The sequence below is a fragment of the Arachis stenosperma genome, chromosome 5 (genome assembly GCF_014773155.1).
Source record: "Arachis stenosperma cultivar V10309 chromosome 5, arast.V10309.gnm1.PFL2, whole genome shotgun sequence".
In the NCBI taxonomy this organism is placed as follows: Eukaryota; Viridiplantae; Streptophyta; class Magnoliopsida; order Fabales; family Fabaceae; genus Arachis; species Arachis stenosperma.
Window position 1 is genome coordinate 139,037,227 of NC_080381.1, and position 72,089 is coordinate 139,109,315.

Genomic DNA, 72,089 nt, shown 5'->3' on the forward strand with positions numbered 1-72,089 from the left:
TACTCGTTACAACTCTATCTCCCAAAAAGAACATCATTGTCATTATCATTTATTTCAATTTCATAAATTGGCAAGTCGACTGAAGCATATATACTTGATCCATACCCTATAACTATATATAATGTGACAGTAGCAGGCTTCAAATTATAAATTCTACGTCTTCTTTTCTTTTACAGGGAAAAATTATTGTCATTTTAACAATATATATAATTGAAATAACTTATTTTGTGTTTAAAAATATGGTTCAGATGACTATAATTTATAGATGAAAATAATATAAATTAATATAGATTATTGGTCGAATGGTCAATTTAATTGTCCACTTATTACAATTTTAAAGATTTTTTTGCGTGTGCAATAATTTATTAACCAGCGACAAATTGTTAATTATTAGAGTTTAAATTGTCGACGAATTAGACTTTAACTTATCGGGTCGAAAGATACGTGAAAAAAAAAATAGATGCAACAATAAGTCTTAGGTTTTATTATTACATTAGTTATATAGTTTCATCAAATTCATAGTCAGATTTTTATATATTTTTTTCTTTCAATTGAATCTCTATATTAGTTTTTAATTTTGTAATTAGATTTTTTCCGTCTCAAAAGCGTTAAAATCAATAGAATGTTCTTCTTAAAAAATATTGATAAAAATCTAATTAAATTTTTAATTGTAGATACTTTTGATTTTTAAAAAAGTATTCCGTTAATTCTAATATTTTTTATACTATAAAATACCTAATTACAAAATAAAAAATAATGTAAAAAATTAATTAAAAAGATTATAAAGACATAATTATAAATTTAACAAAATTATAAAAATTAACAAAATAATTAAACATAAATACTATTAATAACAATATTAAGATCAGTATATATATATATATATATATATATATATATATATATATATATATATATATATATATATATATATATATATATATATATCTTGTGTTTGAACCAATACTAACTAATTTCCTTTTTTTCCATTAAATATGTTGGCCCTTTTAACATTTTCTTTATAGCATACCATATATATTACTAATAAAGAGATGAACAAGATTAACTTTATAACAAAAATGGAAACTCCATGAAATTACATGTCTCACATAATACATATTAACTTTATTAATAACCTATTTTTTTTAAATGTAAATTTAAATTTTTATGTATGGATAGAGTAAAAGAATTTTACATACATTTTCGGTCGTTTATTATCACATCAATAAAAATAATTATTTTTAAATTTATTATTTAAAAAATTATCTAAAAATATAAATTTCATTAAATGGCTTTATAAAGCTAAGATTGATTGGTCTTAAAATTTTTTTATAAATATATTAAAATTAAATCCTATGAATATTGTACAACAATAATAATACATTTAAGATTGATTACATATATAAAAATAACAAGAAAACTCGCATAACATACATAATCATCATGAAGCATATTATTAAGCATAGAAGATTAGAAATTTAGAAAGACCCCATTGGCCGACACAGCTTTAACTATAGAAGTACCAAGTATGTGTCAACAATCAACATATTATATATTATTAATGCAAGTAGGAGAAGTCAAGGAGGGTTTTCTTATGTGGCAGATCCTATCACATACAATGGTTATTGGGGTTGAAATTCAATGCATATTCTTAGCCAAACCATTGGCCAAACAAAGTGTTTGGTCCTCGGATTATTGCACTTTCTACTATTTATCTTTATTGACTATATAATATACACTATCATATATATTCTTTTGGCAAGCAAACAAAATTTGGATGCTTTATATTTGATATTTAACATTAATTACTTGACAACATTTTATTTATGATTGTTGATTGAGAAATTAGACTATGAATAATCTTAATTAGCTTAATTGAATTCAATGTGCCTCTTACACCATGCATAAGACCAAACAATGAAATGTAAGAATCTTCTCAAATCCCACTAACTTTTTCTCTAGCGTAAGTCAAATGTGTCTATGTGTGTTTTTTTTTTTAATTATTTCATAAAAAATATTAACAAATTAAAGATAGTATCTTTAGCAAGGACCTTCTTTTTAAAATTGCAAAGCACTTCTCTCCTTCAAGTAATTTTAATGGTCAAAAGTTTTTTCTCTTTATGCTTTGCTACACAATTAACCAGAAGCCCTAAGTACCCCTTCTTTCATTTTTATTAGTGATTTTACTAATTTAATAATATCACAAAACTATATATATAGTTTGGTATAATATAAGAAACTCTTCCATTATTAATTAACTATAAAAAGTTAGGTAAGCCTTCTTGTATGTACATGTTAATATAAGAATTTAATATACATACGGATATAATTTAATTATAGGGTCATTTAATTTTATGTGGTTAACTTATTATACGGTTGATATATTGCTAGTGTCTAATAATAACCCTCCTACTTTTTCACCAAAAAAGAATCATATGATATATTTTTGCATAAGGATTAAAATATTTTATTTTTAATTAGATATTTATAAAAAATAGAATAATACACAATATATGATAATTAGATACTTATGAAAAAATTATACCTAAAATTATATAATATCTACGCACATACATACAACTAATGAGAATGCCAAATTAAATTTTAAAAGTGGATCCATTTCTAACAAGTCATCTATAACAGTCTAGACTATCTACTAATATATTATTATCCATTTTAGCACATAAGATTTTATGGTTTTGTCTTTAACGATAGGGATGATAGCCAAAATTTCCCACGCTCATTCGTCAAAACACGTCATATTAAGGAGAGATATCCACACTCTTATAAGACATGCTTCATTTCCTTTCCGACCGAGGAAGGACCTTACATCATTAATAAAGATGTTTAATTTAATAGCAAACAATAATTATATTACATAATTTATAAACACAAGCATATGATTATATCATTATTATATGATAGATTGAAAGTTGATGCATGCATAGCTAGCACAATTAAAATATATAAAATAAGTTAAAAAATTACAAGTTGATAGCATTAAAGCTCCGCGTACATACGTTTTGGGTAGGTTAGGTCTAAATATGGCCCAACCTATGCATGGCTATATAATTAAAAATATCTTAATGAACCAAATTTACTTTTTCAAAGGTATTTTCTGGGGCGTGTTTTACGGTTGGTTTGCTTTTAAAAAAAGTTTCAACTTCGAATTTGGTTTTAAATAAATTATTATTAAATTAGGGGAATGAATATATATTAAAAAAATATTAATTTAATTATATGTAATCTCTTGACTATTATTGTTATTATAGTTGAAAAGTGGGACTCAAACTATGCATTATCATCCTTTATTTTGTTCAAAAGATTTTATCCCGGGTACGGTTGGCCAGTAATATCTTTTAGAAATTTTGAAGCCATCAAAGTGGATGTATCACTTTTAAGAATTGATGAGATACCGCAACCATGTATTAATTATAAATTAAATAATTATAATTACAAAGTAATTAAGGCAATTTAATATTTTTCTATTCTTATAATAAAATACTAAAAAATCATTTATACGGTTATATTCACTTATTCTAAAAACTTAAATTAATAAAAAAGGTATACAAACAATTATATTTTAACACATCATTCAAGTAAAAAATCTTTTTGAGTTTGTTTGTATTCTTCTGCATATATTTTTTTCTCTTTTTGTTTATTTTATACTTAAATATTTTTTTGGGATTCAATAAAAATTGAATTTTTTAAATATAACAAATATTATGAAACTATTTCTTTTAAAATTTTAAATTGGTAAAAAGAGATACATGAATAATTGATTTATATCTTTAACATATCAATGATATGTAGGAGTATTTAAACTAATGTAAAGACTCTTAGCATCATTTTTTCTTTTTTTTTTTTAATAAAACTCTGAGTGTTCATACACATACTTATATATGTAAGCTCAAATTTTGTTACGTTAATTTTACATATACAAGTTTTAGTTGCACAATCACACCAAAAATAATAAGATGAACGACTAACAATGCTTTTTTTTTTTATTTCAAAACAAGAGTATGGAAGGGACAAGATGAAAATAAATGATACTCCATTCATGAAAATTACATGAGCTATATATAAATTAAAGAATATATACTTATATGAATGGAGAATATCTATTACCCAACTACATATTATAATAAATATTTTAACAATACTTTAAGTTGCATGCTTTGTATGTATGTGAATGGTGAACCTTCTTTTAGGTCAATGTCTCCTCTTGGCTTTCACTAACTTGCTTCCAACAAACTATTCCCACCAAATATTAGTAAGGCTTAATATCAGCTATACATTTTTAATTTTTAAAATATATATGTATGTGTAAAAACTCATTAATAAATATATAAATCAGTAGTTATCAGACCCCACAAGCAACGTGTATATAATAAATAAAATATTCATTAACATTTAGTTGTTAATTAGTTTTCAGCCGGTAAATAAGGATATAAGTAATAAAATAGATTAAAGACACTTATTAGCATAAATATTGTGAATTAAAAAAGAAAAAACACGTGTTAGCCAAATGTTCTTATATCTATAAAATTATAAATGGATTTTTTGATAATGGAGATGATGATGCTGATGATTGAGCATTCGTTGAATACGAGCCGTTGATTGTGCTGACTTTTTTTTATAAACGGAAGAGTGTGATGGTTTCCGTATGCAGATTGTATAGCGCGTGCAAGACCTTCGCCCCGGGAAGCGCGTTGAATTCATCGTGTCGGCGTCTAGTGTGATCCGCAATGGGAAACCGATAAAGCCGGTTGCCACCAAACATGGGTCCCACGTGCTCAAATGACCATTTTAACCTTCAAACTAAGTAAGCTGCTTTCTGTTAGGCAGAAGGACACACGAACTCTGAGCCAAACTGACGGCTTTTCTAGTTTCTAGATAAAGTGGTGAATAACTAGAATACTATGTAATGACACTTTTGCCCTCTCTCCGCATAAGTATTTATAGAATCTTTCGTTAGGCCCCATCTTACTAAAATCTCGTCAAATCTCATTGGAAGATTTTAGATACCATTATACTATGCAGCATTGCAGCATTTTATTTTAATGTTTTTTATATCTTGATTTTTTATGAATGACCTTTTATTAATATCGATTAGATTATTTGCACATGATTTTTTTTAAATATTACGTATACACAAAAAAAAATAACTACTAAATTTATCATCATATATTTATATAAATATATATTATTAAATTTCTTTTCAGTGTATATTTTAAATTTTAATATATTATATTAATAGTTAATTTAGTGATTTTTTTATATATACTTAATATGATTAATTTTTGTCTATGATTTCACTTTTCCAAACTTTCATATCAATAAATTGTTCGTTGATATTAAGTATCAGTTTAGATAAGTTCATGATTTTTTTTTATTTTAACTTATAAAAAGTTATAGTATTAATATTTAGTATAAATTTTAAAATTAATTTATAATTTTTAAAAAATTATTTAAAATACTTATAAAAAAGTATAAAAAAAGTCTTTTTATAATAATTTTTTCTCATTTTTTTAAAAATAAATATTTTTGTGACTAATAAATTAAATATAAAATAATTTATTTATAAATTATTTTTAATATATATTTTTATGTTTTAAATTTTTTTAAAAAAAATTAATTAATTTATTATCCAAACTACATTGAGAATTGTTCATATCAATTATATAAATTACAGGCTTGCAGCAGTATTTTACCATAAAATAAATTACATGGCTACTCAATAAGTAATTAATTTTAATGGTGGATCTTAATAACTCTTATAAGGGGAGTTTTCAATTTATATACATAGCTCAATACCATGCAGAAGGGGTTAGGTAAATTTGGAACTTGAATTGTCCATTTTGGGAATAAAATATATAACAGTTAATAATTGGAATGATAATAATGAATGGAGGTGGTTGAGTTGGTTAGGCAAATATTCAAGTGGCGAATCTCTTCTTCGTCTGCCACGTCGCAATTTTAATGGCTGAGATTTATATACTTGTAAAAAAAAAAAAGAGTTTATAAAAGAAGCAATCTCTCTCTTTTTGGTGGTACAAGAAATTTCTTCTTATCTTCTATTTGATGAAGGTGCATTCTTTTCTTTAATGTTAAAAAGTAAAATACAATTAGGTTATAACTTATATAAAATGAATAATCTTAGCTTCAATAAGAAAAAAAGTAGCATGCATTTAAAATTTACATGCTGATATTTATATCATATATGCTATATTAAACGGGTATAATAGTGGAAAAGTATATAAAGAGTTAAAGACACCTGTGGATTAAATAATAGTAAAAATAAAAATATTATTTATATATTAAAATTAATTATTATATATTTTTATTTTTAATATATATTTTATATTTTAATATGTATTTTATATTAATAGTTGATTTGAGTGTATTATAAAAAAATAGTTTGGATGGTTAAGTTGGCAACCAAACCAGTTCCTTAATAAATATTTGCCCACACGCAATCTCTGCCCGTGTTTTTTTTTTGTTTTCAGATTCATTGCACAGCCATTATATAAAGGCAGTAAGATACTATGATGCTTCACATTTTCATTATTTTTTTATGGTATTAAACACCTGTAGTTTTTATTTATTTATTTTGTCCTTAATTATATTTGGTTTCTTTATACCTTAGGTTTAACAAGAACCATGAATATTAATTTAAATATTCATTTAATTTATTCATCCCCAACCTAATATTATACTTTATGTTAATTTCCAATTTCCAACCTAATATTTAAAAAAGGTTTTTTTTTTCTTCTTCTTTTTTACATGATCACCCTTGTTATTTTTTTAGTTTTGTGAATCTGTGTAACCAATTGAATTTGTAGGTAAGAATTTGTTGAGGGAAGTCATTGACCCAATCCAACTCTTCCAAATAGCTTGGTACCATTCTTTTTATTTCTTTTTCTCCACACAATTTTTTTCTCAAAAGGAAAAAAGCAATTAGAATTTTCAGTTATATGTATCTAGAAGGTAAGGTGTTTGAAATGGTATTTGACGTTTGTATACATGGTCAAATACTTAGACTGGAGAGACGTTTTTTGAAAGGAAGAAATTAAATTTAAATTGAACCGCATAAGAAAAAAAATAGATTATTAAATTAAACAATAGAACTGTTCAGTTTTTTTTTTATTTAAATATGCTATGCATAAATAATAATAATAATAATAATAATAATAATAATAGAATTTGAGTTTAATTTTAATGTATTGACAGTGTAAAACGTTTTATATAATCGTGTAATTATATCTTTTTTTTTTAATAATCATTCACACAATCAATATAAAAAATAATTATTTTTGTTGATATGATATTATATAATTAAATATATATAAAAAATTATTTTATACTGATAATACATAAAAATTAAATACATAAAATGTAACTTAAGGGAATGACTTAGTCTTAAAGCCAAATAATGCGTGGTGTATGTAGTACTGACAAAGCCTGCGGATTCTCCCATGTCACAAATATATTGCTTAGATTATAAATTTGAAAGTGTAATTGTGTTAAGGCCTTAAAGGAGATTGGAAAAGATCTCATTCTTTTCTCAAAATGACCATACAATAAATGGAGAAGTCATTCTCAATAAACAAACCACCAATCCTCTCAGGAAAAAAAAAAAAAAAAAGGAACGGTTCACATACATATACAAGTGAAAAGAATTTGGCATTATTGGATATTAAAATTAAACAAATTTTTATTCCAGACTATTGTAGTGTATGTTTTCTTTGATGGTGGGTTTCAATTTTCTTCGAATTAAAACATGTTTTCTAAAAGTTAGTTTAAGAAATCTGAACTAAAATTCTATAATATATTAAGCGGTATGAGAATTCTAATTCTAATGAACCTTTTTTACATTTAAGATTGGATATTTAAATATAAAATTTAACTAAAAATTTATATAGTGTTTTAAAAATACGGATTAAATTATTTTAAAGTGAGAATAAATAAGTTGATAAAATAAAAAAATAATATTACTCTAAATAATCATCATTAAATTAAAATAATGATAATTATTTCTAATAAAAATTATAAATTCAATAATAATTAGAATCGAATTTTATTTTTTCAGTTATGAATCAGCTGATTTTTTTTTTTGTTTTCCACAGCATTTTCCAGCTCGGCAGGTTAAGAACTAATTCGCCACGGTACTGAATTACATTTAAGGGTTTGTTGTTGGCCAATGGATTGCTGCATGTACAAGGCGGAATTTAAACTCCCGACACTTGCTTAAACAGACTAGTAAACTAACCACTAAACCAACCTGAATAAGCTGAATTTAAAATTGCTCAATTCAACAAGCTAAGTAGATGATAGATTATTCTTATATAGTTATATTAGTATTATTGGGTTGGTAGATCTTAATTTGGTAATCAGTATTTGGGGGAATAACTGACACTTCAATGTCAAGTTAGTATTTGAGGGAATAACTAAAAGAATACAGTGATATATATAATTAATTAGAAGTTCCAGTTATATATAAAATGAGAATATTCTTAAATGAAACCCAAAATACAGGAATAATTTGATTGTGTGAGCACATGAATTCACTAACGGAGTTGCACCATATATGCAAAACCTTTACATATATTTTTCAAATGTTGGGCATACATGTCATATATAGGAGGATGAGAATTTTTATTAATTTTTATTTCAATTATCTAAAAATACATACTAATATATTTTTTCAATTATTATTATTTTAATTTTATGTGTTATAATATCGAATATATTTTTCTTTCCTGTATTTCTCTTAATTTCTTTGCAAATTCAGTTGAAATCATATTTTTTAAAGTAGTAATTGTATAATTTGTTTTTTCTCTTGAACGTTTCTGTTTGGTTATTTAAAAAAAAATATCGGATACATTTTTATTTTCTTTTTGAGAATATTATAATCAATTCCCATCAGTTTTGAATTTTAATTAAACAAATTAAATTTTTTATAATAAATTAAAAATTCAAATACAGTCAACTTCACGTGAAGTTGATAGTTAAAATTCGTTAAATAAAAATTTAATCAAATCAGTCAAATTATCTAACAACTCTCAATTATCAATTTCACGTAAAATCGACTAGAACTGAGTTTTCACCTTACAATAATTACCTACAAGTACAAGGCATAATATTTTCAAATATAATATTTAAAAATATATTTTTCTAACCTTAATCAACCCGTTCTAACCACATAAAATGAGAAAAAAAAAAAAAACTATATCCCTCCCATCTCATTAAGTCATTAAAATTGCTTGAAGGACGATGCCGAATTATACTCTAACATAAAAGCAATGTTCTCATATGGTACATTATTATAACAAACAAATATGGAAACAAAAAAAAAAGCAAGAATTAATTAATTAGTATATTCTGAATAAGGACGACTTCAAGTGGGGCCAACTCCAATATAGGATAGAAGGGATTTAAAGAAAGATATAAATTCAGTTTGTTGTATAAAGAAACATGTTTATTTATAAATCAAGAATACAATTTAGTTACATGACAAAATTAATGTAATATTAAACTAAATTAATATAAAATTAATAAGATATATATTTAGATATTATACTAATTAATTTATAACATTTTAATTAAGTATATTCTAATAATAGAGCAATAACTAAGAAAAAAATTAAAATGCTACATTCAAAAGAAAAAAAATTAAAATGCTATTTATCATGACAACTATGTTAATACATATATACTAATTAATTTGATCGTATAATTTTTTTTACATATTTAATTTTTAGGTTTTATCTTTGATGGGGTGTTAGTAGTTCAATGCAAAAAAAAAAAAAAAAAAACTTTATAGACCAATATTATTGAGAAAACAAATCGTGATAGATTGATTTTGTGTTGTAGTTCATGAATCCACTCTAAACTCTAAGGTGTGTACACAAGTCATAGAGAATAAGATGCCATAGATTTCTACAACGAAAACAATAATAAATAAATAAGAAAAAAAAGAAATAAATACACCAAATACCAAATATAATTTAATCGAGAGATCAGATAAGATACATGCTTATTACTTGCTAACTATATATCAAAACGAGTATTTTATAACCTTATTATTACAAGACACACGAAGAGTTTTGTTTAAGGGATGTGAAACTTAAACTTCACTCAATAAATACTAAATATAAAATTAATCGTAATTCAATTTGCTATTTTGCTTATCAAAATCAATGTATTTTTTTAATAATTCAAACTTTTAGTTAATATTAGTTAATTTTTAAAAATTATTTTTATTCTAAAAAAAATAACAGTTTAGAAAATAATTTTATAATAAAAAACTAACTAATATTAAAAATAATTAAATAATTCTCTATATTTATTCATTTCATTCTTAATTCAAACATTTTTTTTATATCTTTATCGTTTTTATATGTACAATATAATAATGTTCTAAAACTCATTGATGAGTTTGTATAAAACTCTAATAATATAGAATTAGATTACACTTTATAAACATTTGTAAGTCCCCTATGGGCCATGGGTCTTTTTAATTTTATAATTTACAATTTCTTTAAGCTTTAGACTAATGGCAAGATTAATAGAAGTTTTCTTCTTCTTTTTTTGTTTGTTTATATTTATATTTTTGGAAAATAGATATGATGATCCCTTCACCTAAATTTCCGCTACTTATTGGAGACATATCACATTATGGAGTTATCACTAAATCACTACTATATAGTTGGACAAACTCAAACCAAATTTTACCACTTATTATTTTTCAGTGGCCAAAATTAAACTTCATGAATACTTGATGCAAGTAATATATCATATATTTGATGCAATTTAACAACGGTTATAGTTCTCGCATCCATTCAACCGTTCATCCTATCTTTCTATATATAAAGATATATTCCTATCATTATTTAATTTATAAAAAAACTATTTTAACTTACAATTATATTTTTTAAGAATTAATACGGCTATTTTTTTTTAAATCAATCTAGAGAATACAATATTTTATATAGATAAATTGGAATAATAAGCTATGCATTAAGGTTCAGTTTAGATAAACAGTTTAATTAAGTTTATTTTAAAAAAATTGCTTAAACAATAAATTATTATATTAAAAATAGTTTATAAATAAATTATTTTATATTTAAGTTTTAGTTCTAAAAGTATTTATTTTAAAAAAATGTAATAGTTACGAGCCAAAAACTAAACAAAACTACATTAATTTATATTAATAATTAATTAATTTTAAATTTTTTAAATTCAAAATTTAAAAAACTTAATATTGATTCAATAAACCTAATTAAAACCTATAAAAAATTTTCTTTTCTCTCTCATATTAACCTACCCACCTCCAATAATCACACACACAGACCCCTCTCTCTCACTGCCAGGCTCTCTCCGCCTCCCCACCTCGACCCACTCCTCTTCTATCACCGACATCTGGCTCGTCGGATTTGCCACCATCGACAATAACCGCTTCCCTTTCGTGAACCAGCTCTGTTACTGGAGTTGCCGTTGCAGTTGGAGTTGAACTTGAGCTCGATCTCTAAGGTGGCGGCGATTTCGAGGGCAGGGGAACAACCTGAGAAGCCATGGAGGCAGTGGCGGGCGTGGAGGGAGGAGGAACATGCACCTCCCGTTTGTTATTCTTATTTTTTTTTTGGTTAATTTTCAACTGCCCCTATGGTATGAAAAGAGTAGCCTCGTGTCTTGTTTGGGTAGCCAGATTTTATTTGCTCATTGTTTCTCAAAACTTTCATGGAAGAAGAAATGTTCATTTTCTTCTCTTTCGCTTCATCTCAATTACAGAAATATAAAAAAACATTCATTTAATATGAAAAAAATCATAATACTTAACAAAAGGAATATTCAGTTATATTTTAGCAAAAATAATTAAATATCTATAAAATTAAAAAAATTTATGAAATTCTTAAAGACATTCACATTTGTAATACAAAAAAATTCGAAAAATATATAAAAGAACATCCATTTAGTATGAAAAAGAAACATTCTGATACTTAGCAAAAGAAACATCCATAAATATATTAACTTATAAAGATTTTGGATTCACCCAGAGATATTTGACTGGTTTTTGGCTAATACCCTTTTGGTTCCCTAGCATTGTTGAAAAAATAATAGTTTTATAAGAGAAGTTATTTTTTTAACTTCTCTATGAGCTACTAAATAACCTTTTAAAAAGTTATTATAATTTAATTTTGAAAATTGTACTAGACATTAATATTATTACTTTTCATGAGTTAAAAATTCAAAAAAAAAATATTTTGAACTTTTCCAAACGGGTCTTAAGTCATATTAATTCTTTCAACACTTTTATTATTAATATCAAAATTTATTGATGTGGTACGTTAAATAGCACCACAGTACGCACTTGGCCATTCTAATTGTCTACTAACATAATAAATTTATAATCAGATTAAATTAATCTTACATTAAAAAATATTAAAGTATTAAAATTTCTCAATTTAAAATTGATTTGATCTCATTTCAAAAATTTGTTATATTAGCTACCAATTAAAATTATCAAATATGTAATGTAGTTTTACTTAACGTAAAAATTTTCATATAATAAATAATGAAAATGACAAAAAAATTAATATAATTAACTTAAAATTCTTAAAAATTATATTTAATTAAAAAATTCTTTTAAAAATTAATATAATATAAAAAAGTGATCTTTAACGAACGAATTTGACCATTTACTCCTTATCTAAATTTACTTCTGTCCCTCCTTGGTAAAGTTATGACTTCTCTGGTTTCATTACACTTTACACATAGAAAAATTGAATCGATCAATTACTACAAGTAATAATATTGTTCCGACAAATTGTGTTATTCCCAAGTCAGACCATTTCTACTGACGTGGGTCCAAAAGGACAATTCTCTTAAATGTTACCATATGCTCTCCACCATATATTTACCAAAACAACATTACACACATCACACTTTAAGAAACTATCAAAGCATGTTTAGGAATCATTGGGGAAAAAAAATGTGTTTTTCTTTTCAAAATAATAGTTATGTGTGGATAAAAATATTGAAATGGGATATAATTGAAACTAAAATTTTCAGTTAAAAAATAGTTTATGAGCCAAACATAAATTAATTATCATAGCATAATCAATGATTATAATGATTATACATATAAAAATTATTAAAATAAATTTAATTTTAAGCATTTCAAAACACACTTTTAAGTAATAAAATTATGCTTATGTTAAATGTAAGAAGGAAAACAGGTCAAGTTAGACTTCACCTTTAATTAGCTAACTATATAATAAAGTTTATTAGTATAAATTTGACCAGTAATTTACTATAGACTATTTATTTATTAAGTATTGCGACAAACTTGATCTAAAATTTGTTAGAAGACTTGATAATTTTAAAAAATTAAAAAATAGTAAAATAATAAATAATAAAATAAAATAAAAAATATTAAATATATTTAAAAATATATATGTAATTAAAGAAAATAGATAAAAGTCTTTAAATAAAATAAATACTATAAATTTAAGCTTTTACAATTATATTTTTTAATATAATAAAATTGTGTATTTATATATCTTAACAAATTAAACAAATTATTTCATAAATTTAAATCATACCTATTAAAAAATTTAGACTTTTAAAATAGTTTGAGCTTGAACTTATTTTTTGTCAGACAAGTCTACAAACTCTTGATATGTCGATTGACTTTTTTTTTTCGCCCCTAATTAGATGGCTATTACGTATTTTTGAATAAAACTTTTTTATTTCTTAAATTTTAGAAATATTTGTTGATATAGGAGTTTTACAAATATTTATTATTATTTAAAATTTTAATAACATAAAAATTTAAAAGAATTATTTTTTTGTGTTCTTAAATAATAGTTTTAAGAAACTAATTGGTACTACCTTGATAAAATATGAAATTCCCTCTCTTCTTGATAGCAGAACTGAAAAGAATAATTAATGTCTTACGTCAAGGAGTGTACAAAAGGATTTAATTTGAACTTCTTTTTTTCGAACTTTGATTAAAGTTTGTTTGACCCAAAAAAGTTCAATCAAGCTTGTATTGTCACAATAATAAGATACTTCACTTAGTTACTTACTATTATAAAATGAAAATGCGAAGGAGTTAATACTTTCAATTTAGAAAAATAGAGAATTAATTAATATTAATTAAAAAATAATATAAAATAATAATTTCATAGAAAAATAAGTTTTTCTAAAATTTCTAATAACAATAAATGACATAAATTTCTTAAAGTTTATATTAAAAAGGAAATTTTGCATTACCAACTTAAAATAGAATGAAAACAGAGATTAAAGCAATATTTGTCTTAAGCAACACTCTATAGCTAATTTCAATCCAAGTCACATATTAATATTGGTAAGTTTTACAAGAAAAAAGACAAAGAGAATAGATTCTCTTAATTAAGTGAGCTAAGAAAAAAAAAATATATATATATATATATATAATATAAAATTATATTTTATAAAATTAATTAAAAAGTAATTATTTTTAATATTTTGACAATAAATAATTAATTAAAAAATGTAATTTGAAAAGGCAAATGCAATGCGCACGCTCAACGCGCGTGTGGAGGGAGCGTGAGCGCATGCCTTACCTCACCAGAGTCCTTGGATTGCCAACAATTCAGGTTCGTTATTAAATAACCAATAACACCAACACAAAAAGGACGAGTGCGTTTTCGGCTGTCATCCTCTAATCACCGTCCATTCTCCCTGAATCTCCCCTTCATATCTCGAATCTTATTCCTACCAACGGCCCTGATCTCAATGCTTACAAACTCTGATGCCAAAACATTCCGCACTTTTATTTTATTCCTCCCTAACCCCTCCTATTTCTTTTAGATATTTTCCACCTTTCAATTATCACAATTTAATCGTTTCTTTTGAATTTTTAAGTTTTAGAGCATTTATCTATTTTAGTTTCGAATAAATTTTAAACCAAATATTTTAGTTTTTAATTAAAATAAACGAGTTTGTTAGTTTTTAACATTTAATTCTGTAAATTGTATTAATTTTTATCTATTTTATTTTATTAACTTTTAACGAAATTATTCTATGTGTCACGCTAAATTATTACGTGAGATGTTATTATGTTAAGTGTCACATGTATAAAAAAGACAAATTGATTTTAAATAAATTATAGTTAATTTGATTTTTTAAAATATTTATTATTACATAAGTTAATTCTCGAAAAGGTTAAGTATAATTTTTATCTCTAACGTAGAGGTTGAAATTTTCTTTTATCTTCAGCCTTTTTTTCGCTACAAAATAGTTATAAAAATTTCAGTTTATTTTAAAATTGTCCTTTTTAACAAATTAATCCTAACATAAAAAAATTATAAAATAAAATAAAAAAAAAAGAAAAGAAAGAAAGAAAATGACAAGGGAAAAAAAGAGAATTTGGAGGTAGGGGAGGGAAGAAGGGGGAAGAAGGGGGAAGAGAATGTAACGCTGCCTGCGATGAAGAGAACAGAAGGGAAAACCACCACACACACACACGGATGAAGAGGGGGGAGACGGAGAACAAGTGAGAAGAAAGAGATCGGAAGGGAAAATAAAGAGCAAGAGAGGATAAAGGGAGAAGAGAGAGATCAGAAGGGAGAGGGAGACCGCGTTCAGTGCCGCCACCGCCACTCGAGCGCCACTCGCCGTTTCTGCTCCTCCTCCTCGCTTGGTCGTCGATGCTCCTTACCGTTTCTATTTTTGCTTCTGCTTCTATTTCGTTAGTTATCATTGCCATATTGAATTTTCTCGTTGCCAATATATCTTTTCCTTGCTAGTTTAAGAATTTTATAAACCAGTTTATCTCTGTAGATCATGTTGAATTCAATTTTTATGTAATCAAAGTCTCTTTATGTGTTAAATGATGTTAAGTAAAGAACTTCTTCTCCAATATGGTTGTTACTCAATGTTGTTTGATCAGGCTAGATTCAAACTCTTTTGATCTGTGTGAGTTGAATTATATAATTCGATTTGGAAGTAGTCCCTTGCACTATTATAAACACAATAAATGAGTCATTAATATTCATTTTGTGAATTTTCTGTATTGTTGGTTGTTACGAGAGTTTGTGGTTGAGGTTCTCCACTTCTAACACTAACATCCTTTATATTACTTATAATCAATTATTGTGATGAGTTCTCGTGTGTTCGAGTCTCAATTATTTTTTCGTATGCTTCAATTTTAAAGGCTACTTTTTGTATTTTATCATCTATGTTTGGTGGAGCTCCATTAGCATTATCTTATCTAACTTTTTTAGTAGTAATCTCGCTCTCTCTTTTAGGCTTGTATTTCATCTTAACCGCTTCCATGTGATTGCCTATATTATGGTAAATAATAAGGCCAAGAAGAGATAAAAGTGATTTCTAAAACTATCGCAATATAATTTGAGTGACTATACTATTGAACGGTGAAATTTCATATTTGATTAGTAAAGTGTAGATATTCTAGCTTGAAATATTTTTCATGTTTGTGATAGCCTAATTTGGTTGATAATGAATATTCGTAAGGATTGATTTTCTTTATAATGAATAATTTTGGGGATTAATTTGTTCGATAATAAATATTTTGGACCAAATTGATTGTAATTTGTCCAGAGATTGATTTATCTCTTTCGTACGTGTGATGCTTAACGTTTGATGTGATAACTTAACGTTACATATAGGATCGTTCTGTTAGGAGTTGACAGAATAAAATGGGCTAGAGACCAATACGACTTACAAAATTAAATGATAGGGACTAACGAGCTAATTAATTTTAAGGTAAAGTATATTTTTTATCCCTAAGATTTACAATTTTTTTCAAAAATACTCTTACTGTTTAATTTTATTCAATTTTGTTTCTAATGTTTTCGATTTATTTAATTTTATCCATAATATTTTCGATTTGTTTTAAAACTATCCTTAAACGTTTTCAATTTTATCTCCAATATTTCATATGGAATTAACATCTAATAGTAATTTTGATACAAACCAAAAATGTTATAGAAAAAATTGAATACAATTAAATGTTATGAATATTTTTAAAAACAATTATTGATGTTAGAAACAAAAAGACACATTTACTCTTAATTTTAATTGAAAATTAAAATATTTGGTCCGAAATTTTTAAAGACCAAAATAGATAAATACTATAAGTTTTAATATCATATGATCAAAATTATAGTATTTTTTTCATGTCAATACTTATTTATTTATGAAAATGAGATAATATTAATAAGTTTGTTTAGATTTTTTAAATAAAAAATAATATCATATTTATTGATATATGTATTTTTGAAAATACATATAAAAATATAAAATTTATATTAAAAATAAATTAAATTATATATATTTATTTATAAATTATATTTATATATAAATATATAAAGACTGATTTTAATATGTAAATAGTATTTTTGTTAAATTTGACTACATCATTTTTGAAATACAAATTTGATTTGCCATAATATATTTATGAGAATAATAAATTTGGTATTGACACATTCAAGATTGAACTTAAATATTTGATATCAAATTTATCATCGAAACATACTCATTAGTTAAAAACTATATTTGGCCTTCAAATAATTTAAATTTACATAATATAGATACCAACAAATTAGAATAATAGCGTGATTTCAAAAAAAAAAAAATTTCTATTGTTTTGAGACCATAATATGATTGTAATAAAATAACTAAAATTAGTAATTAATTCGTTGTCTAGTATATATTATTGAAGAAATAAAAAGAAAATAACAAGTTAGGAGAGGGAAGAAAAAGAAAAGTTTAAAACCCTTCACTTCTCCGTTATATCCACTAGAATCATTTCAACCTCATAAGAAACTCCACAATACAACACAGCATCCTCTCTCTCACTTTTATTCTCTTTCTCTCTCTTCACTTTGCTTCAATCTCTCTCTTTCTCTCTCGTTGTGTCTCATGCTCTTCTCCAAAAACACCACCACCTTTTCCTAACTGTCTTGTTTTTTCCTTATTTTCTTCGCAGCAAATACACACAAAACAATGTCATCGCCGGGCTTCACCGGCGGCGGGGCATCAGATTTCTTCACCGGAGCAGCCCGATCCAGCACCATGAACACGAACCCCAGCGCCTCCGCCGTGGCAGCCAACAACCACCGGCACCTCCACCCTTCCCACCCCCTGTACCGAACCCAACAGCAGCTGCCCGCACTGTTTCTAGATCCTTCCTCACAGATCACGCCTCGCCACCAAACACCAACAACACAACAACCACCAACAACCCTCATCGGTAAACGCACCCTCGCCGAATTTCAAACCCAACAACAACATAACCACCTCCTTAACAACCACAACCACAACAGCAATAACAACCATGTCCTCTCTAACCTCCTACTCCGCTCCGTTAAGCCAAGGACGGCGTCGTTTCACACAGGTTCCCCTTTATCCCCTTTATCGCCCATAGACTTCTCAATCCCTGAATTGCAAATCCCTTCCTCAACTCATGCCTTCCAAACGCAGCGTTTTGGCATGCCTCTCTTCAACCAGCTTCGCCCTAACCCCATTCACTCCAACAGCCTCCCCTTGCCTCCTCCTAACTCCAATAATCATTTCCCCTACCGATGCTCCAATTTGAGTGGTTCCGTTTCCAACCGGGTCCAGCTCCCGCTCCCGGCCGAACCGGAGAACAAGATTAATACGATGGACCACAGGCTTCTGGAATTGGAGAAGCAGCTTCTAGAAGACGAAGAAGAAGAAGCTGAAGCCGATGCGGCTTCTGTGATTACAACTAGCGCGTGGTCAGAGACCATTCAGAATCTCATGGGAAACGGGTCCACACCCAAACCAGCTTCTTCGTCCCCTACATCCTCAACAACGTCTTCAACTTCGTCTTCTTCCTCCGTGGCTTCCCCTGCCATAGGGTGCTGGAAGCAGACGCTAATGGAGGCCGCATCTGCCATAGCCGAAGGTAAACAAGATTCTGCCACTGAGATCCTGGCCAGGTTGAGTCAAGTTTCCAACCCGAATGGAAATTCGGATCAAAGGTTGATGGATTGCATGGTTTCGGCGCTCAAATCGAGGGTAAACCCGCTGGAGAATCCTCCTCCCGTGACCGAGTTGTTCAGCAACGAACACACCGAGTCGACTCAGTTGATGTTTGAAAACTCGCTCTGTTTCATGGTAGGGTTCATGGCAGCCAACTTCGCAATCCTCGAAGCTGCATTTGAGAACAAAACGGAGCTGAAGAGGTTCTGCGTGGTTGATTTCGATATAGGCCACGGGAAACAGTACGTGAGCCTTCTACTCGCGCTCTCCGCGCGTGGGAGAACCCCGCCGGCCATGGTAAGGATCGTGGCGGTGGCGGACACCGGCGGCCAAGAAGAGAGATTAAAATCTGTGGGCGAAATGCTAGCAAGACAGGCAGAGAGGTTTAGGATCGGATTCGAGTTCAAAATCGTTCAGGTCACTCAGCGATTCTCCGAGTTGACCCGCGAGTCGCTTGGATGCGACGCGGATGAGTTCCTAGCTGTGAACTTCGCTTTCAAATTGAACCGAATCCCGGACGAGAGCGTGTCCACGGAGAATCCACGCGACGAGCTCTTGAGGCGCGTGAAGTCACTCTCTCCGCGCGTGGTTACAATAATCGAACAGGAAATAAACGCCAACACGGCGCCGTTTCTGGCGCGCGTGGCCGATTCGTGTTCGTATTACGGCGCTCTCTTCGACTCAGTCGAGTCCTCACTCGGCAAGGACAACAATAGTAACTCCGAGCGAGTCAAGGTGGAGGAAGGACTGAGTCGAAGGGTTTGCAACTCGTTGGCGTGTGAAGGCAGAGACCGCGTGGAGCGTTACGAAGTTTTCGGAAAATGGCGGGCACGCATGGGAATGGCGGGGTTCAAGTCCAAGCCACTGAGTCAGAACGTGGCCGAGTCGATCAAGTCACGACTCGCCCAGAGCAACAATTGTAACAGCCGAGTCAACTCGGGACTCACCGTTAAAGAAGAGAACGGTGGGATTTGCTTTGGATGGATGGGGAAAACTCTCACCGTCGCTTCTGCTTGGCTCTAACTTCCTTCTCTCTCTTATTATTATATTTTTTTCTCTTTATTTTCTTCTGAATATTATAAATATATATATCTCTCTCTCACATTGTTACTATATATCTTAACGTTATCTAGAGATAATGGAAAGGCAAATAGAATAGATTTGGAAAATTATAAATATATGTTAGTTATTTTGTATTATTATTGTTATGAAGGCATAAAAAAAAATTGAAAATGGTTGGCTCAATCCTTTAACTTTGGTACCCACCAGACATAAGAAACAAATAAAGTAGTGTTTGGATTCCGAGAAAATTTATGTTGCGAAGTTGCATTTATGATTCGTTAATGTATTCCAGTTGATAGTTTTCTTTTTATTATTTTTATTTTATTTTATTATATCATCACTTGGGTGTGTGAAAGAGGAGTTGGTTGCTGTTTGGTAGCTGACTTACTTGGATGCGTTATGAGGGCTCCACAACCTAAAACGATGCGTTTTGAGGGCTCTTTGTGTTTGATTTCTAATTCGGAATTTGTTTTCTTGTGTTGTGTTGTAGAAATAATGACATTGATTGATATCTGCACGTAATCTTTTTGTATAGTTTGTGAGTTATTTTCAGTGGCCATATTGCTCTTTTTATGCACTTTCTCGTTTCCATAAGAGAAACTAATATTTCTCCTAGAAAGGAAATATTATGGGGGGAAATTGAATTCCCCATAAGAGAACTCATTGTACCAAATATTAAAGCCTCTGTTTCAACGTTGTACCAATGTTTCTATGGCTCTATGTATATGCTTGTTACGAAAAACCAAGAATGATTAATTAAAAAAAAGAAGATAGATTACAATTTACAAGTCAGCTTTAGCCTGTGAATTTTGTACCAAAACCATTTGACCAATTGTTCCCCTTTTGGCTAGTACAAGAAACGCTCTTAATTATTCACATGAAAAAGAAAAAGAAACAAAATAATGAAAAAGGCCCTCCTATCTTAGGTTTTAATAAAACTAGTGCTCATGGTTTCAATTGTTAAATAGTAAACTCTTAAATAAAATTTTAATCTATGACGGATTAATATTTGAGTTATAAAATATTGTGAGGAAAAAAATTGTATAGATAAAATATATTTTTATGAATAGCGTAAGACTTGTTAGTTTCTTATAGTAACTATTTGTATATAAATAATCTCTCTGACTTTAGATTGTGCTAAAAAAATTTTCTCTCATCACCTAACATTCACAAAATTACTATACGAATAATGGACAATTATGTTAAATAATGCGAGAATTGTATAAATATAATTGCTTATTGAATAGGGAAATGTGTATAAAAGAAAATGAAAGGCAAAGAACAAAGGAACCGCAAGAAAGAAAGAAAGATAAGAAAGGAACTTAATACGCTGTAATAGATAGAGAGTGCCACGAGCACATGTTATGTTAGTTGATAACTTGATATACCATTTATTATTGCAACGCTAAAATTTGTTGCTTTAAACTTGGATTATTAGCAATCATAATTCATAAGAGAGTTTCCAATGCTATGGTTTCTTATCACAAATTGTCAATGCATGATCAATGCCCGATTTATTTCTTTTAAATTTGCTAATAAATGACTTTTTGGCACTCTTCTAAGAGAAATAAACCACAGCATCATGTAACGTTTTTTTTTTAATCCTTGAAAAGGACGATGGTCCCCCCTTTTATTATGGATGTACCAAAAAATAATATGAACGATGGGCACATAGAAAATAACAACCTACACCATTTTTAATTAATCACAACATGTTACTATATATATATATATAATAATAATAATACTAGTTGTTTTATTTTTTTTATCATATAAAATTTGGGGTCCATTTTAATTTACCTTATGCTAAGATGAGTTTGCATCATAAAAACTCATTATGCAGTGAGAAACAATTATTTGACGTTTTTATCTTTGCACTGCATTTGCTACAATTTATTGTTTGTCTATAATTTTTCTACTGATTATTTATTTGATACAAGTAAAATTTTATATAGAGATTTTTTTTCCTTTTTGATGAAAGATTCTACCTATTATGTAATGATTACTGTATAAAGATAAAGATGACACACCCAAGTGGAAAACTTATATTAAATTTAAAAGGCTTTCACTGAAACTAAAAAAAAAAAAAACGCATGGGTTCTCAATTTTTTCTGATTGGATGCATCTTTATAAAGCATTTTCAATATTAAATTATTTAATGTGGGTCTGAATTCTGTAGTATAAACTTTATTACAATTTTAAAACATATTTCTGCTTCATATGGGCCCAACCTTTTTATTTAAAATAACCATCATACATTGTTTGATACAGGAATATCATCAATTCATAAAAAAAAGGAAAAAAGAAAAAAGAAAAAAAAACCCAGGAATATCATCTTTCTTCTTCCATGGGCTATTGAGTTAATTAGTATAATAATCAGTGGAACAGTATTATAATTAATATAGCAATATACTAACATCCAAAATATCCAAAAAATTGGAAATATGTCATTTGTGAAACTAAGAAGACAGGCTAATAATGGTTAAGTTAGTGGAACAGGAGCTAGCAAATTAGTACAATAATGTTAAGAACTTAACATAATTAATAAATCTTAATTAGACAATTATTGAGATTATCATGGTTGTAAAATAATAAAGTGTTTGAAAGCTCAGTTTTTACAACAAAGACTATATATAGACAATTTCTTAAAAAATAGATGTAGTAGGGAAAAATACCAAGAGGTAGATTCCAATATATATAAGGAAGAATACTATTATGGATAAAATAACAACAATAATAAAGTTTAATTTTGATGCACTGATTTTATACTGTCGTATAATTATATCTTTTTTTGGATGAATATTTTGGTCGATGTAAAAGATTGTTATTTTTTATGTAATTAAAATACACATGTAAAATTATTTTACACTCACAGTGTATCAAAATTAAATTAATAATAATGATGATAATAATAATAAATAAACAAATAAACAACTGAAGGTGAATAAACTATAATTAGAAAGGTAAACAAATATCACGTAAGAAAGAAAGGCAAAGGAGTGGCTAGTGGCTACAGCCGAGTTACATTATGACATTATTAATAAATGATTTCATATCAATATAATATGGAGGAAAAAAAAGGAAATTTATATGTTTTAGTATATAAAAAAGGATCATTAAGATGGTGATTGTTGAGTAAGATCTAATTTGATTAAGGTAATCTCAAATTAATTGAAATGAGGATATATATAGTCCTAACTACTAAAGGTAGGGATACATAATAGGAGAAGCTAAGAAGAAAAGAAAAGAAAAAGAGGAGCACCAATGGTGAATAGAGAATGTTGGATTTGATGAGATGAAATGAAATGATAATCACCAACATGTCACCCAAAAGGTGGATAAGAATTCTACATTTGTCACGGGAAAGGGTGCTTGAATTAGTAATGAACTAAAGTCAAACCTTTTGAGAAACATAAACTCTCATCTCATTCAATTCACCTTTCAACTTCTTTAATCAACATAAAGTTTCCAATACTTGAACTCATTCAGACGCGCATCTGTCTTTACTTTATTTTGAAAAAAAGAAAATGATAACCTAATATATAGGATTTGAGAGGATTTTATGATATTAAATTATGTTTAATTACATAACCAAATTTTAAACAAATGTTAAATGTTCAAATGCTACCTTGTGCATGCTGCAAATTTTTAAATGGAATTCTGATCAGTAACAGATTAATTCTTAGCCTAGAGCTACTGTAAGAAACCAGCAAAAAAATTATGTTTAATTACATTTATTATTTATAAAAAATATATCATCACCTACATTCTAGAAGCTAGACATATGTATATTGAATCACTTATGATAATTAAATACTTAAGAGATTTTTAATATTCTTCTTTCAAAGTCTGAATCCGAATGTTGTTTATTATGATCTATTATAGTGGAAGCATTTTCAAACATTTACAAAGTTGTCTCTTAGGAAAACAAAGTCTTCGTTCACATCATGGGGCAAATACAATTTTTCCCCCAAAAAAAAAAAGGAATCAAAGTTTATAGCCTGTTTTAACCTTTTGTAGTTTAGATAGTTGATTTAATTTATGGTCTTTCATATTAAAATTTATTCATAAACATATTTAGTAAGTTTGTGTTTCAGCATATTTTGTATCTTAAACTAAGGGGTAGGTCAAGTAAAAAAAAAGGAAAAAGAAAAAAAAATTGATGTAACATGCATGTAATGTAGCAGAGGAGCAAATCTTAGTAATTAACTTAGATACAAATGAATAGTCAAAATTAAGTATATTAATTAACAATCACATGATAACCTAAAATAGCCATAAAATTTTATGTTTCAGCCTTGACCAATTCATATTTATAAAATTTAACTAACTATTCTTCTCACTAGGCTTAATTTAAGCTATAAATTCAATTTGCAAACTTCAACGACACTATAAAAGTGTAATCTAAATTTAAACATGAAGCATAACACTGTGTCAAGTGGAACTTTGAAACTGGTTTAAGCATCCTAACTTGAAATTTGATGATCATATCCGAATCTTAGAAATTGGTAATCTCTACAAGTGTTTGAGAACCATGACACCAAAACCAATACCAAGGAATGTTGCAATTGCGACTCCAAAAATACCTGCAAGAATTCCAGGAACCACCAAAGATTCCCAGCGTTTTGCCTTGGCCATGCCACAGGCTGTTGTAGGTCCTCCAATGTTGGCATTTGATGCTAACAACAACAGTTTCAGATCCAACTTAAACAGTTTCCCCAATCCTAGAACCACAAGAAGATGGATACTAACTTGAACTAATGCAAACAAGAAGATGCTTGGAGCAGTCTTTATCACATTCCATATACTTCCACTCGCTCCCACCACCGCGAAAAATACCTGGCAAATCACACCTCATGTCACATTTTCCAAATTGATTGCACATTTTCAATATATATTGGTACCCTTGATTTATAAAATGTGACACTAAAGTTTACATTTTAACATGTATTTTATACAGATGACTGATTTAGTGTCTGTTTTTTTTTTGTATGTACGTAACATTTGTTTTGTAAAATATGACATTGTCTTCCCCTTATAATTCTGGTGACACCACAGCTAACTCCCTTAAAATTTGTAAAAGAGGACTAAAGGAGAAGATCAATGTCAATATGACGAATTCAGAAACATTTTATGTAATATCAATTAATCTCAAGGAAGATAAGACTAATTTACCCTTTTTTCTAATTTACCCTTTTTTCTGAATCTCCATTCCACATCAATTCTCTTAAATTTTTATGAACTGATAATTACGTGGCCTACTTTAAGTAACTACTAGTGTCTTAACTTAAATTGGAAAAATTTAAGATTTTGTTGTTGATAGCTATGCAGTTCTTGTTACCTGCATCAACACCAGTGCAAGAGTTCCAGATAATTTTATGACTACAATAGCAGTGGTGGCCGGGAGCGTTCCTCCTTTAATTCCAGATAATTTTATTGAGTAGTGTTAAGGAGTCAGTGACCTGAGTGTACAATGAGCTAAATTTTTGGTCCATGAATAAAATGAACATCACCTATACTATCCAAAATAATCATCTGGATACCAGGATAAATAAACATCTCATCTCATAAAATCACTCATCCCAAAAGCGTAACCTGATAGGACAATGTAACACTAATGATTATATCTCTAATACTTCCTAAACTTCCATTGTACGCTTAAGCCATTGGCTCCATATACTTTCTTAATTTTATTACGTATGCAGCAACTTTACATATTACACACTTTTTTTCAGGAAAAAATATTTGTTTTCTAATTTTAGTATTTTTGCAAATTTTTTAAGTAAAAATAAAAATATTAAAAAATTAAGAAAATATATTTTTTTAAAAAAATTATAATTCTCATTTTTTATAGATATTGAAAAAAATATTTTAACATAATAAATAAATAATATATTATTGTATTTAATTGATATTTAAAAATATTTTCAGTTGAAATTTCTATTATTAAATTATTCTTACTTTTTAAAAAAAATTAAAAAGATTTTTTTTAAGTGCACCAACGACGCCCATAATCCAGTTAATCAGTTCTATCTAGAATCTACAAGTTATTCGTACTAATTCGTTTTTTTTTTTCGGTAAATCGTACTAATACGTTTTATATCTCCGCTAGGTAACTAACTCAATATCTGCTAACTACCAATCAACTCAGATGGGCTCCGTAACAAAAAGCCCAAACAATGGAAAAAACACCCCAAAAACTCACCCACTAGTTACCTTTTCACACTCGGTAAAAATTCAAAAATTCACTGCACAATCCTTCCTCTTCTTCCCTCCCTCCCCATCCCTGCTGCGCCGCCGTCATCCGCCGGGGTAGTCACCGCCAACGTGGAACGGCCACCAGTGCCGAGTCTTCCGTTGCCAGTCGCGAGCTCCGTTCAACGTCGCTGCCGCCGAGTTGACCAACCCGCCACCTCCACCCAATTCCAGGCGTCGTCTTTGCCGGCGGCTCCACGCGCATTCTGAGCGACGTCCGTGCCCACCGTCGTCGCCGACCTTCCTCCTTGCCGCGCTACCAGCTGCTGCGACACCAACCTCCCACCGTGAGTCCCCTGTCCCTGTTTTTAGCGAGTTTTTTTCAAACCTTATAATGGAGGGAAGAAATATTGGGATTTTTTTTCATTTGATTTGTGTTTAATAATGCTGACTTGGATGCAATTATAGATTGGATGTTACTGTTATAGTGTTATTATAGATTGTATAACTTTTTTTGAGAAGAAAATTTTGTTCTTTTCGATTCAAAAAGTTGATGATTTAAATTGTTTTCTACAATGTTGTTTGTTCCCTGAATTTGTGCATTCTGCATGCGCGCGTTGCACAGGCTTTTTGTTCGTCTCTTCTGAGATTTGAATTAAATAGCGAACCTGTACCTTTGACAAAAATCTGAAACATGCGTGAGACTGATCGATGGCCAGTCATCCATCCAGATATGTTGAACGAAATTATAAAGCGGCTCCATTCCTACGACGACCGCATCCCACTTCGACTGGTTTGCAAGGAATGGAACATCAAACTCGGAAGCAACGAAATTCCGTGGTTGCTATTACCTGAAGAAACTTTCAAGACTAGTTTTGATGAAGAGGAGGAGGAGATCTACAGTCTGATGCATTTACCTGTTGCCGATGAAGACACACTTGAGACTAAGGTTCTTGAAGAGAAGGGAGTCTACCATGCCATGCTGCCAGGTATGCAGATGCTGGACATCCTCATTCGTGGTTCCTGTTATGGATGGTTGATCACCCTAACAATATCCGAAGGTAAGATGCAAATGTTAAATCCATTTACAAAGATGCATTTCGATCTTCCTCCACTGTCAACTTTTCCCAATATAATCGAGTATAATCCTGGAGATGATGAATATACTATTTGGGATTTTTTCGACGAAATCTCTAACCTAGAACGCGATTTTATGCACAAGATCCAAGTTTGGAAGGTTGTCATAAATTCACGTCCTAACAATGATAACAAAGATTTTATGGCGGTGGCTATATATGGACATCGCAGAAGATTAGCCTTTTACAAACCTAACAATAAGAGATGGTCATGGTCTGACGTCACAAGAAACACAAATTTCGAAGATGTCATATTTTTTAAGGAGAAGATATATGCTGTAAACTATGGTGGCCAGATATACGAATTTGATGCAAACACAGAATCTGGGACTGTTGTGGGAGGAATCCATGCCCCACCTCCAATTGGGTTTACCGCATCCACTTCTAAGTTGAAGTATCTGGTTGGATGTGCCAATGGAAACATATTGATGTTGGTAAGAACTTTTGCTCGGTTGAGGGGCATAGGGAAGGAATTGGAGACCAAGAAATTTGACATCTATGAACTGAGAAAAGGTTCCAAAACATGGTCAAGATTACATAGTTTAGGGAATTACGTAGTCTTGATCGGATTCAATTCCAGTGTTCAGATGTTACCTACCAATTTTCTAGGCAAAGGAAATCAAATTTACTACACGGATAACTTAATAGAGCTGAAATCACAAGACTTTGCTTCCACACGTGACACTGGCATCTTCGACTTGAAGGATAGAAGTTTCCGAAGAATATTACGGGATGTCAAGTTTTTCTGTCCTCCTGTTTGGTGTTATCCCAATCAACATCTCTAGATTTTTCATTGCCACTCTTCTCTGATGTAGTTACTCTTGTTATTCAGTTTTTCGGAACAATGTTGTTTTGGTTTTTTTTAATTGATTAATAAGTGGTTATAATAGTAGTTTTGTGTTTATATATTTTTACTTGGAAAAATGTTATTTACACACAAATCAATCATCTAGTTATTAGTATATAGTTAATTTATTTTTAATGTGTATTTTATTTTCTAATATGTATGTTATCTTAATGATTAATTTTAGTAGTTAATTTTAATGTATACCTAATATGATTATTTTACTTGTAAAGTGTTAAAAATATGTGATATGACGGGACGAAAAAATACCAAGGTAGGTAGATTCCAATATATAAGGAAGAATATTATTGTGACACTAAAATTTATATTTTAATATGTATTTTATCTAGGTGACTGATTTGGTGTCTGTTTTTTTGTATGTCCGTAAGATGAGTGTTTTTGTAAAATATGACATTGTCCTCCCCTTATAATTTAGGTGGCACTACACCTAACTCTCTTGAAATTTCAAATTTGTAAAAGAGGAGAAGATCAATGTGAATTTGACAAATTCAGAAACATCAAGGAAGGTCAGAGTAATTTACCCTTTTTTCTTATCCTTCCCAATCTCCATTCCACATCAATTCTCTTAAAATTTTTATGAACTGATAATTATGTGGCCTACTTTATGCAACTACTAGTGTCTTAACTTAAACTGGCAAAATTTAACACTTTGTTCTTGTTACCTGCATCAAGACCAGTGCAAGAGTGTGACCGGCAGGTCCAAGGGAACCAATCTGCTTAGGGAGAAGAGTGGCTAAAATGACTATGATAGCCGTCGCCGCCGGGAGCGTTCCTCCTTGAATTCCAGATAATTTTGTTAGGTATGCAGCAACTTTACATATTACAAAAGATGTAGCAAGAGCTGTAGAGCTCTGCAACACAGGGATGTTGCCCTGATAATCCAATTCCAAATCAGTTGCATTATCTGCCAAGATTACTAACCAAAATCAATCTAACAGTTCTCATTTGAGAATGTGACTTTGATATCCAAATTCTTGCCTTTATGTTAGGATACTGTTTTAGGATTTGTACCTGTGGTTGTTGGAGCTGCAGCCTCAGGAGGAATTTTAGAAGCCAATGCAAACAATACCAAGAAATATAAAGCGCATATAACATTATCCGCGGCCACTCCTGCAGCTAGAACCGACGCGGACATGCCAAGCGCCTCTGAAATGGCAACATAATTAACAGCTACAGTAATCAACAAGAAAACAGGACAAAGGAAATTCATTCAGTTATCATGTTTTTATAACTGTTAAAATGAATGTTCACATTCAAAATAAGTTCACTAGTTAAGGCTGGTTAGTAGAATGCTAATGTTTTAAAGGATATCCTATCACAAAAACTTCAACATATTGAAATTTTAATCTATATCCATGCATTTAAATTCAGAGGCAAATTGTTTGAGCACTTACATCCACCAATATAACTACCCATGAGAGCAGCAGCTATTTTCCAGTTATCAGAGCCGAGGGATCGCATAGGCACTATTAGAAACGCCACTAGAGTACCAACAATTGTAGCCACTTCCATCCACCACATGATTAAAAATCAAATTACTTTATAAATATCAGCTAAGAAAAAATGTTTAGGGAATGCATTAAGTGGTTATCAGTATCACCTGAACCAAGTAAGAAAGCTAAGAGCAGCGTCCCGGTGGAACGCACCACTTGATTCAAGTTTGCTCTAAACAATAGCAATGGAATGGTTAAGGGTAGGAGAAACTCCAAGACAAGAGAATATGCTGGTGCTTCATATGGAAGTATTCCTAAATTGCTTGCTGCAAGCCCAACTAATGTGCTCACCAGAGCAGCACTTACCATGCTCCCAATCTTGGTTTTCTCTGACCTTGCATTCCACACAAACATGTTCATATATACTTAATAGAATAGTCTATGTTACTCAGAATATATATGACAGGAAATTCCATATACTTAACAGTCACATTTTGCTTAACTCAAGTACTAATCTCCTATAAACCCAAAATCTGAAATTCTGAATGTAATCTTGTATTACTTACTTGAGTTTCCAGCTTCCAAGAAACTTGGAACTCAGGATTCTCACGAGGAACATGTTCATATGTACAATTAAGGAAAGCTTTTACTACAAGTAAAACCGAAACATGAAGAAGAAGAAAAAGAAGGGGAAATTTATAAACTTTCTGTGGTTTTCAGATGAACCAAACAAAAGGGGCATCGAAAACAGATACCAAGTTGGGATAAAGTGGTGAGATAGATGAGAGAGATGAATGAATACTGACCAGAGACCAAAGGCACCAATGGAGAAGAGAGTTGACCAAGTTGCCCAGTGGTCATTAGGGGATATGATGGGTTGACTCAACTGTGACTTCACTACTACCGAAACACTTGGACGTGAACGAGGTTTCTTCCACAAAAACGAGGTTGTGGTCCTTCTTCGCAGTGGAACTACAAACGGGTTGAAAGAAGGAAGGAGTGACACATGGCACGGGGGGATTGGGGGTGATGCAGAAAAGACGGTGAGCGGCGGTGACCACCGTATCGGGATGGAAGCCATGTTGGCAAGGGCTGAGCTGAGCTGAGATTGGAGAATGGCTTATCTATCTATCTATCTATCTCGTTGCATTTCACCTGGCAAAAGGACATGGTTTAACACGTGCATTGCACAGTGACTTGGTGAATGTTTCACTCTTAGAAACCTTGATAGTAACATTGTTAATCACTAGATTGTGATCTCAAATTCTTTTGGGATAAGGAGGGTATAAATTTTTTGGACAATTCACTCAAATAAAACAATTTGGAGGTTACATTTATAGAAAGTTTAGGGACAATATTTTTATTAAAATTTGGTCAATATTTAATCAGCAAAAAATTAAGTAATTTTATATTATTAGATTTAATTTTATACTATTAAAAAATTATTAATGACTAATTAATGGTTAAAAATCATAAAATTTATTGGTCTCTTAGCACCCCTCTTATATTTATATATATACAATAAAATGATATAAATTGAAATTAATAAAAAACATACATTTAAAATTGAGACAAAAAATAAAAGGAATAGATTGAAATTGGATATAAAGAGAATCATTTTACGTTTTTTTTTTATTTTTTGATACAACAAGAAAATGACTCCTCAACTTAATTTGTTCACACCATAATTTGTGAATTGAATCGAAGGGACTCATAAACCTTCCACCAATTTCCCGTACAACAAGAGATAAACTCACTCAATTTTACTTGTTTACACTATGTGTCATCTGAAACCAAAAAAGTGCTTTGGCACTTTTAATCACTCAATCTACAATTACAATAGTTATGGAGGTATTTATAACCTCTTAATAAGTTAAAATAAAGAAAATTCTAAAGTCTACGGACATAAAGTCCAATTTAGTAACTAAATAAATAAAAATCAAAATACATAAAAATAAACTAGTAACTTTTAAATATTATTTGATCTCTTCATATCACGAGTATTTGAAACATGTATCATTCTCCTCCTTCTCAAAACAAGATTTGTCATCGAATCTTGTAGCGAAAAAAATAGTATATGAAAAAGGACAATTATAAAAAAGATATTTTTTTGTATTCTTCTCTTTTTTATATTTTTTGGCACCGTATACTTTTATTTTTTAAATATAAAATCTACAAGAACCACTAGATAATAGTGAAATACAAACAAGAATGACAAGAACATAAAGAAGGATGTGAAATATATTCGACTCTTTTTTGTTTGGATATAAGAAGAATAGACATAGCTTAATAAGAATTAATCTAATACTTGAATTCTGATACTGATACGTGATCATCTTCTCTATCTTTTCCTAGTGAATTTGCATTTAAATTATTGAGTTTAATCAAGATTTAAATATCTTTTAGCCACTATGGATACTACTTTAAGTTGTGTGCATTTTCGTTTATTTCAGGTAACTTTCGGATGGATTTGACGGAGTTTTGTAGCAGAAAAGGAAGAAAGCGAATGATAATGTCAACCCCAACCTCCTTGCAATCAAACAAAAATAACTTGAGCTACAGAGGTTCAATTGACGTGATTTTAGCGACATTGGAAAGCTAACTTTCAGAGCTTTCCAACGATATATAATAGTATACCATTTTCTTCCATTTCATATGGCCTCCTCCACGCTGAACTTGCCTCTTTACAAGTTCAGCGCCAGCCCAACACTCCAAGGGAAGAATCACGCATCACCCCACGCTGAACTTGCCTCCTTCCAAGTTCAGCGTGGACCTTAATGAATCAAGTGGTCCCCAATACGTCCAGAGGCTGCACGAGAAGTAATTAATCAATTTTGATTAAACTTTATTTCTTTTATAAATAGGAAAAGATATTATTTAATGTTTAGAAAATATATTTAAAGGGAAAAGAATCAGCTTTTCGCGCTCATCTCTTCTCTTCTACCTCATTCCGCAATTTACCTGAATCTTAGTTTTTTTTTCTGAATCATGAGCAACTAAACTTCCACTGTTAAGGTTAGGAGCTCTGTCTATTGTATGGATTGATACTATTTTTTTATTTTAATTCATGTACTGATTTATATTCAAGAATTATTTTCGTTCTTTATCTTATGAATTTTGGGTGGAACGGAAATATGACCCTTGTTCTAATTGAGTTCTTGTATAACTTGAAAAAGCTCTTTACTTGAACAACAGTTTGAAAACATATTCTCCTAAACTTCTAATTATCTGGACTTAACGGGATACATGACATATAATCTTTTTATATTTAGGTAATTAGGATTTATGTGGCATATAAACTAGAATTAAACTTCACCTTCTAATTGGAATTAAGTGACCGAAGAATTGGCGGTTGAAGAATTTTAGAGGAGACTAAAAAGGTCTAAGGAATTAGGGTTTAGTCACATATAGTTTGCCATGAATTAAATCTTGCATGATTAAAATAGTTAGTAAGAAAAGTCAATCCGGAAAATAGATATCTTTGAAGCCTTAACTGTTTCTCCATATATTATTTACAACTTGTTTACTACTTGCTTTCCGATATTCTGAATTTATTGTTAATGCGTTTGAACTCTCTCAACACCATTTTCTACTTGCCTAACTAAGTAAATTAATCAACCATTGTTGCTTAGTCCATCAATCTTCGTGGGATTGACCCTCATTCACTTGAGGTACTACTTGGTCTGACCCGGTGCACTTACCGGTTAGTTTGTGGTTGTAAATTATGCACCAGATACCTAATGATAAAAACAAAATGACATGAATTAAAATTAAATAAGAAAGATACATTAAAATTAAAATTGAAAATAAAATAGATAGGTTAAAATTGGATATAAAGAGAAATACTTACTTTTTATCCAATTTCTTGATACAACAACAAAAGAACTCCTCAACTTAATTTGTTCACGTCACAATTTGAGAATTGAATCGAAAATACCTTATATCAAATTCACCGTACAATAAGAGAGAGACTCACTCAACCTCACTTGTCTATACCATGGTTTTGTCTTGAAACCAAAAAAATATTTTGACACTTCTGATCACTCAATCTACAACTACAATAGCTAAAGAGGTATTTATAATCTCTTAGTAAGTTAAAAAAAAATCCTAAAACTCACAAACATAAAGTTCAATTTATTAAGAGGTGGATTTACATATAAACAGTAAAACTTTTATTACGATTTATAAAAAAACACATTTAACCATAAACTGCCTTAATCCTACTACGATTTATGAAAAACTACGTCTCTATGGCTGTATTTGTTTACAGAGACATGACATTGAGATAAGGACACCGAGACACAAAATTGTGTTTGACAGAGAAGATATAAACAGAGACAATAGTGTATTTTGTGTCCATCCTGACAGGAATGACACGGAGATACTAACAAAAAACACAGCTTATTTTTTATTTTTTCTTTCATTATTCTTGTTAATTTTTTATAATTATATTTTTTATTATTATATTTTTCGTCTCAATTTTTTTAAACAAAAAAAAAAGAATAAATTAGATTTTCATAATTTATTCTAATTTATTACCAAACAAAATATAAGAATACAAAATTTTGTATCACTATTCTTTATGTCTTATTCTCAATGTTTTGTCTTATCATGTTCTCAGAAATAAACGCAGCTTATGTATATTAATTGAAAAAAATTATTTTGATGAAGAAAATTATTTTTTTTAATATAAAGATAATGTTACGATAAAAAAATTGGGAAAAGATAAAGATGATTTTTTTAGAATAAAAAGAAAACCTAAAAAAAGAAATTATCATATACAATACACATGTTTTTTAAAAATTAAGTATAATTTTTTGTTTTTCATTCAATTTTATTTTTTATCAAAAAATTTTCCTTAAAATAACCCTAAGTATCTAAATTCCAACCGTCCAAACAATGAGAAACAATGGAATATATATATTTCTTTATTCACAAAAAGATCATTTCCTAATTGAAATCATGAAAATCAAATGAACTTATACAACCTAATATTCATGATTTACTAGTATATAATCACTCACCTTAATTCTAAAAATCCCCACTACTATCACTTTAACATGGTTCATAGTATTTCATTTTTACCTTAGAATAACTAATTATAGTTTAGTAAAATGGTTCTCACTTATATTTTTTATTGGTTTGTTTAGGAGTGGGTATAGTTTGGACTTTGAAACATTCAAATTGTATTCATTTTAGAACTAATTTTATAATTCATGAAATTAAACTAGAATCGAATTAAAAAGAAACTCGTTCTAAATAAGTTTAAAAAAATAAAAACCGGTTTTAAACTAATTTTGATATTTAAATTTAAATTTTTTTAAATAAATTTTTAATTTTAAAAACCAGATTTTTTTAACAAAAAATTTAATTTTAAAACTAACTTTTAAAAATTAAATTTTCAAACTAAATTCTTTAACCAAAAACCTAATTTTAAAACCAGTTTTTGAGAAATTTAATTTTCAAACTATATATTTTTTTAAAAATAAATTAATATTAAAATCCTTTTTTTAACTATATAGATTCATTATAACTTAAATTTTGTTCTTTATAAAAAAGAAACTATATATAGTTAAAAAAAATTAAAACTAGAGAATAACTTTAAAAACAAACTCCAAATATAAAGCAAATAGATAAAATGTCGAATGTGTCCAAACTCCCACTACCAATTAACTTCTATATTCCACCACCAAAGTAAAAAAACATACAAGCCTTCCTCTTAAACATGGCAGTGAATTGTTCACTCATCTTCTAAACATCTCCTGAATGAAAGTTGAGTTACCAATAAAAGTCAAATTCATGGAAAATCCTATTGGTGTAATGTCAAGACGCTTGACTTTACATTGTTTAAAATCCATTCAACAAAGTAAGATGAATTTTTGTTTTGAACAAGTTCAAAGTTCAAAATTATATTTCTCTCTTCCCTTTGTTAAAAAAATTCAGAGCATAAGAAATACAGTAAAAAAAAAAAAACGAAAGCTTCGGTTAGAAGAATGAAGAATAACAGCGGCATCAAGAAATTCAACAAGCTCAAACCATGAGGAACAACAATTATCAACAGCAATTATCAACTAATTAAAAAACTTATTGTAATAGAAGTAAAATAATTAAAATCAGCTGAAAATTAAATTAATTTGATTTGGAACAATAGCAATTACGTATCCGTAAACTCTCTCTACACTAAAAATCTCATCATAAGTTTAGTGTATGATATATATAATAGGGATAAAATTAAAATTAAAATAAGTTGAAAATTAAATTAACTAATTTAAATAAGAAAGAAGCACTAGCAGAAAAAATGAGAAGAGGTGAGGCGTTCAAGGGTTGAAGGAGAAGAGCCAAAAAAGAAGAGGACTGGATTTATGAATGATTAAGTCTGAACTGGTTCTAAATCAGAGTTAAAGTTATTTTTAAATTTGGATCTTAATTTAGATCAGAATCTAGAACTACATTTAAAATTAATTAAATAGTTTGGATTAAAAATTTAATTATAAAATGAATTTAATTTGGTTTAATTTTTTATTTAAAATTTATTTTTTTAATAGTTTATTTTGAATTTAATTTAAAACCCAAAATCTGTATTTTTTTACACACCCTTACTTATCTTAATAAACACTCTCTATACAAATTAGTTTACTTCAATAAATACTTTTTTTATTATTTATTCATTATCTAGACTTATGTATATCATTTAAATTTGTTTTGACAATTTAAAAACAAATTTAGAATTCGATCTCTTCATATACTGCGAGAATTATTGTATTTGCATAAATATGAATCTCAAATGTTTTATTCAAGTAAATTGTTCTAATTTTTTTAGTTTATGCATCATTAATGTTTCCTATTTTTAAGATATAAACTAATATTTGTACTTATCTTAAATTTGATATAATGTCATGTCATAAAGTAAATTGTCTCAAGCTTTAAAATAAAATAATAAAAAAAATAGCTAAGTCAAATAAGTGCATCAGCACAAGTGTTTAAGGGTAAAAAACCATATTAAGCCAAATGAGTCAAAAAATAACGTAAATACGCCAAAGCAAAAATCGTTTCAGCAATAAGCCAGAAGCTATTTTTATATAATTCGAACCAGCTTGGTTCGAACTCCATTTCTACATAATTCGAACCAGCTTGGTTCGAATTATATACAAACACATACACACATAATTCGAACCAGCTTGGTTCGAATTACACATAAACACACGCACACACTAATTCGAACCAGCTTGGTTCGAATTACACACAGTAATTCATGGTATAATTCGAATTATGCTGTTAAAAAATTAATAATTTATTAAAGAAATTTATTAAAAAATTTATTAAAAAAATTAATAATTAAAAAATTAAAAAATATATATTTTTATTTCATACGTTAAAAAAAAGTTAACAAAATATTTAATTACGAGACTTCTTTAAAATATTAATGAGCTATCAATTTGAATTCCATACAATACTTTTCTGTCCATTTTTAATAGTTCATGAATATTTTTTAATAAATTTTTTAAATTATACTACAAAAATATTTTATCCTATGCAAAATAATTTAAAAAAATGGCTTAAAAATGTTAGGAGTACTATAAAAATTTGTAATGTTATAATAACTTAGGTAATACATGCATGTACTCAAATTTTAAATAAATACTCTACATAGTCAATAATAATTTAAAAATGAAAGAAAATATTTTATTCCATACAAAATAATTAAAAAATATATTTTATTCTATACAAAATAATTTTAAAAAATGGCTTAAAAGATGTTATGAGTACTATAAAAGTTTGTAATATTCTAGTGATTTAGGTAAATACATGATAAAAATATTTTTTCTTTAATTTCTAAATTATTAGTGACTATGTGGAGTATTTCTTTAATGTCCTAAGTCATTAGGACATTACAAATTTTTATAGTACTTCTAACAGCTTTTAAGCCATTTTTTAAATTATTTTGCATAAAATAAAATATTTTTTTGTGGTATAATTTAAATAAATTTATTTTTTGACTCATTTGGCTTAATATGGTTTTTTACCCAGTGTTTAATGTATCTCAATGCTGTCTTTACGAACAAAGGGGCCATGAAAATCCATTCGGATACTAAACATCAGACTTTCCCCATTGTATGCAAACCTTGTTAAAAAAAAAAAAAAAAACTCAGAGGAAATGCAAGAAACAGAAGCACAGGTTCAGGAATTAGTTTCAGGGTAGTTACTGTTTGGCTTGTTGTGGTTATTGCGTAGTGTGCTGTTATTGCGTAATGAAGATCTCAAATTCTTTTGGGATCAATTGGGTGTAAATCTTTTGGTTTATGTATCATCAAAGTTGCCTATCTCAAGATATAACTTACTTTGTAATACAAATAAGTGGATACAATAATAATCAAAGATTGTAGTGCAAAACTAATATTTATACATCTTTTAAATTTGAAGATTCCTCCTTAATATAATGTCATGATAAAGCAAATTGCTTCAGGCTTAAAAAAAGAAGAAGCTAAGTCAAATATATGACATTCTAGTTTATAGGTGCCACCAATACGTGCGCCTCCTTCAATTTTATAGTCCATACTTGGTTGGTTCAAGAAATATCATCATTTTGCTTCTGCTTCTGGTAAGATGCAACTTGTATACTTCACCAGTTGCTTTCGTAGGGTTATCGGCTGTTTCCAACATGTACTTCTCACCTGCAAGGCGAATAACCAACGGCCGGCCACAAGCTAACCTCCCATGCATTTTCTCCTTGGCCAATTTTGCTTCCTGCATACTCACTTTAACAATGGAAATCAGGGACTTGCTTGAGAGCCAAGTAACTAAAGTATGCAATCAACCCTATTTGGGTAAATATAAACTAGGTGAATTTTACGGTGCCTTTTATTATTGTGTCTAAATTGTCTAATTTACTTTTATAGGTAAAAAATAAAATGTATAAAATAAAAGTAAAATAGTTAAAATTTATTAAATATTATTTCTTTACCTTTTTTAGTAAGTTAGGCACCATAACTTAGGCACCATAGCATTCACCTATAAACTAATACTTGTACACATCTTAAATTTAAAGATTCACGGTCAAATTATGTAACTGTTCTTGACTATCAATTTCACGTGAAGTCGATCGGCACATGAGTTTTCACCATTATTAATATTAACATTTGCTGGGGTGGTTGTATTATTAGTGGTGTAGTGAGTTATTGGGGTGTACGCGGATCGGGTATGACCAAAATTTCGATCCAATCCGCATTAAAATCATCGGATCGAATTGGATCCAATATATGCAGTTTTTAAGGTTGGATTCGATCCGATCGGACGCGGATCGGATCGGATCGGATATCGATATATCCGCAAAACGCAAAAATATTTTTAAAAGCTTATTTTTATTAAAAAATATCAATAAAATTTATTTTCTATTCTTTTAAATATGTTTACTCTTAAAATAATATTAAATATACTTTTTTTAAATAATAAATTAAAATAATACAACATATATGATAATTATTAATTGAAATAAAACATAAAAAGAATATTTATTTATTTATTTTTTTATTTTTGCGGATATGTGGATACCAACACAAAATTCATAATCCAATCAAATCCAAAAACTTTGCGAATCGAATCCATACCCACAAATTTCTAATCAAATTCAAATAAATATCGCAAATATACGAAATCGGGTCCGATCCAACAACACCCACTGAGTTAGGTCGTAACCGGTTCTTTCTGTGGGTATGGGTCTTGTTTCTGGCCCATGTGATGAACAAAAACAAAAAGGCAAGTATAATGTCCAAAATGAAATGATGACCGTCCGATCTAGGTCATTGCCAATTTCAATTCATCCATTCATCAAGTACCCTACCATATAATCTGTCTCTGTGGCGCCTTTTCTCCTCTCTTCTAAAAACCCTAACGCAGCAGAGGGAGCAGATCAAAGAAGATGGTGCAGCGTCTTACCTATCGGAAGCGCCACAGCTATGCTACGAAATCGAATCAACACAGAGTGGTGAAGACTCCTGGTGGCAAGCTCGTTTACCAGACCACCAAGAAGAGAGCCAGCGGCCCTAAGTGCCCCGTCACTGGCAAGAGGATTCAGGGTGTATGTCCCTCTTTCTTTTTTTCTGTTTCCATTTTCATTTCCTTTTCTCCTTTCGTATAAATTTGATGTGCTTTGTTGTTCCCTGTAGAAATTGTTTGTTTTTTTCTTGCATTTCAATTGTATTTTTCAATTGCTAGTGTTTGTGTAGTTGGAGATGCATGGGTGGAGAGCACTGATGCATTTTAGAAGAATCTGGGAACTGTAGGAGTTTACATTAGGGTTCGGGTAGCTGAGTAGTGTGATCACTGAGAAGAGTAATTAAAATGGAGCTATTTTGCATTTAGGATAAAACTGGGAGTCTGCAACTCTCCATGGGTTTGCAGCATATTGTGTCGATGTACAAATATAACTGGCATTTGCAGCTTTAGGTTACTTGTCTGATATGAGACTGAATCGATTTGTGCTTGTTGAGGGGACAAATTAATTTTATGAGATTCCTGTTTAGTAGTTTAGCTTGTTGTGAAAGTTTGATTCTTGTTTAGTACTTTAGTTTTTTGATACTTTTCCTTGAGTGGAATTTCACATTCTTGATATCTAAGATATGAGTTTTGTGCAAACATGATATTGGTGCAGTGGCATTGTTTGGTCTATGCAACTGGCCCATCATTGGGATAAGGCTCTAAGCTTAATTATCCAGAGCATAGTGAATATGCAGCTGTTTATGCATCATACATGTTTTTACCGTGCTTTGTCAAGTGTATTTTACTGCAAGGGATTTGTTTGTACAAGAGTATTTTTACATTTGAGGCATATAACTTTTGTATTTTTTAAGTTTGTACAATGGTGTCTACAGCTAAGGTTATTTTGTTATAATATGATTTATGGTTGATAATTGCAGATTCCACACTTGAGGCCGGCGGAATACAAGAGATCAAGGTTGCCTAGAAATCGCAGGACTGTGAACCGTGCATATGGAGGGGTTTTGTCTGGAAGCGCTGTTAGGGAAAGGTTTGTTTTCAACGTAGTGATATATCTTCTATAATATCTACTTTTAGGTGTTTCTTGCTTATATGCTCCATGATTCTGTAGGATTATTCGCGCATTTTTGGTTGAAGAGCAAAAGATTGTGAAGAAGGTGTTGAAGATCCAAAAAGCTAAGGAAAAGCAATCCTTGAAGGGTTAAGTTTGGAAAACAGAATGGAATCATATCTTTTTGGAGGACTCTTAGGTTTGAGTGATTATAGTAAATCACAAATTTTATTAGTGTTATTGTGGTGTTCATTGTTCTTGTTGGCTTGGCTGAACACATTCCAATATGGTTGTTAACAAATTCATTTCTATACAGTTTTGTTTATCTCAAGATTCTATGTTATTTTCATCTTGATTTCTAAATATTACTCGACTCTTACACTTCAAAAATGTGGCCATCAACATAAAACAATAAATTTGTAATTCAATACGTGTATTGAGTTATGAATGTACATAAATTCCTAAGCAACATACATAGTGTTGAGTTATGAAGAAAGGACATGGATATTGGACATGTACATACACTATTTTTAATTATTATTTTTTTTTGTGAAATATCAGAACTCGGTATATATATATAAATTATAAAGTGTTTTTTCAAATAAATTTTAAAAGTATATTGATATTTTATTAATAATAAAGTACAAATAAATATTTTTAAGTGGTTTTAATGTTCTATTACTTGTATAAAATGTTTAAGATAAATTTTTGTTTTAATAAATAATATGATATATTATTTCACAATTCATTTTAAGAAGATAAATTAAGAATAAGGTTTGAAACCGTGTTGAGCATCTTATTTTGATAGTGATAGATAATTAGATAGAGTTGGGAATAGCAATTGTGGAGTAAGTATATAGGAAATAATAATGTCACTCTTACTTTTTATAATTCAACTTACATAATATTTTTGCATTGTATATTTGTATGAATTTACCAAAAAAAAAGTGACATTAAAATAAGAATGACAATATTATTTCCTTATTTATTATTATTATCTATTTGACTATTTATATGGAATTGAAACAGAAACAGAACTTTTTATTTGTAAACCAGGATGAGGAGGTTGTTCCTTTACCCTACATAAGGCAACATGTCACATTAAAACAACTGCACTTAATTTAGTAGCATATGAAGACTACTCATTTCCATGTCTGGTGCTTCCAATCCAACTAGTCAACTACTAAAGTTCCAAAGCTCAGACATTCAGGTGTGGGAGCCGTTGAAGAAGCTGGATTGCTCAAGAAAATCTTGCTTGCTTCTCTTCTCCTTTCGATATGAGGATGGGATAGCTGGCTGGCATTGTCTGAACAAAGCTAGCAAAATCAAAGTTAGTAATATCAAAATCACAAATTTGTACCGGAAAATAATGATGTTAATAGGAGTCTGGATTCTCGGTGAATTTTGTGCTTGATTATATATAATTTTCACCATTGTTCTTTACAATACTTTTTATATTTATGTTTTTAAGCTATGCCGTAAGTGACAAATAATATCAGTTATACGGATGAATCACTTTGGCTATTGAAATATTAAACGTTTCAATTTGGTGTATGAAAAATACAAATGCGAGTCAAATTGATCTGTAGATTAAATTAAAATGTTAAATCTTTTACAATTCAAATTAACTCGCATAATTTTTTGATGGGCGAAATTTGAAGCTAACAGATACTGGCAAGTGCACCAAATTGTTCAAGTAATATACGTAATTGATCACGTATATAAAACTTATTTACATAATCAGTTTTATTAAGATTTAATTCCAAAAGATATATATTTTTCCAATTTTACTGGTTTGAGATGTAAGGAACTGATAAAAAAAATAAATGTTGATATATTAATAACAAAAAAATGTAAATTGATTACAAACATGTAATACTAATAACAAGCACAGTGCTGTTATTTAGTTTATACAAGTAACTGACTCTAAAAGCAATTAAAAATTTATTATTAACAATCTTAAATTACTCTTGACTAATTTTATGAATAAAATTTACGGAAAAGCTCTGCATACAAGCCATTAGGGCTTGTATGCTTTACAAGTTTATTAAACAATAAATTTAAAATACGCGCTCCTCCACGTACGTTGATTACACGCGCTATATAATATGCCGCGTATATCTAACTTCCAAATTTAAAATATTTGTTTCCTTCTTCGTTTTCGTTATTTTGAGATTTGGTTGTTCTTCTTCTCGCGCGTCTTCCCTCATTCTTCTCCATCGATCTTTTCCTCTTCTTTTCTCACTGGTATGTTCTTCGTTTACGTTATTTTTTCTCTCTGCAACTCGAGCTTCGTTTTCTTTTGATTTGTTTTCTGAAATCAAAGTTCGAACTCGTTTGAAGATAATGGATCCTTCAAGCTCAGATTTTGTGCTGAATCCAGGCGATGGATTATGAATTTGAATCTAACAAGTTCCTGAGGTTTGATTTACAGTAATTTGTATAGCATTGTGTAGTTTAAAAATTGCTGAACATTGTTTAATTACCTAGAATTTATAGCAGACGCTCGGGTGTAGATCAATTCTTCTTTGGGTGTATTTTAGCTATAAGTGTGGGTGGGTGTATACACTTTACTGGTTTTTTGTTATTTTTAATTGAGTTGTTGTTGTTCAGGTGTATTATATCAGACATGATTGGGGTGTGTTTTAGTTTTGATATGGTGTATTCTGCAGCCTGTGTATTGACAGTTTATGGCTTTAAAGGTCATTCTGTAGTTGAGTTGTTTCGGTCGGGTGTATCATATTAGACATGATTGGGTGTATTTGTATCATATCTATGGGTGTATTCACAGTTCTGACACGGTGTATTGTGCAGCCTCTCTCGGTTGTTGATGACGAGCTTGTTCCGAAAGTCGGAATGACCTTTACGACCCTTGAAGATGCCGGAAAATTTTACAGGAACTACGCCAAGGCTGCAGGTTTCTCTACAAGAGTTCGGTGCACAAATAGGAAGGGAAACGAGATTAAGAATCAACTGATTACATGTAGCAGAGAGGGAAAATGGAAATCTAAAATATCTCCAACCGAGAAGACCAATCCGACAGCCGGTTTAAACTGTCCTGCAAGAATTTATATACACACATTGAAGGATGTCGGTACTTGGATCATTTCATAGGTTGTGCTGGATCATTCACACCCCTGCTGTCCAAGCAAAGCAGAGATGCTCAAACAGCACAGGAAACTAAGCATGTCCATTCGTCGTACGATAGAGAATAACGACGAGGCCGGTATCAGACCAAGCAAAACCTACCAATCATTTGTTGCGGCTGCCGGGGGTCACCGCGAGTTAAATTTTATCGAAAAGGACGTGAGGAATTACATTACCAGGGAAGTGCGGAATGTTTCCGAACAAGAAGATGCAAAGGAATTCGAGAAATATTTCTTAAGAATGAAAGAGAAGAATCCGAATTTCTTTTTTGAGCTCGAACTCGAGGAGGATCAATCGATTAAGCTGGCTTTTTGGGCCGACGCAAGAAGCAGAGCCGCCTTTGAGTATTTTGGAGACGTCATTTCATTCGACACCACCTACAATACAAACAGGTAACAAAATGTCCCTGTTTATGATGCTAAATTAATTTATTTTTACGAATCCGCAGCAGAGGTGTATATGGCCGTTCATTGGGTGTATTCGAAGCATTTGTTGGGGGTACCTAATGATTTTGCATTCTGGACCATGGTAATTCGTTTCAGGTATAATTTGGTCTGTGGTTCTTTTGTCGGGGTGAATCACCACGGTCAGTCAACACTTCTCGGATGCTCTTTGATGAAGAACGAAGAAATTGATTCATTCAAATGGTTATTTCAATGCTGGCTTCGTTGCATGGGAGGAAACGCTCCAAAAGGTTTTCTCCGATCAATGCGCATCAATGAAAAGGGCTCTAGAGGCCTGTATGCCAACAACAGTTCACCGCTGGTGTATTTGGCACATCATGAAGAAGATTCCAAGCAAATTAAACGGGTACAAGGGACATGCCGATATCGAACAACAAATGAGCCATGTTGTTTGGAACTCTCACAGCAAAGACTCATTTGATAGGAATTGGAACGATTTTCTGGTGAATTTGGTCTTGCGGACAACAAGTGGCTTTCAGGTAATGTGTTTTTAAAATCTGCAGCAGAGGTGTAAATGTACGATCTCGGGTGTATTTTACTGTGTGTGTTTGGGTGTATTATGCAGATCTGTACGAAGACCGTCACATATGGATTCTTATCTATCTGGACCACCACTTCTGGGCAGGGATGAGAAGCACACAAAGGAGCGAGAGCATGCATTCATTTTTAACAAGTACATCACCCGGAACAGCTCTCATTCAGTTCGTCAAACAGTACGATAATTGCCTCGGAAGCAGGGAGAGCAAGAGAGAGAGAATCAGATACTGCAGATTTTCATACGGTCATACCGTGTGCAACCAAATCCTCCATCGAAGCTCAGTTTCAAGAGCGTACACTCACGCAAGTTTAGGGAAGTCCAAGCCCAATTCAGAGAGAAAGGCGAATTGCATCACTAGATTAAAGAATTCCGCTCTAGGCTATTCAGTTACGAAGTCGCAGAACAAGTTTCCAGCTCAATATTCGACAAGTTCGCGGTTACCTACGACTCAGTTGTAGCCAAGGTAAAATGCCAATGCTTATTATTCGAGTCGAGAGGGATACTGTGCCGTCACGCACTAAGCGTGTTAAGCTTCGAACAAGTAAGCCAAGTCCCCTAGATACATACTGGAACGATGGAGCAAGAAGGTAAAGAGGCAACACACACACATCAAGAGCAGCCACGACGACACTAATGGAGCCAAGAAGCAAGAGGTTCGACCAATTGGTTTTTCGTTCGCAAAATATTTGCGAATTTGCCCTCCGAATCGGAGGAGCTGACTGCAATTCTGCACCGTGCGTACGATAACGTCATGGCCGAGATGGAAGCACTAAAAGGCAAAAGGAAGGGGACATTTCTTTATCCCACGAAGACGCCAACTTGGAATCCGTTAACAAGCTTCAAAGCCCGCCAAGGATTCGAACAAGAGGACGTCCAAAAACAGGCTAGGTTCAAAGCTGGAGAAACAGATTGCAAATGCCACAAAGAAGAAGAAGACGAAAGTTTTAAGCGAGGTAAATGTAATGTTCTTTAAATTTGTGGCGATTGAGTTTATTTTTCTAGTTAATAGTTAGCTAATGCGTGAGTGATATATTCAGATAAACCTGTTTGATGCTGCATCAGTGGCGCATTCAAGTTGCAGCCAATATCAGGGACAAGTTATAATTATCAGTTCAGGGTACCAGCAGCAGGGGATAACTCTTTGGGTGTATAGTTATAAGAGTATGGGTGTAAAATCACTGTTACTTTTGGGTGTATTTTTGTTAATTGACAATTACATATAGACCATATATAGATACATATAGAACAAAAGCTGTAAAAATTCACAGGTTATGGGGCGTATATTTCAGTTGATGTTTTTTTTCATATTTTAGTACATGTAATTCATTCATTTTGAATACAGCACAGACAATTGGGTGTATATTTTATTCAATCTCGGGTGTATTATTAGACTTGCGTTGGGTGTAACAGTATAATATGCGTATGCCTTGATTTTTTGCTTTATGTTTTACCACCTGTAATACAGTTTTTGAATACATCACAAACAGTTTACCAGCACAGATAGTTTAACTATGGGAAAAATATACATGGAATAGAAGTTGTTGATAAATGGCAAATATTTACATCATTTGTTCAATTTACAAATACCCAGTTTCTATATCAGCAGAATTAATCTGACAAAACGGACTCAATAATACAGAGGATGGCTTCGACAGCCTTATAGCACTACTCTCTCTAATTGCCCGTCTCTGTGTATTCATCTCACTGAATAGTATCCGGGAAGCATACTCCACTCTATAGTGGTCCACCTCCTCCTACAATTAAAAAGTATGTTATGTTTAAACAGAAATATTAATTCAGTAAAGTAATACATATATAGTTCTAAAGACAGTTACCTGTGTCCAATTATCCCATTCATACTTCCCCTTTTTAATGTTTTCCGGCTCTATTAACTCAAGCCACTTCATTACGTAGATAGCGCAGTCATAGCTGAAAACGAAGAAAATAAATTACAAATCTCATTTAGAAAAGTTTAATGTTCAGAGTCACAAATTTATACCTTGTTTTTTTGGCCTGAAATTTTAACATATGAGGCTTTAATTTCCTTCTCCTTCTCGCCTTTCTCGAGAGGTTTCCCGCCGGCATATGTTATCAATCTTGAAAATACATATCCCTTAAATACCAAAACAAATCAGTAATACACCCGAATGAATGGACAAGATACACCCAACTGAATATGGAATATACACCCAACTCAACCTTCAAAATAGACCTATCTATTAAAGTAAAGAAGACAGAGGCAACTTACAGTGAATTTATTAATGTCCTTCTCTCATCGCTTGGAGCTTTTTTGTAGCGGGTCAAGTATTTGACATTTCCGCTTTGTTGTATTTATCAGCCATAACCACCAATGTCCCGAGTGGCAAACAGGAGCAAAAATCTGAAGGATTGCCACATTTCAACAGTGTTATTTTATTTGGCATATAAGTAAATAAATAAGCGTACTAACAAATTTAGCAAACCAAAACTTACATATGGATGCGAACTTAATTTTTTTCTATCTATGAAGTGAATGAAACTCGGGTAGGCTTCCACCCTGAATTCCTTTTCCGTTTTCGGGGATATGAATTCCCCCCTTGGGTGATCCGAAAGTGCCATGCTCTGCAAGAATTGCGATACAAGAAATGAAAAACCGAAAATACACAACATACACCCAAATCAAAGCACAAAATACACCCAAATCAAAGCATAAAATACACCCAAAGTTCGTAGAAGTAACACTTACCACAATATCGGGGGGGAGACAGTATATTTGTTCCTGAAACCTCTTTTCATTTTTCTGGTTTAGGATGAGGCAGATGGCAGATACAATCTAGAAATCAATTTTAAATTAATAAACATTGCAGTTGACTTTGGTGTAAAAACATTAATGTTAGTCTAAAATTACCTGAGATTCTATATCACTTTTTGCCTGGAGGGATGCAAGGTGCGTTCTCATCAAAATGTATTCTCCTTGGCCAATCAGAGTGCATATCTCCTCAAACTCGTCAGTATCGCCTTTTGCATCTTCCTTCAGTCTCGTCCCCCAGGTGTAGCACTTTTGTTTCATATCATCCGGAATTTGATTTATTCCCCCAGGAGTTTCAAACTTTGCAGAACTTTCTCCCCCAGTCTCCCTCTGAATTTGTGGACTTTCGTTTGTTCCCTTCGCCGCATTGCTTGCTAATTTTTGGACCAAAGTGTCTAATTGTTCTAGCATACTTGCAGTTTCTGGAGATTTTTCCCTTTCTGTCTCCTGCGTTGACGCCCCCGCCTGGCTTGAATCAGTCAGTCCAAGGCTGAATGATGGCATCCCTGAATCTGTTTTAGGAACATAGGTTGCTGTCCATGCCATCATCAACAGGGCAGCAGCGTCTTCTGCGGCTGGATGACTGTGTCATGATGTATAAGAATAAGAGTAAGAATAATAATATACGGATGATAAGCAAAGATTGATTTTAGTCTGATGAACTTACATTTTAGTTGGAGCTGGGGGAAGCGTGGGTGTGGTTTCTTGAAGTTTCTTGGGGGATTCAGGAGTGCTGCACAGTAACACAAAATTAATCATGGCGTAAAGAAAAAATTGATCAGGAACAATATACACCCAAACTGTATGCAAATATACACCCAAACCCTAAACAAATATACACCCAATACTATTTCTTACTTTTTTGTAGTCCCTTCAATCCGTAGCATAGGGGTTGGTTCGAAATCTGTGTCAGGGGTTGTTTGGGATGCCGGCACAAAAACCTGGATCGGGACTCTAAACAAGAAGAAAAATGAAAGGTTAACAACGCCTTTGAAAATAATAAGGTTATAAGGTTGAAATATTCTTGGAAAACTCACATTGCAAGCGCTTCCGACGGTGTTTGTTCCCTCACAACCATCATATTCGAGTCAGTCGGACTCAACCTAAAATAACGCAAAAAAGATAAAAAATACACCTGAACAATTCAAAAAGAAGACAGGCTCTGTTTTTTGAGAACTTACATACTTGCAGTTTTTGCTTTTTTTTGCTGCCTTTTTTTTCTTGAATAAAATAATAAAGGACTTTTTTTTCTAAAAAATATATATACAGAATTAGAAGTAGAAGTTATTAGAAGAACAAAAGTAACGGTTATTTGAAAGAGAAATTACATGCTCTGAGACGGCTGGTTTACACTACTCTGTTCTGTGCGTCCTTGAGAGGAAGGATCATCACTTCCCAAGTTCACAGCCGGTAGTCTAAACAGATTTGATGTTATTCAAACGAAATATACATCCAACTTAGTAAACAAGATACACCCAAATTGATCCACAAAATACACCCAAATTGTTTCACAGAATACATCCAAATCATGATAACAAGATTTTATTAAATAATAAAGCTTCTTACGTTTCAGAGGACACATAGCGACCTTCTGTCGATCGCAGGTCAGCTTGGTTCTCCCTGCAAAACAAGATACAATTATTAGCAAACAAAAGACACCAAAATCTCAAATACACAGCCCAGCAAGACATACCCCTCTGCAGCAGATTTATCAACGTTTTTCCTTAGCCATTCATCCAGTTCGTCACTTGATATTTCATATCTCTCACTACATTCATAAAATAAGACGTTAACACAAAATAATTACGATGATAGACCGTAGTATAGCTTACGAGGTACTGTACCCGTCAAAGTATTGATCTTCTTCAGGAGGTGAATCCTCCACAACAACTTTTTTCTTTTTTTGTTGTGTTCTGGGTGGAAAAAAAAAAACAGTACCAATCAGAAATAAAAAATTAATTTTATCACATATTTTTATCCAAAGAAACGCTTACTTTTTTGGAGTTGTTTTTGTTTCTTTCTTTTTCTTCTCCTTCTCCGCAGGCGATGATTCTTCGCTCCTATAAGTTAATAATAGACACTTCAGTTAATACACGAAATCTTTATAACGAAGCCAAAAGAAATGAGTATTAATTTCAGGACATTACTCATCACTTGGTTCAGATTCAGATTCTGAATCAGAATCTGACTCGTCTTGCCTCTGCTTTCTTTTTCTTGAGTCCATTCTGGAAGGCAAACAATTGTCATTTAGAAAAATAAAATACACCCAAATGAATTCACGAGATACACCCAACTAAATATACAATATACACCCAACGCAGCAAACGAAACACACCCTGCTTAATAAGCTACATACACCCAACGTGGACAAACAAAATACACCCAAACCGAAAAAGAAATTACACCCAAGTATGGTACTTACTTTTTTCCCTTTTTGCCGGGGTGTTTTCTTCCCGAATCCTCTGAGTCTTCTTGAGCCTCAGACTCAGAGGTAGAAGTGTCACTGTCAGTAGTTTCTGTGTCCGAAGACGATGTTGGGCTCGCCTTCCTTTTTTTTGTTTTTTTTTTTATCTTTTGTTTTTTTTTCTTTTTTTTCTTTTTTTCTCATTTTTTCTCTTGTCTCTGCCAACTTCACAAGCCCCTGAAACATGAGATATTTTAGTTAGCACCATTCGGGTAAATAAAATACACCAACTTATTATGATTACTCACCAAAATTTCCTCTCTCTCTCTGCATTCATTCTTTCGACCAACTGCTCCTTAGTCCAGTTGGCAATCCATGGCTTTGGTGGTCTTTCAACCCTGTTCTTGCCTTTGTTTTTTGAAAGATGAAAGTAGATTATCATCAGGGCGAAGAGGCAGCCATTGATTGCCTTCTTCTTCTTCTCTTGATAGTCTGTTATGCCCTTGATCATGAAGGTCAAAACATGCCCCCCCAGTTTCTCTCCTCTATGCCGTCCATCTTAAAAATTGGGACCAGGTGCACGGGCGATATTTGTTTATCGTCGTTGGCAAAAGGAACGCCATCTGTATGTAGAGGATGAATATCCTCTTGAAACATCAGGCGTTCCTCTTCGTTGCCAATGCCGATTTCCATCATTTCATCGGTAAGACTTTTGAGGGTCTTGCCCTGGAATCTTCTATAAATTTTTGTCATCATCAGAAAGTTTCTTATAGTCAACTTTCTCAGGAAATAGATCTCCTACAAAAAGGAAGACAACAAAGCATCCAAGTCGGTTCAAATACACCCAAGCATCAGGTTAATATACACCCAAGCAACAACTAATATCATCTATAATTTTGAGCTAATTACCTGTTGCATTGATGCCAAGCGCATCACCTATTTTTTTGGGGTTATTTGGAAAGAACCATATCCTGTCTTCAGTTGTTCTCCCCAAGTTTGAAGTTGTTTGCCAGCTCCCTTAAGAGTTGGTGATCCACCCTCAGTGGTGGGATGGCATCAAACCCACGGAATCCAAGATCCCTCACAAATCTTCTTCTCCGTCATGTTCTGAACTTATCATTCAGGAGATGTGGCACATTTAAGGTCTTTAGTTTGGTTTCTTGCTGCCATTTTCTCTGAAACTAAAAATACACCCAAAGATATCAGTAATATCACCATATATATGACTCAGATACACCCATTGATAACAAAAAGATACATCCATTGATAACAATAAGATACACCCATATATATGAGTCAGATACACCCAAAGATATTCGCAAGATACACCCATTGATAACAGAGAGATAAACCCATAGATATTATTCAGATGCACCCAAAGATGTCAAACAAGATACACCCATTGTTACAGTGAGATACACCCATAGATATTATTCGATACATCCATATAGATATCGTCAGATATCACTCAACCATGCTTCAATATCAAGCCACATTACAGGTTAAGCAGTTTACACCCCGAATCTACGGAATAAACCCCCCAAAAATCAACAAAAATAGCAGGAGAACTTAGAATAACAATGTAGAACGACGTAGAACTTAGAAGAACGACGTATAACTTAGAACAGTGTAACAAAGAAGCAAGAGTAATAGTAAACCCTAGAGAACGACGTAGAAGAAAAGTAAAATATACAGTATTTTAATGGACTTACGTTGAGTATTCTTGGTTTGTTTTTCTTCAGATTCTTCACAGAGAGGTTGATGGTGTTTGATGCGTTTTAGTGTAACAAAGAAGCAAGAGTAATAGTAAACCCTAGAAGAACGACGTAGAAGAAAAGTAAAATATACAGTATTTTAATGGACTTACGTTGAGTATTCTTGGTTTGTTTTTTCTTCAGATTCTTCATGAGAGGGTTTCGTTGTTTTGAAAGCGCCTTGAGAAATGGAAGAAGTGGAAGAAGTGGAAGAGTCTGCCATACGTAACCGTTCGAATATTGAGCGCGTGATTTTGACGCGCCATCTTATCTCTCTTCATGCGCGTGATTTCTGTTTGGGCTGGGCCAACTTGTTTGCTTGTAGGCTTGTATGTGTAGCAGGCCCGTAAAATTTAATAAGGAACTCACATACTTTAAGACATGAAAAAAAAATGAAAACTCTCAAATTTCATAATACAAAAGTAGAAGGAGTTGGTACTTTTTAAGAGTACAAAGATAAAGAAAAAAAATAGATAAAATAAATAAATTATAAAAATGTCAAACATCTATTAAAGTAGATGTTTGATATTAGAATAACATATTTTAAAATTATAACTTATATTTAACTATTTAAGTGTGAACTTAAAAGTAAGCTTAGACTTGATTATGTGTGAACACAGTCTTATTCTTAAAAGTAGCTTTAGGATTGTTTCTTAAATTTTAACTCATGACTCTATCACATGCTCACAGCATACTAGCTAGAAAAGAAGAGAGGTGAAAAGTGTAATATCAATATCTATAATGATAAAGGGAGAACATAATTCATAAAATACATTAGAAAACAATGCACGTTTTTAGCAAGCATTCCCCCAAGTATACATTTGTGCGTTTGTCCCATTAGACGAATTGGATGCCAATATAAACCAGCAAGTACATATCAAAATTTTTCTAACCAGAAAACTTATTTGTTTACTTACATCTTTGACATTTTCATATTTCATTTCATTCATCACATGAAGCTTCTACCAGCATGTCAAGGAACCCTTTTGGAGCATCCTTTTCAACTGCCGGCAACTTGGGTTGAAACCCATAACTTGATGCTGCCTCAAACTTAGTCCATAGTTCCTTCTTCAAAGTATTTTCAGCAGGATGTTTACCTGTTCGGAAAGTGCTTTGAGGTTCGCGCCACGGAGTGTTCTCAATACGTGATACGCCCGTGAGTCACAAATAATGAGGGCAAAAATACACTAAAATACCAACGCAAGTTGGCACAGATGAATGAGAGTCTGTATCCCTTAACCATCTCTCCCGGGTTCGATACTCACTGGAGGATGGGAATGGAGCTTGCTTGTTTGGGAGGGTCGCCCACTTTGTATGCCTCTGCAGTACCCGAGAGATTAATCGCTGGACTTCCGGCCTGATGGATACCCTAGTGCAAACCATAAAAAAAAACACTAAAATAAAATTAGTTAAATATCAATATATTTATAATTTGAAAGACATACAAAATATTTATAATTTAAAACTAAAATTATATATATACATAAAAAATTTTAATAATTTTACTTATATCTATAATAATTATATATAAGAGTTAAAATAAAAAATATGAATTAGAATTCAATTAAAAAGTTAATTTTTTTAATTAATTTCAATTTATATCAGTCAATTTTTTCAAAATTATATTATTTATCTTAAAATTTAAATCCTCATATATCTAAAAAATTGAGTATTTTTATAATTAAAAAATAGTTAATGTTGGATAACTAAAAATCAGTTTTTTATAATTTTTTATTATTTAATATATAAATAATATTTTTTTATCTCAATCAATTTTTTTAAAAAAATAAAAATTTTATTTATATTTAAAAAACTAAACATTAATTTAGTAATTAATTAATTGACTATTTTAAAAAGAACATCATCACTATTTATTATTTTTTATTTTTAGTTTTGATATTTAATTAAATTTAATGCGATATATATAATTGCATATTAAATTTAACAAAATATGTTTTTTTAACATAATTCTCAAAAAAATAATTTATAATATGATATAGAAATAAAGATAATATAATAATAGAATCAAATATATTCATTCATTTATATTTTATAAAACCTAAAATAAAATTGAACTAAAATCATGTATTAGAAGTATTCTAATAATTATGTGCTTTAATAAGCTTACTTTAGATTAAGGATTTTCTAAATAAATATCACTTAAGTCACTAATGTTTTAGTTCTCACTATATTTGTTTTGATTTTTATGCATTGATGTAAAAATTTTATACAAATTTAATAATCATGTATTATTAATTAGCATGTTATCAAAAATAAATTTAATCAAACCTCATTTTCGTAAAGAACTAGTCAAGCACTTAAGGATAAGATAAGAGATTCAAATTGGGTTGCTGGTAAGTGGCAAGCAACAACAGACCTCAGTGGAACTCCTTGCCCCAGGGTTTTGAAAACCTAAGTGATATCAAACTAATAGAATTAAAAATTCATAAGTTTAAAGATTTAACCAAAATTTAATTATATTTAAATTAATATAATTAAATAATATGTTTATGTATATATAAATATATATATATAATATCTTTTTTAGAAAAAATATATATTATATTTTATTATTTTTAATCGATTAACTATTAAAAAATTAGATTAATTCGACTAATTAATTGATTATTTGAAACTTTTTTTAATTTTTTTATCAGTTTATTATTAATTAATTTTTATCTTAAACCGAATTAATTTATGATCAATTTTTAGTTAGCCGGATTAGTTTGTGATTTCCAGTCCGGTTCTCAAAATGCTGTCTTACACCAATATAATGATGGAATGAAATACATTTTAAACTTCTTTCTTCTCTTCTCCCTTGGTCTTTTTAATTGAAAGTTTGATAAGACTAAGATAGGAAATTATATTTGTCAATTATCATATTAGATATAGCAAACTAGTGCTATCTAGCATTTAGGGATTAGGTCAAGTGAATGATCAAGTCCACCTTATGCTTATATGTTTGGTTGATGTAACTTTATTTGCCAAGTTTGCTCTAACAAATTGGAGCTCATATGACATTTTGTGTTTCGTCTTTCTAAAATAATTTACATGAATAAATACGTTGAAATTAAAAATTACATAAATATTTTAAACATAAATAAATTATTCGTTATGTCCTAAACATATATTATATAAATAAAATCAACGTGTTTTAATTTATGGTATTTATATATAAATCGAATCAGTCAAATTCAATTTAATTGAAAACACAATAAATCTTATTAATTAAAATCAATTTATTAAAAAAATGTCGAAATACTATTAAATTGTATCATTCACAATTGATTTAACGTATTCTGTACTCACTCAGGAAGGATGAAAAAAGGATGATAAAAATATATTCATTTATATATAATTATTATTAATTTTTCATTATCCAGTAAAGACAAGTGTCCCGCTCTATTCTTAACCTGGCCGTGACCAATCTCATCTTACAATTTGCTTATTTGATGGCTAAGAAGCAAGTGAAATATCTGAACATTACCATCAGCATTCTCCATGTCCATTGATTTCTCGTCAAGTGGCTCCAGCAAAACACAGGATTTTGGGGGTGAGGTAAGTCAGCATGGTGATGCTTCTATTATTTTCTTTCCAATTCCTGACTTAGGAATTTTTTGTGTTTCTTTTGAGTTCTGTAGATTTTAATGTCATATCCTGTAAAGCATCATTACTACTACTAGGAGACTCAGAATCCTCTGAATCACTGTAATGAATCCCAATAGGAATTGAAGTGGACTTGCGAGACTTTATGTCACCAAGATAATGGATTTTAGATATAAGTTCAAGCAAGACGAGATTTTGGAGGTGACATTTTAAAACGTGGAATCATCATAAAAATACATATAATAGGTAAAATAAAATAGAAATTGATATTAGAAAATAAAAATGATAGGTAAAATAAATAAATTATAATATACAAACTTGATTGACATTATAAAAATAAAATCTAACACCAGATGAAGAATTAACTAACAAAGTTATAACGGATTTAAGAAGCAACTAACTTAAAAATTTGATGACGCACTTCCTCATTATTTGAATCTTAGAATTTGGACATCTCTACAAATATTTCAGAATCATGACACCAAAACCAATATCAAAGGATGTTGCAATTCTTTGACCTTGTAGTCCACACCTACTTGGCTACATGTTATTATGAAAAGTTTAATTATATTAAAGAACAAATCTTTTGAAATTATTGTTTTATTTTAAATATTAAATTATAATTTTTTAATTTTAAATTATAATATAATTTAAATTCTAATTCCTCAAAAAAATAAAGATTAAACAAATTTATAATAAAAAATTAATTAATATTAATTAAATAAAAATAAATTCTAATTATTTATACTTATTTATTTAACTTAAGCACATTTTGTCTACAATATTTTGAACGAGAACAATGTTTAATTACATTAATGAAAACTAAATTACAATATACAAAAACTAAATGAAAAATAAAGACATTTGAAATCAAAATTAATACAATCATATATGACTATATTGATTTTGATTATATATTCATATATTAACAGTCACATTCTTGTTAAGTACTCAACAGGGGGTTGAAAGCTACGGATGCAAAGGTTTTACATTTAGCTTAATATTAAAGGTTTTTTAGTTTATTTGCTTTTAATATAGTTTCAGAATGCCATCTTAAAGATAAATCATGTTCAGATCCTAAATTGTTTATTAAAGAGTTAAAAAAAGAACTTAATTATTTTGGATAATTTTTTTATAAAATAAATAATAAAATAATAAAAAATTAAATAATAAAATACATAAATACAACTGAGTACATCTAATTATCATAACAAAAATAATAAAATGAAAGAGAGACGTTAATCTTATCTTGAGCTCAATAAAAAAATATAAAAAAAAGGTTTGTTACAACTGAATTATTATCCTAATATTTATACTTAGTGTTAAGAGTGCCAGCTAATCTTAACAACTCTTGACAATAATATAACTAATCTAATGCTTATAATTCACGTACTCTCAATTTGTGCTATCATGTCTTTTCTGAGTTAACCAATTTTTCTACTACTTCCGACGTAATTATCATGAAAACAAATTTCAATTCCTGAATAGAATTACTTTAAACGATTTACAATTTACTCTTGATTATACCTTTTGAATTCTGATATTTCTATTTTTACTTACAGTATCAACGTAAACCTAACCCACAGAGGTAAGGGAAGGGGAAGCCCCATCCATGGCGGGCAATCGCCACCGGATTTCTAACTTATTATCCATTAATTTATTCGAAAAAGTAAGTGTATTTTTCATTTGTTTTTTCTTTCTTTATGTCTTGACTATTAATGATGATCGTTATGATTGGTAGGTAAATTTAATCAATTTTTCGGTTAACTTTCGTACTCTACTTCACCGCAATGAAAACATCATAGAAGAAGAAGATAGAGCAGAGCTTTACCTTCTTCTCCTCCTCTTAATCACATGGCCTCCTAACATGGTTGCATATTCGGTGTATCTCTATCTCTACTACTCTTGTGTCTGATTTATTGATTAAAGTGTTGTATTTTATATACGAGCTGAAAAATAAGGGTTAATATTTAAAATTACAGTTAATATTTATTGCATATATATTGGATTTCAATATTTTGAATATTTGTCAGAGTTTAAGAGAACTGTTTGTCATTGTGATTGTGATTATAGTTGGCAATGCCTTTTTTTTTTTGTAATTTGATTTATTATTGTTCCCTTATTCGAAATAGTCAATGGTTATAAGTTTGTTTTTGGATTATTTATTGTGAAGCATTTCTTCATACCAAAAGAGGATGAGTGATTTTTTGTTTTGTTTGAAATGATAAAAAACTTGACCTAGGGTGTTATAGTGGAACATGAGTTAATATTTAATTTTTGACCGTTAAAATTTAAAATTGAATTTAAATTAACCTCTAAAATTAGAATTGACTTCATTTAGTCCTCAAAATTTACGATAGTAATTTATATTAGTTTTGAATAATTGAGGCATGTTAATTTTGTATCTTAACTTATTAAGATTGGAATTACTTAAATTTTATGTGACTGATATCAACTAAATCTCTTAAAAACTTGATTAATTCTTTAATATTTCCATAAAAGAGACAATAACAAATTTAATTTAAAAATTTTACTATTTTAAAAGAAATAATTAAACTTCTAGAACTCTAATAAATTTTAATTATATAAAATTTAGATAAGAAATTTTAATTACAAGAAGTTAATGTACTAAATCAATACGTGATTGATATTTAAGATGACATGTAATCATTTTTCATGGATAGTTTTAAGCATCAACCTCTTTAAAACTTTGACCATAACTAAAGGGCTTCATTTTAACTAGCTCGGTATCAGTTTCATCACTTTAAAAGAAAAATAAATAAATACAGAGTAAACTATCATTTTTATTCACGAAAGTTGAAAATGCTGACACATCTACCCATAAAAAAGGAAATTACCATTTATACCCATAAAACATGAGTTCTATATAACAAAATTATCCAAACACTAAAAAATCACATAAAAACCCCAAATTACCCTTATCATCATCTGCATCATCTACCCCTCTTTCTCTCCTTTCCTGCTTGTCCTCGCCTGAGCCAAACTTTGAGTTTAAAGGTACCACCACCTCATTTTCTTCATCACTACCATCACCACCACCACCACCACTATACCTCCATTATCATCTTCTTCACATAAAGCAACAACAACAACAATAGAAAAAGCAAATTGTCTCATACCACCGCACCACCACCGACGACCACCAAATTGTCGCCCCCTCACCCGATTTCCTCTATTCTTTCTCTTTCTCGCCCCTTCTCACCCATGTTCCCTTCTTTGCTCCTTTGCGTAACCACCGCCGCGGCACTCAACCGCCGTCAAGTCCCACCCAACCTGCACTTGCTGCCGCCGCGTCCTTTCCCCCTTTCTTTCCTCCTCCACCCTTTCCCTCTCTCTTTCTTCTTCTTCTCCTCACCTACCTCTGCGAGCCTAGGACCACCATCGCTTTCTGTTTTTGCCGCCTTTCGCAACCCTAGAGCCGCCGCTGCCTGATCGCTACCGCTGCCCCAACCCGTTCCAGCTAGTCCTCCATCTCTCGCTAACACAGAGCTCTGATCCAACCCCTGTCTAATCTGCGGTTTCACCCGCTCTTTCCCAATCTGCAAACTCAGAGACCACTGAACTTACATTATGCAACCATTCGAAGAAGTAGAAGGGAGAGAGAAGCAAAACACAAAAGGGAATAGAGAGAAAGAGAGAGAGGAAGGAGTTGACAGAGTTGACGAATTCTGGCGGCAGTGACGAGCTCAAAAAATGGAAGGAGAGAGGGAGAGGATGGAGTTAGTGGTGGTGGTGGTGGAGGAGAAAAGATGATGCAGATGAAATAAGGGTAATTTAGGATTTTTATATAATTTTTTAGTGTTTGGATAATTTTGTTATATGAAACTCATGTTTTATGGGTACAAATAGTAATTTTCTTCTTTTATGGATAAATGTGTTTAATAGGTACAAATAGTAGTTTACTCATAAATACATAAATGATATTTATTAGGGATGGCAAAGCGGGCCGGCCCGCCCCAACCCGCCCCGCCCCGTCTAAGCCTGCCCTATAAACGGGGCGGACCGGCCCGCCCCGCCAACTAAAATGGGTTCAAAATGTTAGCCCGCCCCGCTTTATGGCGGATTGGCAGGTTGGCGGGCTAGCCCGCTTGACTCTTTTTTTCTTTTTTTTTTGAAAAATAAAATCATTAAAATTAACCAAAAATAATAATTAAAAAATCAAATACAAATAAAAAAATAGTCAAATTATAATATAATTTTTTACTGTTTTTTTTATTTTTAACTTCAATAAAATTGTTCAAAATAATATTTGTTAATAGAATCATCTTTATTTTAAAAAATAAGTCACATAATTTGAACATATATACGAAATTGTAAAATAAAATAAATAAAGTTAATAACTAAAAGAGGAATAAAAACAAAAAATGAAAAAAATGTTTAAAAATTCTATAATTATTAATTTTATAATAGTAATCACTTTTTTATTTAATAAAAATAAAAGAAAAAGTAAAGTCTTCGGCCCGGCGGATCGGCCCGCCCCGCCCCGACAAAACCCGCCAATTTGGCGGTGCGGGTTTGGCGGGTTTTTTTAATTCGGCGGGCTCCAAATCCTAGTCCGACCCGACTTTTTTAGCGAGTTTAGCGGATCAGTCCGACGGATTCGACCCGTTTTGCCACCCCTAATATTTATATGAGAGAGCAAACCAATAATGACAATTATGTACCTTTCGATCATTATAGCTGGCCCAGAAACGAACCCTGGCCCTCGCATAAGGATCCTCTGGCAAGAGTTTGGGGGCATGACTCCAAACCTCATCAACATATTCTAGAACAAAAATATATATTTTTTGTTAGAAACGGGTTTAGAGACGGAAAAGCGGTGAACTCTAGCCTGGGCCTGGCAAAATCAGGTTTTCGATGAACCTGGTACGGTATGACATATTTTGACACGGTTTATAACTCCGTGTTTGCTATGTTATCTAAAAAATGTTGTCTAATTGTTAAAATAGGTTAAATAATCAATTTTAAATTTAAAAGTATAAAAATTTAAAAATTTTAAATATTTTAAAGTTTTTTAAAAAATAATTTAGATAAAAATTAGACATCAAATAAAAAATAACATAAAATTGGCCTTATAAGTTTTATTCTGCTTTTCATTTTGAGATGATATTTATAAGATTTAATTATTCTATTTTTATAGTTTTATCAAATTTTTAATTAGATTCTTATATATATTTTTAATTGAGTTTTTACATTATTTTTAATTTTGTAATTAAATCTTTTTTTTAATTAAAAACGTTAAAATTAATAGAATATTTTTTTCAAAATACATGCAATGAAAGATCTAGTTAAGTTTTTAATTATGAATATTTTTAATTTGCAAAGAAATATTCAATTAATTTTAATATTTTTTTTGTTAGAAAGGACCTAATTATAAAATTAAAAATTGTGTAAAAATCTAATTAAAAAAAATATAAAGATCTAATTAAAAATTTGGTAAAAGGATAAAGACGAATAAAATAATTAAATCTATTTGTAATTATGTTTTAAGGGTTAATACTCAAATTCGTCCCCGAAAGATTACGCGATCTTCATTTTCGTCCCCGAATGATTTTTTTAATCAAATTAGTCCCTGAAAGTTAAAAAATAAGTCAAATTAGTCCTTCTGTCAGATGGGCGATGACGTGGCACGTTAAGTGCCACGTAGCATGATGACATGGCACGCCACGTGGCAGGCCAACGCTACGGTCAACGCCACGTGGCAAGTCAGCGATATGTGGCACGCCACGTGGCAGTTCAGTGACACGTGGCATACCCGTGACATGCCACGTGTCATTTGACATGTACAAAAGATTTTTATAGTCAAAATAGTCCTTGAAAGTCCAGATGTAAGTCATTTTCATCCTTCAAATTTTAAAAATTAGTCAAACTAGTCCTTATAACAATTTCTAATTTAAAATAAATTAGTTTGTATTGAAAGCCCCTACCTCAAGACGCAACACCATATCCCAAACGCCTCACTAAGTACTTTTCGTCTTAACTCGAGATCAACAGCAAACCACAACTTGGTCTCTGGTCACTTTCGCAGTACTCACAGCAACTTAAAAGCAACACGCAACATACAGAACTCGAACCTACGTTACCAAGACCTCAGAGTTTATAACCAAATATAATAGGATACTAATGCAGGGTTTTCTAAAACACAACTACTTACCGAACTATGAAAACGAACCAGCAGCGTTCATTGAACCGGCTTAGCAGCAGCCCCGGTAACCACCTCTAGTGGCGGCGGCGACCAGATCTCCGGCGACGATAGCTGAAACTAACATACAGCGACAATGAAGCTTCCGGAAACCCAAATGAAACGAAGACCAACATAAACCCTTACCGGCAGATTTTTTTCGGCGACGGCGATGAGGTTTTCCGGTGGCCAGAAACATAGAGGCGTAGCTCCCCGCGGCGGCGGCGGCAGCAGCAAGGCACTGACGGCGGCGACAGAAATAGTGAGGAACGGCGGATCTAATGGCAACGCGAGCTCCCTCTCTTCTTCGCGAACGGCGACGGCGTCGGACAGCAGGGAGGATGAATGACGGCGGCGCAGGCAACGGGACGCGGCGGCGAACTCCTTCCTGCGGTGACTCCCTCGTAAGTCTTCTCTCTCTCTTTCTATCCGATCTCTCTCTCTTCGTGCTTGCTGGCAGCGAGCTCGATGGCGACGTGGTGACGCGACGGCAAGCTCCCTCCTCCTCTCCTCCGCCCCGACACAAGGCTCTATGGACGGACGGCAATGGCGGCGACGGTGGCAGTGACACCCACCGCGCTGCCTTTCCTCCTTCTCCCTCACTCTACTTCCATGGAACCCCTCCCCTGCTTCCCCTTTCTTTCTTTTCTTCATTAGGTTTGCAGCTACTACTGCTGGAGGGTTGGGTGCACTAGTGTGTACCGGGTCAGGGGAACCGGGTAAGGTTTTCAGGGTTTTGTTTAGCTTAACATACACAAATTTTGATTTCAAGCATATAATTTTGTTTAGGTTAATAAATACATACATTTTAATTTTGAGTATATATATATATATATATATTGCAGCAAAATGTCCGTAAGAAAAATGTTTTAGAATAGAAAAGAATAAGAGAGATTTTGAGAAGAATTTAAAGAGAGAGATACTTTTATTGAAAAAAATTTTAAGAAGAAAAGATACAATTACTAATGTTTTGTTTGTCAATTATATTTCTATTAAAATTAGTAGTATAAAAAATTTCAAATTTAATATTATGAAAAAAATAAAAAATTATATAAGGACTAGTTTGACTAATTTTTAAAATTTGAAGGATGAAAATGACTTACATCTGGACTTTCAAAGACTATTTTGACTATAAAAATCTTTTGTACATGTCAAGTGACACGTGGCATGTCACGGGTATGCCACGTGTCACTGACCTGCCACGTGGCATGCCACGTATCGTTGACTTGCCACGTGGCGTTGACCGTAACGTTGGCCTACCACGTGGCGTGCCATGTCATAATGCCACATGGCACTTAACGTGCCACGTCATCGTCCATCTGACAGAAGGACTAATTTGACTTATTTTTTAACTTTCAGGGACTAATTTGATTAAAAAAATCATTCGGGGACGAAAATGAAGATCGCGTAATCTTTCGGGGACGAATTTGAGTATTAACCCTATGTTTTAAGGCCAACCAACTCTCTTTGTATTTCACCCTTTATTGAGCTTTTTCTGGGAGAAAAGAAGAGAATAGGAGAGCAAGAGAAAGAGGGGAAGATGGCACGCAGCATAACGTACATAACTGGATCGCAGCTTCTTGCTCTTAGTTGATGTGAGGGAGGAGGAGAGGATCTGCGATAGCCACATCTCTTCCTCTTCTCCACCAGGTTAAGGGCAAAGACACCCTCTCTCTTCTCTTCAACCCTCATCTACGCCTAACTACTTCACATTTTAGACTTCAATTCCAGTTTCAGGGATAGGTACAGAGTACTTAGAATCGCTTATGTGCCACACTGCACGGTACAGATATCAAACTATTCATTTAGAAGCCAAATACACTTGTAGAACCGTCTTATGCTGGAAAAGTCGTTCTGAGATGATAGAGAAGACTGATGTTAAAGCGCATCTGAATTTACTATTCTAAATATGTGATTCTCCTTTATTAGGATGATCTTCTAGTCTTCTTCTTGTAGAATTTCAAATGCGATTTATTGATCAGCTTTCTTATGGGTTAATACTCAAATTCGTCCCCGAAAGATTACGCGATCTTTATTTTCGTCCCCGAATGATTTTTTTAATCAAATTAGTCCCTGAAAGTTAAAAAATAAGTCAAATTAGTCCTTCTGTCAGATGGGCGATGACGTGGCACGTTAAGTGCCACGTGGCATGATGACATGGCACGCCACGTGGCAGGCCAACGCTACGGTCAACGCCACGTGGCAAGTCAGCGATATGTGGCACGCCACGTGGCAGGTCAGTGCCACGTGGCAGTTCAGTGACACGTGGCATACCCGTGACATGCCACGTGTCATTTGACATGTACAAAAGATTTTTATAGTCAAAATAGTCTTTGAAAGTCCAGATGTAAGTCATTTTCATCCTTCAAATTTTAAAAATTAGTCAAACTAGTCCTTATAACAATTTCTAATTTAAAATAAATTAGTTTGTATTGAAAGCCCCTACCTCAAGACGCAACACCATATCCCAAACGCCTCACTAAGTACTTTTCGTCTTAACTCGAGATCAACAGCAAACCACAACTTGGTCTCTGGTCACTTTCGCAGTACTCACAGCAACTTAAAAGCAACACGCAACATACAGAACTCGAACCTACGTTACCAAGACCTCAGAGTTTATAACCAAATATAATAGGATACTAATGGAGGGTTTTCTAAAACACAACTACTTACCGAACTATGAAAACGAACCAGCAGCGTTCATTGAACCGGCTTAGCAGCAGCCCCGGTAACCACCTCTAGTGGCGGCGGCGACCAGATCTCCGGCGACGATAGCTGAAACTAACATACAGCGACAATGAAGCTTCCGGAAACCCAAATGAAACGAAGACCAACATAAACCCTTACCGGCAGAGTTTTTTCGGCGACGGCGATGAGGTTTTCCGGTGGCCAGAAACATAGAGGCGTAGCTCCCCGCGGCGGCGGCGGCAGCAGCAAGGCACTGACGGCGGCGACAGAAATAGTGAGGAACGGCGGATCTAATGGCAACGCGAGCTCCCTCTCTTCTTCGCGAACGGCGACGGCGTCGGACAGCAGGGAGGATGAATGACGGCGGCGCAGGCAACGGGACGCGGCGGCGAACTCCTTCCTGCGGTGACTCCCTCGTAAGTCTTCTCTCTCTCTTTCTATCCGATCTCTCTCTCTTCGTGCTTGCTGGCAGCGAGCTCGATGGCGACGTGGTGACGCGACGGCAAGCTCCCTCCTCCTCTCCTCCGCCCCGACACAAGGCTCTATGGACGGACGGCAATGGTGGCGACGGTGGCAGTGACACCCACCGCGCTGCCTTTCCTCCTTCTCCCTCACTCTACTTCCATGGAACCCCTCCCTTGCTTCCCCTTTCTTTCTTTTCTTCATTAGGTTTGCAGCTACTACTGCTGGAGGATTGGGTGCACTAGTGTGTACCGGGTCAGGGGAACCGGGTAAGGTTTTCAGGGTTTTGTTTAGCTTAACATACACAAATTTTGATTTCAAGCATATAATTTTGTTTAGGTTAATAAATACATACATTTTAATTTTGAGTATATATATATATATATTGCAGCAAAATGTCCGTAAGAAAAATGTTTTAGAATAGAAAAGAATAAGAGAGATTTTGAGAAGAATTTAAAGAGAGAGATACTTTTATTGAAAAAAATTTTAAGAAGAAAAGATACAATTACTAATGTTTTGTTTGTCAATTATATTTCTATTAAAATTAGTAGTATAAAAAAATATTTCAAATTTAATATTATGAAAAAAATAAAAAAATTATATAAGGACTAGTTTGACTAATTTTTAAAATTTGAAGGATGAAAATGACTTACATCTGGACTTTCAAGGACTATTTTGACTATAAAAATCTTTTGTACATGTCAAGTGACACGTGGCATGTCACGGGTATGCCACGTGTCACTGACCTGCCACGTGGCATGCCACGTATCGTTGACTTGCCACGTGGCGTTGACCGTAGCGTTGGCCTGCCACGTGGCGTGCCATGTCATAATGCCACATGGCACTTAACGTGCCACGTCATCGTCCATCTGATAGAAGGACTAATTTGACTTATTTTTTAACTTTCAGGGACTAATTTGATTAAAAAAATCATTCGGGGACGAAAATGAAGATCGCGTAATCTTTCGGGGACGAATTTGAGTATTAACCCGCTTTCTTATATGCATAACTTGCTTTATAAAGATTGATCATAGTTTTATCTATGCTTAGTTATATCTTAAATTGCCATATCAGAGGATAAGATTTCTGTCTTCCTAATTCCTATACCCATTTTATATAATACCATACCAGAAACTGTCTTAGGTTCGAGGACCAACTTGTGCTCGAAAGCTTGTCAATTATCTTGAGGAGACTAAGGAAGATGCCGGGATAAACAACATCATGGTGTTGTTGGGAAGCTTCTGCCAGGCCTGTTTGTCGCTGCACTAATGTTCCTTGCAAGGAGCATGGGGCTGCATAACTAGTTGGGATGGAATGGAAGCATTGGCCTCATATGTGTAATGCGTTTTGTATACCAAAAAGGAAAATGTATGATGACTAGTTGACTACTGTGATCACTTCTTAATGAGTCTTTGAGAAACTCAATTCCCTATATGTGTTGTGCATCGATTCCAATTGTAAGAAATATATCATTGGAGACTCCACCAAGAATAACAAAGATACTATTCCCTTTCCTTCTTTCCCTCTTTCTTTTTTTTTTTTTCTTCCTTAGAAATTAGAATAGCACTTAACAGAACTAGATGTGCTATTTATGCTTTATACAATAAATCAATACATATCAAATGATTACAGTGTGTATAATGTTTCCGTGTCTAGAGGACGAGATGAATACACAAGATCTATCAAACTTTGTTAATATAACTCAAAACTTGCTGTACTCACAAGGGAAAATATGCAAGAATACCTAAAGGACTGAAGCAAACTCCCTGTATGCCTCCCAAGATCCTCTTTGATGGACATATATAGACTTTGGAGATACTTTTCTACACAAAAAAATCATGTTTAGCCAATTCTCAATCTCTATTTTGCTTCAAATATTTATGAGAAAGAAGTTTCACCCACAATCACTCATTATCCCTCAATATTTGCTAAACCAATTTGCCAATAAACGCCACATTAACACACTACGAGTCTCTAACTGCAAGCTCTCCTGAATTTTTGGGAGACACAACTTTCTTCCACTTAATTAAAGGAAGACTTCTGCCATCCGCATTACCTTTTCACAAGAATTGACGCATCATGAAATCAATCTTGTCATGAGCATAGGAAGGGAAGTTTGCATTTGATAGACCAAAATTGAAGATAGAACTGATTTTACCAAACACAATCTCCCAACCTTGTTTAGCATGCGCCCTTTCCAACTAGCCAATCTAGCACGAATTTTCTCAATCCCCTCTTGAAACGTCTTTCGCGCTGCTCTATCATAATCAATATTCACCCCGAAATATCTTACCAAATGTTGAGTGAAGTGAATGCTAGAAACACTAGATAAAATATCCTTCCTTCTCTGAGAAATATTTTTAGAATATTGAGCTTTCGACTTGGACAAATTCACCTTAAACCCAGATGCCTTTGTAAAAATGTCCAAAACTTCCATGCCTTCACTCACACACACTAACCTAACTCAAATAAACATCAGAGATTCAGAGTTTCCCCAAACCCTGCTGCACTTTGTTCAAAAGAAACCAAAAGAACAAGATTATATTCCCATTCCTGGTGAGGTCACGTAGGGTTTAATTTTCATGTAAATTATGATGACTCTATCAACTTTATAATTCATTTTCATGTAATTTTTTTATATTGTAACACAAAGGTGGATACAAAAAAAATCAATGATTGCAGTGTAAAACTAATATTTGTACATCTTTTAAATTTGAAGGTTCCTCCTTAATATAATGTCATATGATAAAGCAAATTGCCTCAGACCTCAGTCTTTAAAATTAAAAAAAAAAAACTAAGTTAAATATATGACATTCTAATATATGGGTGCCACAAATACGTGCGCCTCCTTCAATTTTATGCCATCAAATTCTACAATCCATACTTGGTTGGTTCAAGAGATATCATCATTTTGCTTTTGCTTCTTGGTCCTAGAACCCTCCTCTAAGGATTTCAATTTGTTCTTTATTGCGGCTATTTTTGCGCTACGACTTGTCTGTCCCATGCCGCTTCTGGTAAGATGCAACTTGTGTCCTTCACCAGTTGCTTTCGTAGGGTTATCGGCTGTTTCCAACATGTACTTCTCACCCGCAAGGCGAACAACCAACGGCCGGCCACAAGCTAACCTCCCATGCATTTTCTCCTTGGCCAATTTCGCTTCCTGCATACTCACTTTAACAATGGAAATCAGGGACTTGCTTGAAGCCAAGTAACTAAAGTATGCAATCAACGTACCTCATTTGTGCTATACTGGATAAAGGCGAAACCCCGTGGCTCCCCACGTTTCGGGCCACGAGTGTGCCACAAGAAGTCCTCAGAAACAATCTTTCCAAAGGGAGAAAACATTCTGAGCAGAGCAGCTCTGGTAAATATCAAAGAGAAAAAAGATGGTATTAGAATACGCATGATTCAATGTAGCACAACACAAATAAGCGTTTCTAGGAGTTATTATAAGTCTTACTCTGTAATTCTAAGATCAAGGTTACCAATATAGAGTCTACTTTCACACTTATCATCAACGCAACCATTTGGATCCTGCAATCAGCAATACATAAAATAAGTGCAGAACACAATCATTTAAAAACAAAAAATCAGAAAATTATCCGAAAAATTTTAGTTTCTATCGTATTAGTTAAGTAAACTCTAAGAACTCCAAAACATGAATTTAGTCCAAAGGTGTATTTATGAGATGATGTGCTCTTTTCTTTTCCTATGGCATTTAAAATCGGAGGTACTGTTGTTCCTCTTTGTAATACAATTTTCGTTCTAAAAGAATTTCTTCTTAGTATCTACATATATACATCTGATAGAAGTTCCATTTTGACATACAAATCATGTGAACATAATGCTTCTTAGATAAGGATAATCCTATCAAAAAGCAAAGAACAATATGGAACATGTAGAGCAGCATTACAAAACTCTTTAGGTAAACAAAATTAATTTCAATAACAAGGAAACATGAGATAGTTAAGATTTCAGGCTAAAACCATACCATGATTGCAAAAGTGTGCAAGTGAAACTTCTTCTAATCAACTAAAACTCCAAAGCATCAAATCTCCTTCACTCTGCAAATAAACAATACAATATAAATGTAACTCTTCATTCTACAGGTCTTAGCAAAAACTTGAAGGTTGACATATTAACAAATTCTTTGATAGAATCAACTTGAATGCGGTTCATTCAAAGTTAGTCTATTGCCTGCAAAAGAGTCATCGTTCTACAGTGCAAGTGCAAATTTGCAATAGCAATTCTTAGAGAACAGAATCCTATGTATGATTGATTTTACTGTAATTGAGATGCCAAAGATCAACAAACTCTTCTTGTTCTGTTTCAGATAAGAATTTATTTCTTACTCTTTTGAATGGAACACTCATTTTAACAGAAAAGAATAACAATAATAACAATAATAATAATAAGCTTAATGATCCATGCTACAAAGAGAAATCCAAATATAATTAAATGAAATTTTTTTTATATAGTCAAATTTTCAATTTTGCAAAATGGGTTCCTTCTCTCGGGGGAAAAAAAAATCGAAGAACAAAACAATTTTGAGAAAAAAAATTAAAAGTCAATTAAAAACGCTGAAAAGCACTCGAACTTAGAATATAAATTAGAGTTAACTAGAGCTTCCAAATGGCTATACAAATTAAATTCGAGAGGTTTTTTATTGCTGCCCACAATTTACAGAACAACAGAAAATATTGCGAAAGTACCTACCTAATCAATAAATTGATTGATTTTCTGATGGTTAATAAATTAGAGTAAAAACTTGGAAAATTAGATGAATAGACGATTACCGTGAAGAAAAACGATGCCTTCGACTGCAACTAGTTAGGGATTCTGTTACTGAAAGATGATGAAGAAGAAGAAGATGAACTCCACACGGTAGAGTTGCTTCACAGTGGGCTTGACTTAATGGACCGGCCCAATGTAAAATTTCCTTAGTTTTTTATTTCTTTGGCAAGGAAATTTGCAGTTTAATTTTAATCCATTTACAACATAAAATTTTGGATAAAATATTTTTTTCTTAACATTTATTTTTAATGTTTTCTCAAAAATAATTTTAATATTTAATTTTATCTTAAATATTTTTAAATTTATTCAATTTTACTTTTAATATTTTTAAATTTATGTCAAAGGTACTCTTATATGTTTTCACTTTTATCTTTAACATTTTAGTTTTTAGATAGAGTATAACTAAAGAGCCATTATTATAAAAAGGTTTTAGTCTCTTAAAATTAATTATAAAAAATTGTTTTAGTATTTTAAAGGTTAAATACAAGAGTATTTTTGTTTCTTTAATAGTATATTAAATTTTTTATTTTAATATAATCAAACAATTTTAATTAATTTTATAAGAAAAAATTTAATCTTTTTCATGTTCGTGATTAAAAGAGTATTTTAGTACTCTAAATATGATGAACTACAAGAGTATTTTTATTTTTTTATATCATATTCAAAATTTTCATTTTTAATATAATCAAATAATATGAATTACTCCTACGATAGTACGATGGTATCTTAGTTTTTTTTACTTAACCTTCAAAGGCTATTTTGTTTTTTGAACATCAATTATAAAAGTATTTTAGTCTTTTTAAAAATTGAGATTAATTCTAAAAATTTATTTTAGACTTTTAAAAGTTAAATATAAGGATATTTTAATCTTTTTATATTTAAAATTTTTAATTTTTAATACAATCATACAATCTTAATTAATTATACAAGGGTAATTTTGCCTTTAAAAATCAATGTTAAAAAAAGTTTTGTAGTCTTTTAAAACGAATTCTAGAAAAACTTCAAATTTGTTATAATAAAATTTAAATATTAATTTCTAATACAATTAAACATACTTAAATATGAAAGATATTTTAGGTTTTTTTAAAATTAAACTAAAAGAATATTTTATGGTTATTAAAATCAAATTTGAATTTCTAATATGAGTAAACCATATGAATAATTCTATAATGGTATTTTAGTATTTTTAAAATTAAACTTAAAACATTGTTTTGATATTTTAAATATTAAGTATAAAGATATTTTAGTTGTTTTAAAATTTTTAATTTTTAATAAAATTAATTAAGATTTATTCTAAATAAAAGAATGCTACATATTTAAATTTGTCTGTTAACTAAGTTTAACTAAGTTAAACAATAATATTTAGGTGAATGACAATGAGTGGGAGTGAGAGTGACAAAAATAATTTTCAGTGAATTAGATCAATTTGATTGAACTTTGTTAAAACGTAAAAAAAAAGACTTGAACGTGTAGTATTTTTTTTTTTAAAATAGGTATTTTAGACTTTTTAAGATTAATACTAAAAAATTATTTTGGTATTTTAAAAAATTAACTATAGGGTGTTTAAATCTTTTTAATATTGAATTAAAATTCATAATTGCTAATAAATCAACTAATATTAATTATTTATATAAGGATATTTTAATAATTTTAAAATTATTATATAAAAGATATTTTGGTATTTTTAAGTTTAGTGTTAAAAAATATTTTAATTTTTCAAATAACTCTGGAGGTTTCAGTATTTTAAAAATAAAATAAAATTTTAATTTATAATACAATAAAACAACTATAAAGATAAAAGGGAACCAGCTAAAGAAGACACATTATTTTTATTTCATACCCAAAATAAATATAAAAAAAAAACTTCTTTTTCACTTTCTTACACACAATCTTCTATTCACTTTCTTACCACAGACAATTAGGATTAACCGATTAACATATCTAGTCACACACCATGATATCAATAGTAATTAAAATTGTGCCCACAGTTTCTAATACACGAAAACTAATAATAGAGATAAAATTAAAAGTAAAACAGATTTCTGTGTTAGCTTAGAAATTTAATGCTTCAAATGATGTACTTTCACACTAATAAAACATATAAATTAGATCTTATATAAATTTGCAGGAGAAAAAAAAAAGGCTAGAGTTGTACGATAGTTGAGATGTGAATCTACAAAATTGAAGAGTTGCATACTAAAACATTATTCTTAAACTCGACAATAATATGTATGGTGAAATTGAAAGAGAAAATCTAAAGGTGGTGAATTGAATTATATTGACATAAAACTTCATTGAGTTAGCAATCTACATTTTTTATTGATAAAATAGCCATACAGCTCTGAAAATTTTTACAGTATTTTAGATTCAATACAACACTAGAATATGTGTTTCTCTTTAGGATTGTTATTTCTTATCTACTCTTCTTAGTCTTTAATATTAAACAATATATACACAATTTTCTTTTTTTTAAATTCATTTTAGATA

At 31.2% G+C, this 72,089-nt stretch overlaps 4 protein-coding genes and 2 long non-coding RNA genes across 9 annotated transcripts; 2 read left to right on the forward strand and 4 right to left on the reverse strand.

Moving 5' to 3' along the window:
- The first annotated feature begins 17,820 nt into the window (after positions 1–17,820).
- On the forward strand, positions 17,821–20,392 carry LOC130981763 (scarecrow-like protein 8). The gene has a single exon (XM_057905443.1). The coding sequence runs from the start codon at positions 18,019–18,021 to the stop codon at positions 20,041–20,043; it is 2,025 nt and encodes a 674-aa protein (XP_057761426.1). The 5' UTR covers positions 17,821–18,018; the 3' UTR covers positions 20,044–20,392.
- Positions 20,393–24,315: 3,923 nt separating this feature from the next.
- LOC130982670 (uncharacterized) lies at positions 24,316–30,858 on the reverse strand. Of its 3 annotated transcripts, XR_009087187.1 has the most exons (7): positions 30,518–30,858; positions 29,879–30,105; positions 29,673–29,783; positions 29,290–29,448; positions 28,941–29,182; positions 26,299–26,639; positions 24,692–24,921 (listed from the first exon to the last, which is right to left on the reverse strand). XR_009087187.1 is itself a non-coding variant. In XM_057906719.1 (6 exons), the coding sequence occupies exons 1-6, from the start codon at positions 30,790–30,792 to the stop codon at positions 24,598–24,600; spliced, it is 1,209 nt and encodes a 402-aa protein (XP_057762702.1). In that variant the 5' UTR covers positions 30,793–30,858; the 3' UTR covers positions 24,316–24,597. The 3 variants fall into 3 exon arrangements, 2 of the variants coding, with proteins under 2 accessions (XP_057762702.1, XP_057762701.1); XM_057906719.1 differs by lacking the exon at positions 26,299–26,639 and having other exon boundaries at positions 24,316–24,921; positions 28,941–29,053; XM_057906718.1 differs by lacking the exon at positions 26,299–26,639 and having other exon boundaries at positions 24,318–24,921.
- An 8,670-nt stretch (positions 30,859–39,528) lies between these two features.
- On the forward strand, positions 39,529–41,123 carry LOC130979407 (60S ribosomal protein L34-like). Its single transcript, XM_057902846.1, has 3 exons — positions 39,529–39,786; positions 40,625–40,734; positions 40,816–41,123. The coding sequence occupies exons 1-3, from the start codon at positions 39,628–39,630 to the stop codon at positions 40,907–40,909; spliced, it is 363 nt and encodes a 120-aa protein (XP_057758829.1). The 5' UTR covers positions 39,529–39,627; the 3' UTR covers positions 40,910–41,123.
- Positions 41,124–46,738: 5,615 nt separating this feature from the next.
- LOC130979993 (uncharacterized) lies at positions 46,739–47,197 on the reverse strand. The gene is made up of 3 exons (XR_009086839.1): positions 47,153–47,197; positions 46,904–47,017; positions 46,739–46,833 (listed from the first exon to the last, which is right to left on the reverse strand). It is a non-coding gene; the product is annotated as an uncharacterized LOC130979993 (long non-coding RNA).
- A 1,411-nt stretch (positions 47,198–48,608) lies between these two features.
- On the reverse strand, positions 48,609–49,303 carry LOC130980024 (uncharacterized). Its single transcript, XR_009086853.1, has 3 exons — positions 49,259–49,303; positions 48,730–48,795; positions 48,609–48,646 (listed from the first exon to the last, which is right to left on the reverse strand). It is a non-coding gene; the product is annotated as an uncharacterized LOC130980024 (long non-coding RNA).
- An 18,167-nt stretch (positions 49,304–67,470) lies between these two features.
- On the reverse strand, positions 67,471–69,720 carry LOC130982454 (uncharacterized). Of its 2 annotated transcripts, none has more exons than XM_057906465.1 (5): positions 69,605–69,693; positions 68,800–68,872; positions 68,269–68,342; positions 68,043–68,169; positions 67,471–67,979 (listed from the first exon to the last, which is right to left on the reverse strand). In XM_057906465.1, the coding sequence occupies exon 5, from the start codon at positions 67,972–67,974 to the stop codon at positions 67,702–67,704; it is 273 nt and encodes a 90-aa protein (XP_057762448.1). In that variant the 5' UTR covers positions 67,975–67,979; positions 68,043–68,169; positions 68,269–68,342; positions 68,800–68,872; positions 69,605–69,693; the 3' UTR covers positions 67,471–67,701. The 2 variants fall into 2 exon arrangements, with proteins under 2 accessions (XP_057762448.1, XP_057762447.1); XM_057906464.1 differs by having other exon boundaries at positions 67,473–67,968; positions 69,605–69,720.
- Positions 69,721–72,089: the final 2,369 nt, after the last annotated feature.

Coding starts and splice junctions, on each gene's coding strand:
- LOC130981763 (XM_057905443.1), top strand. CDS start 18,019: ATGTCATCGCCGGGCTTCACCGGCGGCGGGGCATCAGATTTCTTCACC.
- LOC130982670 (XM_057906718.1), bottom strand. CDS start 30,792: ATGGCTTCCATCCCGATACGGTGGTCACCGCCGCTCACCGTCTTTTCT. Junction 29,784..29,878: donor AGCTTTCTTACTTGGTTCAG/GTGATACTGATA, acceptor GGTGGATGGAAG/TGGCTACAATTGTTGGTACT. Junction 29,449..29,672: donor GGGTAGTTATATTGGTGGAT/GTAAGTGCTCAA, acceptor TGATTACTGTAG/CTGTTAATTATGTTGCCATT.
- LOC130979407 (XM_057902846.1), top strand. CDS start 39,628: ATGGTGCAGCGTCTTACCTATCGGAAGCGCCACAGCTATGCTACGAAA. Junction 39,787..40,624: donor CTGGCAAGAGGATTCAGGGT/GTATGTCCCTCT, acceptor TGATAATTGCAG/ATTCCACACTTGAGGCCGGC. Junction 40,735..40,815: donor GGAAGCGCTGTTAGGGAAAG/GTTTGTTTTCAA, acceptor ATGATTCTGTAG/GATTATTCGCGCATTTTTGG.
- LOC130982454 (XM_057906464.1), bottom strand. Junction 68,170..68,268: donor CTTGATCTTAGAATTACAGA/GTAAGACTTATA, acceptor GATATTTACCAG/AGCTGCTCTGCTCAGAATGT. Junction 67,969..68,042: donor TCCAGTATAGCACAAATGAG/GTACGTTGATTG, acceptor GTGAGTATGCAG/GAAGCGAAATTGGCCAAGGA.